At 37.2% G+C, this 72,089-nt stretch overlaps 1 protein-coding gene across 1 annotated transcript; it reads left to right on the top strand.

The window, feature by feature from the left end:
• The first annotated feature begins 50,066 nt into the window (after window positions 1-50,066).
• On the top strand, window positions 50,067-52,988 carry PPP4R3C (protein phosphatase 4 regulatory subunit 3C). The gene is made up of 2 exons (XM_029930516.1): window positions 50,067-51,564; window positions 51,724-52,988. Exons 1-2 carry the CDS (start codon window positions 50,067-50,069, stop codon window positions 52,398-52,400), a joined length of 2,175 nt encoding a protein of 724 aa, XP_029786376.1. The 3' UTR covers window positions 52,401-52,988.
• Window positions 52,989-72,089: the final 19,101 nt, after the last annotated feature.

The following is a 72,089-nucleotide window of genomic DNA, read 5'->3' as shown; positions in this document are numbered from 1 at the left end:
CAACACTGAATATACTAAATAATACTGAATGTAGACTTCAAAAGGGTGAATTATATCTAATAAAGAGGCTTAAAAGTTAAACTCACCCTGACCTGAGAATTGAGAGTTTCTCTCATGGAAAAAAAAAAGAAAAAAGATAATGGAATTGTGTGGCTATAGATAAATACTACTGTTAAACTACAAAATGATATCATGCAGCCAAGGGAGAGTAGGAAACAACTGAAAGCCAGGTGTGAAATCTTACAAACTTCTTTAGTAGCATATCAAGAAGCAAGGGATGCCCTTGTGAAAATACGTAAGCTCCAGAGATAAGAGATAAACCCTACCAAGATGCAGAACCAGCCACATTCTTAAATGTTGGAAATCCTCTAGTCAGGGTATGCTAGGATATTCCCGCCAATATTCTGCACTCAGCAACACTGCTCCCACCCAAAGATTGTGTGGCATGAATGACTGCCAGCTTTGAACAGCAACCAGAGAATTGCTCTGTAGCAATTCCATGCTGCAGTGCAAGCAGCCTTTCTGCTTAGGCCATAAGATTTGGCAGACATTGTCATGCTGGAAATATCAATAATGGGAAAAGATGCTGTGTGGAAATTGTGGCAAGTCCTAGTAAGAGAATCCCAATAGAGACTCCTGGGGTTCTGGAACAAAGTCTTGCCAACAGCAACAAATAATTACATTTCTTTTTGAAAACAACTTCTGGTGTGCTACTGGCCTCTGATGAACATGGAATGATTGCCCATAGGACACAAAGTGACCATACAGCTAGAGCAGCTCATCATGAGTTAGAGCCGATGAAAGTCACCAAATCATAAGGTTGGATAAATCCAGCAAAAATCCAAAGTCAGATGGGAATGGTATACTCAGGATGGAGCATGAATAGAAATAGGACCACAAGTAAGCTGCACGAGAGGTAATCCAACCCCTCAGGATAGCCATCCCTGTCAGTATCACTCTCTCAGCTCACTCCTATGGCTGCATAATAGAATATTACATTATCTGCAGAAGGCAAAGAAAAAAGCCCAAGATTGACTTACACATAGATTGGCTTAGGATGTGGGCACAAGTTGAAAAGCGGATGGTAGCTGAATCGTAGACTAAGTGATCTTTTCAGATGGTGGGAAAGAAAAATTATCCCCATGAACAGAGCTTCAGGAAGTTCACCTGGTCATCCTTTTCATGTAGAAAGGGAATATCCCGTGTTTAAAGTACATACAGATTCATGGATGGTAGCAAATAGTCTGGCCAACTCATTAGGGATCTAGAAGGAGAAAAATTAGAAGGTTGGGAAAAAGAAGTTCTTCAGCAGAGAATGTACACACAAGAGCAGGTATAGAGTGTGAATAGAAGGTCTTTGTATCCCATGTTAACTCTCAGCAGTAATCATCCACCATGGTAGACGAACTAAACAGCAAAGTAGACAATGACCTATCCAGCCAGTAATGTCGACAAGCCTTGTCATCAACCATCTCAGTGCTGAGACGATATGGCCATGGTGACAGGGGTGGAGGTTATGCATTTTCCTAACAACATAGACTCCCACTGACCAAGACTGATCTACTGCAACCGATGATTATTCAGTATGCAGCAACAGAATACAATTACTATCCTTAAAACTTTCCCATTTGTCAAGGAGCACAACTGAATATCTAGTGGCATGTTGACCACATTGGGTCCCTTCTAGCCTGGAAAGGCCAATGGCTCATTTTCATAGCAATAGATACTTATTCTGGGTGTAGACTTGTGTTTACCACCTGTAGATCCTCAACTAGCACCAGTGTCCAAGAGTTTATAGTGTTTGATCTCCTGACATGTGACTCCACATAATAAAGTGGCAGACCAGGGATCTCTTTACAGCAAAGGTGATGTGGGAATGTCTCCTTTGATCATGGGATCCACTGGCCATATAACATATTTTATGACTCAGACACTGTGGGCCTGATAAAGTTGGAATAGGCTGCTGAAGGCACAGCTGAAGCACCAGGTGAGAAGCAGTATTCTATCCCCCAGGATTCTGTATACACCCAGAATTAACCATCTTTCTATGATACTGTGTGCCCAGTAGGTAGACTACCTAGGAACCAAACACTGCAATCGGGAGTTTCCATTTACTTGCCATTATTCCCAGTGACCCACTGGGGACTTTTGTTTTCCCTATTTCTAAAACTCAGGAATCAGCCTGGTTAGACATCCTTTTCTCAAAAGAGGGCACAATTTCCCCCAGAAACAGTCTCACTGAATTATAAGCTCTACAGGAAAAGGAGTCACTGAGTCACAAGGTAGGAGTAACTGACTCTGATCATGAGGAGAAAGTAGGGCTGCTTATACAATGGGAGCATTTATGCGTGGCATCCAAGTGATCCACTTGTGTGCTTCTTGGTATCCCCGGGTACAACTGTGAATGTAAAGAAACAGGTATGGTTGCTATGTTATGAGAACAGCTAGAGTGACCAGGTACTCAGGGACCTCAGGGGTAAGGATCTGGGCCATGTCACCAGGTAACCCACTAGGGAAGACCATTTGTGGTAGCTGATGATGAGGTTATGCGAAAGAAACTGGCCAAAGGAGATGCCTAGCAGTTGTGGTCCAGAGCCCCACTCCAGCACCAGGGACTATAGTTGGTCTCACTAACCTTCTTCTAACTTTCCCTCAGAGATAGATGCTCCTGGACTTCTGTAGGAGCTGTTCCCAAACATGCACAGAGATGTGAATCTGAGTGGCATAGAGTGTGGGCTGGGGTAGACATGGAAATGCACTGCCCAGATTCACTTTCTAGGAAGGACTTGCTGCTCAGCTGTGGGAAGTGTCAGCAGGTGGCCTCAAGCCGTCAGCCTCTTCGTAGTCTCTCTCAGCTACAGAGAACTCCTCATCAGAGGGCACAGCCTTCTCAGAATAGCCCACATCTCTCACTAAGCACAGCAGGAATATAAAGGCCCAACCACTACAACCCGGCATGAGGCATTCTGAAAGGCATTACTCATTCTTGATCTTCCTGACTCACAGTTCAATTGCTTCCCCTCCAATAAACAGCCTGTCTCCAAACTCTGCCTCAGAAATCACTTCTGGAGAATTCCACCTCCAGGGGTGACACAATTACTAGTCTAAGTTAACCTTGAGAAGGCGTTTTTAATAACAGCAATATTATGAAAGCTAAACATTTCAATTTCCACATATTTACTGTCTTTGAGGAACCAGGAAGGACCCTGAAAATTGTTTGATTAAAAGATAATCTAACAAAAAAACCCTATATTTTGACCATTCAAATTGATAGAAAGAGCTTTGATTCAGAGGAATTTATATTTGAGTTTTTTGACTGTTTATATTATTTTCTACACCTTTTAATTGAATACTTTAAAATATTTCAAAATCATTTGCAGAGTTCAAGCAGCAAGGTTTACATTTCAGTTGATGGGTTTCATTTTAATTTTTTCCTATGCTTCAGATTTGAATGCTTTTGAAACCATTTACCAGGTGACAAATAACACAAAGTTAATATGTTTACATGTTATTTAGATCTGAATATTTTCAGAGGTAAGGCAAAATTACTATTGGTGTTTAAATTCTCCCTGTTCCTTTTCTCACCAAAGTTTATTGTGCACCCCCTTTAGAGGATGCATTTGGCAAATGAAAAGCACAGATGATCTGTCCCGCAGCACATTCCTAATAGCTGCATCTGGAGCTGATGGTATTTTCCTGGATGCATTGGCATTCAGCTGTGTGATAAATATCAACTCCCTGGGATTTCTAGGCTTTATAAACTTGCTTGGGTGATTTGGCACTTCTAGTCTTCAGCTCTTTATCATGTTCTGACGGCACTTCAGTCAGAATTCATCCTCTAAGTAAAATTTTAGGATAGGAAAGGTGATGTTTTATCATATCACGGCTTGCATTTTCAACTTTTCTGCATGAATGGGAATGATAATTTGGAAATAATCCACAAAAAACAAGACCATTTTTCAGAATCAGAAATGGTGGTGGCATGATAATGAAACATTTGTATCAATAATCAAATATTACATTTGCGAAGTCAACCAAACATCATCAATACAAAAATAAAATAGCTTGCATTTAAATTTAAATATCACATTACACTTATCAAAATGCTTGTACCTGCAACATATCAACTGAGCCTTAGAAACAGCATGTGATCTTGTTTGGGCAGTTTTTAGTATCTGTTTTATAGACAGAAGTACTAGGGCCCAGAGAAGCTACAGTTGAAACAGGAAGGTTAATATAAAGGACTATTAAGCTACAATAAAAGAATAACATATAAGAGAACTTCATATGATAACCTAGGGCCAGGAAGACTACCCAAATAGGTCAAACTTGGAAGAGAATCTCCTGCCCAAGGCAGGCGTGCAGACTTCGTTGGAAAGCTGGGGTTGCAGCTCACCTGTTGGCACAAAAGTCTGCCCATTATTCCAGAGCAGGTACTGAAGGGTGAATTTGGAGTGGAGAAATAATAAATTAATAAGGTCATGACTTTGGATGAGGCAGCTTATTTTGGCACAAGGTAGTTATTGGGGAGGGACCTGGATGTCCCAAAACACTCCCAGCTCAGGGGGCAAAGAGTGCTTCATTTCTGAAAGGGGAGTCTGAGCAGCGCACCACAGTATCCATTACAACCACTTCTGTATAATCAGTGCTTGGAAGCTGTCACAACTGTGCGACATGAATATCGTCTTTCACCAAAATATATTAACGGGCCTTTAACTATTGCCTTCAGTGATGTTTTCTCAAGCCTTCTTTTATTTATTGGTGTTACATTGAAAATCTGTGGCCTGAATATGGAATCTGTTAAACTTCAACAATAATAACTAATACTTACCAAACAGAATATTCTTTTCCTTTGGCAATCCCTATATTTCATAATAAACTTTTTCCAACATTTCCTTCTTTTAAGTTATCTTTCCTACAGAATGTTTGGTATGCCTACTGGGCTGCTATGGACCATGACTTTCAATGGACTGGCATGAATGGGAGTTAGCTGAACATCATCATGTATAGATTTTCAAGATGCTTGTGATCAATTATATTTTTTTCACAAGCTGAAAAGGCAGTCACTTATATGTCTTGGTTATTGAACGTGCCCTGTTTCATCTACTTTTCAGATTAAGGGCAAAAAAAAATTATAAAAGGTGATTTATTTCAGAATTGGAAGGGGATAAAATAGAGAGATATTTCTCTTATATATCAATTAATGTAATTTCCACTAAATAATGCTGCCTCCCAATGGTTCTGTGATAAAAATGATTACTGTGTTCACTCCTGGAACTTCTTCTGCAGTCATCCAAATGGTTAAGGATACTTCCTGCTCTACAGACATGGAACTCTAGCCCCATGTTTTGCTCCCGTTCTGGATCTTTTTTGATGTTGGTACATGCATAGTAGATTTCTCTTTGTCTTTTGTTTGTAAAATTACTCTTCTTTGGCTAAAATCCTTAGCGGTTTCACACCACTTTGAAGAAAGAGTCCAAATACCTAGCCACAATAATAATAATAAAAAGACTCATTTTGGTGAGGGCAGCCTTTCCAGTTTTAGCTCCTCAAATGCTTCATTTCGATGACTGGTACACTGAATATTGTCTCACTCCTTGAGGCCTGTACACAAGTTATTGCTTTGGTTTGGAATGACTCTTCTCACCTGAAATATCCACACACATACTGTCTTCGCCAATCCCTCCTTAGTTACTGTGTACTACCCACCGTTCCTATGACATTTAGAAAATATCTGGGTTATAGCATTCCTCATGCCCTCTTGTATACTTGATTGTCTCCATTGATTTCTAATCTCTTTGAACAAAGGATGTAACATAGTCTTTCTTGTCCAGATTGCCTCTACTGAGCCAGGCACACAGCTATGCTGTTTGTACTCGCTTCCCTTACTCTTGGTGAGAAGATTGCTCTTGTCTAACTTGAGCCATCACACCAGAAGACATATGAGGTAGTATTCCTCCTTGCAGCGGCTCTAACAAATGGCCTGCTGATCCGGGTATATAACAGCCTACTCCCTCCTTTTGTCTGGGAAACCCCTGTGTTGGAACTTATACTCCTCATGGGGTCAAGTGAGGCTAAATTTCTAAAACCATGTCTTTGACTAGCTTCTTCATCTGACATATCTGTTCCCCTCTCTCCCTTATAACTTTCTCCTGATACCACTTCCTCCGTAAGTCATCTTGCCTAAGAGTCCCCATTCATACTGTGCTGAGACATTGAGGTTTTGATCTGCTAATATTTGTAAACCCTGGACCTAACATAGTGCTGCTATGGCATAGGATACTCAACAAATGTTTGCTTAGAGTATGGAATTGAGTAATTATATTGAATCTATTTGTTAACTCACACCTTTCCTGCTTCACTGCCCTTACCGCCTGGCTTCTCTCGATTCCTGCCTCAGTGAGGTCTTGGCAAGTATTTAGTTTCAGTTGACGTTATTTTTATCAATCTTGAAATCCCAAGCCATATTTTTGTTTCCTAGGTTTTAAATTCATGATTTTCTTAACTCTTTTTCTATCAATTAGGGCCAGAGCTATCTGGATTATGTAATCAAAATGTAAATCACACATAAGTGAACACTGTTTTGGGAAGTGCAGAAAGGTAAAAAACTATTACATTGTAAATGGCTTACATCAAAAGTCAACTTTGGTGGTCTTAACATTTCATCCAATCCACAAATATGTCTTATGGGATTCATACAGTGTTTAAAATTTTTTAGACCAATTGTCAATACTTAAGCATTTCAAATTCAAGAGTTTAACTCACCCATAAATTGGAAGATCTCCAATTATTTACCTTTATAACAGCAATGGATAGGAGTCCTTTGATTCACCATAGTCCTAGTTAACTCTGTTGTCTTACATCCAACCTGCTTTTTTTTTTTTTTTAAGGGACTCCTTTAACTGCTTTCAGTCTTTTGGTTTGGGCCCGTAAGAGGTATGTGGATGCATATAGGAAGGGACCATATTCAATCCATTTCTGAATCCCTAGCATTTTGCACAGTGTCTGCCAAAATAGGTGCCCTGTAAATGTTTATTACATTTACTATTTAAAGAGGAGGGGAAATAACTTTGGGGGGAAAAAAAACGCTTTTCAACCCAGAGTAAGAATCCCTGAATCCTATAAAATACTCTTAGAAAAAGGGCAGCAGTGAAAAGGTAGGGGTAACTGAGAGATGTAACAGAGAAGAGGTGTTTGGTGTACAGTGACAATGGCAGTGGCAGTGGCAGTTCTAGAAGCGTCCAGATGAACACAACGGCAATTAGGGAAAGAAGTAGTAACACTGATTGACCTAGTAGTACAGCTGATTAATTCTGTATCCAGGAAGAAAGATTTAAGGACAGAAAGGAATGCAAGCAGAGGGACACTGATAAATTACCACAATTATCATTTCTGATACCTTAAAGCAAGCAGCACAGCATGATAAAATGTGGAACATAGAAGCTACAACAGGTGAGAGATACAGACCTCACATGAAGATTGAGACCTTGATCTAGATAAAGACTCTGTAATGCCTTCTTTATGGATAAGTCAGCACCAACATCCTGTTAAGAAACAAAAAAGAGGGATTAATTTAAGCTTTACATCAGACATAGATTGTATATTTTCTACACTTAACTATGACTAACTTTATTAAACTCTGTGTATGTGTATACTCACAGACATACACACACACACTATTTGTCATAGATTCTCTCAGCCAAAGTTGTAGTAATCTGATTTCCAAGCAAATATTGAAAGCTTTGCCTTCAGGCATTGTTAGAGAGATATAGTTAAAGCAGATGAACGCAAAAGTATATAGCATTTAATATCGTGGTGTTAAATAGGATAGACTAGGAAGTACATCATTGTCAAAAAGGCACCCTACTGTTACATTGACTGTGTCCCCTTTCAGTTTTTGTTTTCTATTTTATGTTCCCTCTGCTCATACTAGATTCCTTTTCTGCTGTCCAGTCGTCATCTGCTATAGGTCATTCTTACTGCTTTTAAGTAATAGCCAAGACCAAGTTGCCTGTTTAGCTATATATCAAGTTCTGAAGCTCTACTTTCAAAAAGAGAAATCTGAGTTTCTTCCTTCTCACACACACATACCAAAAAAATGGCATAAATGAAATATACTTGTAATTAAAGAGGAAGCTCATCAGTAGGAAGAAGAGGCATGGATAGTGTAGAAGTCATTAATGCAGTTTGCTAAGTATTTCTGTACTTCCAGGTACGTGTTAGGATTACATTTCCTTGACACTGGTTAAGTTTGGCATAGATACATTGATTTGTTTGGCCAATAAAATGTGAAAAGGAAATGAAATACGCCTCTTCTGAGGCAGATTTAAGAGGCGATGAGTGCTTTGCCTAATTCTCTTCACTCTGTCAAGACTATCATGGAACAAATTTTTGAGAAAGTCCTTTTATTAGTCTGAGTTCCCGAGCATTTGCAACGAGTGGAGCCTTTACCTATGTCATATAGCATGAGCGAAAACTAAATTTTTGTTGTGTGAAGCCAGAGGCTTGGGGTTTGTTTGTTACAACAGGATAACCCCCGCACCCCCCTCCACTACGCTACCCCTACCTGATACTGCTGCTGAAGTTCAAACAGCTGTGGTAGCAAAACTCCACTGTGATGTACAGGGAACTTAACAAAATTATTTGATGTTTCAGCTCAGAATTTGACAAACATTTAAACTAGAAATAAATTTGGATACAAATAATAGGGCCAAGTGACCTAGGACAATGAATTTCATACTGTGCTCAGGGATCTCTAGGGATTTCTCTGAATGTCATTAAAGATCACCTGAGGGGTTCGGGGTGGGGACTTCTCTGTAGACCCTAATCAAACAAAATATTTGTTTCTGAGATCATCTGAGTTAATTTGTTTATAAATGGGGTTTCCAAATATTGAGTTTGAGCAAAGGATCACATGGTGAAATAATATTGGGAAAAACATTCTTTTGAGAATAATAGATAACATAAAATGTTAGTGATATATATCAAATTCCTCACCAGTTGCTAACTATACCATATTCATGCATACTTCAGCATCTTTGCGAGATCTGTAACACACTTCCTCCTTGCTGATCTCTATATCAAAAACTGCTATGTACTCTTTAACATGCACATAAAATGTTGCCTCTCTGTAAAACCACATCATATGGATATTTGGGAATGCCCACGTGCATGCACACACAAACTAATATATGCTGTACTTTCCCTTACCATGCTCTTCCATCATTGAATTTACCAAGGTTTGCTGTAATCAGTTTGTAAATAACTCTCCTTTACTAGATTATGAGTGGCCAATAAAGCCTAGAAAGATATAAGTAGTTTGGAATGACTAAAATAATATTTAAACAATAAAACTTAATTTTATTTACTTAATTCATTTTGTTGTATTGTTTTAAGCAAAATGTCTAACTTTAGCTAAAACTTCTAGGTCTTTCCCATATTCTGTCTGAAACATTTATGTGAATTCCTACAGGGTATAAAATTAAATATTATCCAAATAACTTACTACCACAATTTCATAGCTGAATTTTTTTTGTCATTTCTGTGCATGAACTATAAAGGATTAAACAATCTTGAATAAGAGAAACAGAAGGCCTTTGTTCATTATTTCAGATATTCCTTCCCTACTGACAGAAAGACCTCTAACCAATCCTCTGTGCCTTTCTGTTTGGGTTTTTATAAGTTATTCCTCGGACTGTAAATTCTTCTCTTTGTACATTCAGCAAAAACACTCAGTTTTCAAAAATATACCAATTATGCAACCTGTCATACTAGATTCCATTTACAGAGCACCTCTACATGTGAATGAAATGTTTTCATTTTACAAATAACAGTGTTTTTTAAAGAACTATTATTCAGGAAGTAGTGCAACAAATAACAGTAATTTTAATATGCACCTGTCAAATGAGAAAGGCAAAAAATAGTTGTGGTTTTTATTTCTAAATCCTTATGGAAAGGGAAGGCATGAGAGGACCCTTATTTATTTTCATTTCAAAATATAACAGAGAAAGATATTATCGTCTGTATTCCACTTTCCTCCTTTGAAGTGATTCTCTCAGTGTTTTTTTTTATACTCTACCATAGACAGAAAGAATTAGAAATATTAAGGCACAATATTTTGACTCTCAGTGTCAAATCATAAATGCCCATTCTAGAAGAACATCATAAACCTACCTCACCTTCGAGTTTGTCTTAGCCTAGAGCCAAGCTTGAAGTACACATGCCAAAGCAGAGAGTTTAAATACACAATTAATTAATACAGTGATGTACATATTTATTAAGTTTGACTTTTTCTGTAGAAATAAACAGACTGTCAAATTTGAAAGAATTTGAAAGATGAATAAAGGCACATTTTTGCAGAAGGCAGTGTTCTATATGGGATGCTTTTTTTCTTATAGGAACAGTATTTTTGTAGATTTTTCAATAAGTATTTTTAAATTATGATGACATTTGACATGAGCAATTATATATATCCCTCAAGACAGCACAAATTTTACAAGTAACAACTTGCAATGACTAAATTCTAAAAATTCAAAATACATTTTGCTTGTTCTATACTTCAAAGAATAACCCACAACTCTGCTTTTATTTAATCATTTCAGTAAATATTTGTGAACACACACTATGCATCTAGTGTGGTAAGTACTGGAAACTTAAAGATCAAAGTCGTTCTACCTGCAGGAGCTCAGTAAAGAAAGGGATAAATAAAAAATCTGCCTTTGGGTGACATTCACATTATAGAAGTATGCATCAGATCCAGGGGGGTCTCAGCAGAGTATGAAAGGGTAGAGCACTCTGGCAAAATCAAATTATTCAAGATGGCTCCAGAAATCTGTGAGGAAGGTGGTAGAAGTGAGAACAAGACAGACAAGTAAAAAGAACCTTTGAGTAAGCAGAGGCCAGGGTGTGAAGTGCTGTGAAGCCTTGTCCAGGTGTTGGTCTTGCCCTAGGCCAGGAGAGGGCTGATCAAAAAATTTAGGCAAGGGAGTGGTTATGTCATTATCAGGATTGCTTTTTAAAGTGATCACACTGGTGGCAGTGTATGTCATGATATATGTCAGTGTGACAGTTGACTTAATTTTTCCCTTGTTCATTTATTTTCCCATTTTTTTATGCTGAAACTCTGTGTTACTTGGTAATGTAACTTTCTTTATGTGGAAAAGAAGACGTACATCTAATGGTCTGCTTTTTCTAGTAGAATGCAAGCTTCATCAAACTGAGATACCCACATATACCTTGTTCACTACTCTTGTTCCAGGGCTGAATACATAGAAAATAAATATTTGTTGAATGAATGAATAAGTGTCAGTATGACTGGAGATAAGAGAGATTAAAGTATTTTATTATAACCAAAAAGAAGGTCATCTGCCACACAGTCAACCCTTATACACTGGTGGAACAGAGATAGGTTGTGTACAGTAAACATTCGTATTTAAAAAATGGAAGAATGGGAGGGTATGTAGTAATCACTTGTCTCTTTTAGTTTTGAAATATTACCAGGGCAGACTATACAAGAGACCATTACCCATTGGGCAGATAATGTTCCTTTGTTAGGCTCTACCTCTGCTTCCTAGGCCACTGTTCTCCTGAGCCTAAAAGTCCCTCCTTTTATGTTCTCCTTAGCCACCTTAGAGAATTGATCTTGGAGAATGTTCTCCTTGTCCAATACTTTTCAGTCTTCTTTCTGTTCATATAAAGTTTGAGAACCAAGTATGTTTTTAAAGCTCAAACAGTTAGCCTCTTTTATTCCAGACTTTCTCAAGAACTTGGCCAGCTTTGGGGCCCCAGGGTGGCTCAATGGGTTGAGCATCCAACTTTGACTCAGGTCATGATCTCGCAGTTAGTGGATCTGAGCCCCACATCAGGCTCTCTGCTGGCAGCTCAGAGCCTGGAGTCTGCTTCTAATTCTGTGTCTCCCTGTTTCTCTGCCCCTCCCCTACTCATGCTGTGTTTCTCTCTGTCTCAATAATAAGTAAACATTAAAAAAAGAAAAGAACTTGGCCAGCTTCTTACTGATTTCAGTAAGTGCCATGTGCCAACAGTCACGCCTACAGTTATTTGCAAAACAAAATCTTCCCATGTGCTATTGTTCTTTGATTCTTTTTCACTTTACTGAGAAATAATTGGCATGCATCACTGTATAAGTTTAAGGTATACAGGATGATGGTCTAGTTTATATCTATTGTGATTTCTTTGAGTTTTAGACCCTGTTCTTACCCATCTGGATTTAATTGCTGGTACCATAAGAATATGACGTTATTTTCTTTTCCTAAGACATTTTGTTTAATGGAAAGGAATTTCTGGGTACTGCAGTTTTTTCACTGTGAGGCTCAGATATTTACTCAGAGGTAATTTGATGCATTCTCATGTTTCAACAATTTGTGTGATGATCAACTCTTGATTTGACACTTCATGAAATTCTGAATTTTAATCAGCCCTTTTTTGCTCAAAGCGTTTCTTAAACATTTCTATTAGTGTTTGGATTTGAGAATCACTTGCCTTTTTCAATCCTACGGGTCCTTAAATTTGAAGATTCTTCTCTGTGCTTTTTCATTTTTACTTGCAAATAATCCAATTATTTTGTGAGCTCACCTATTTCTTAGTAACACCTTGTAAACACAACCAGTACCAACCAACACGTACTACTAACACTTTATTATTCCTTTACTTCCCTGGGGCTACAAGTTCATTACATACCTGACCTAATTTGTTACTGGAGTTAAGAGTTTACCAAATATTTTTTACTAGAGATTATGAACCTTTTGCTTTCACTTTCCAGTAATAATTTCTTAACCCTTCACTACATTGAGAGTAGGTATCCTTGCTTTGTTCCTAATATTAGAGGAAAATCTCTCAATTGTTCATCATTGAGTATGATGTTAGCTGTGGGCTTGTCATATATGACCTTTACTATATTGAGGTGATTTTCTTCTATTCCTAGTTTGTTCAGTATTTTTGTCCTCAAAGGGTGTTTCATTTTGCCAAATGCTTTTTCTGAATTTGTTGATGATCATGTGATTTTTATCCTTCATTCTGTGACTATTGTGTATTGCATTGATTGATTTTCATGGGTCGAGTCATCATTGCAGTCTAGGGATCACTTATACTTTTTGTGGTGTATTATTCCCTTAAGGTGCTTTTGATTTTGGTCTGCTTATATTTTGTTGAGGAATTTTACATTTATAGCCATCAATGATGTAAGCAAGGATGCCCATTCCCATGACTTCTATTCACAACAGTACTAAAAATTCTAACCAGAATAATACGACAAGAAAAAAAAATGGCATCCAAAGCTGAAAGGAAGACGTAAAGTTACCTCTGCTCATAGTTGACACAATCTTATATGTAAAACACCCTAAAGATTCTACAAAAAGCTGTTAGAACTAATAAAAAATTTTGGTAAATTTGCAGGATAGGACATGAACATACAAAAAGCAATTGCTTTTATATGTGAACAGTGAACAATCCAAAAAGGAACTTAAGAAAACAATCACATTTTCAGTAGTATCAACAAGAATAAAACAGGAATAAATTTAACGAACAAAACCAAACACTTATGCACTGAAACTATAAAACATTGCTGAAAGAAATTAAAGAAGACAAAAATAAATGGAAAGACATCCATGTCCATGGCTGGGAAGAATTTAATATTGTTAAAGATGTCCATGCTACCCAAAGCAGTCTACTGATTCAATGTGATGCCTATCAAAATCCCAATGGCATTTTTTATAGAAAGATAAAACAATCCTAAAATTCATATGGAACCACAAAAGACCCCGAGTAGCCAAAGCAAATGTTCAGAAAGAAGAACAAAGCTGGAGCTATCACACTTTCTGATCTCAAAACATATTACAAAGCTATTATAATCAAAACAGTATGGGAGTGGCATAAAGACAGAAGTATAATCCAATGGATTTTGAATAGAGAGCATAAAAATAAACCTACACATAGATGGTCAGTTGATATTCTACAAGGGTGTTAAGAATACACAATGGGGAAAGGAAAGTCTCTTCACAAAATGGTCTTGGATATCCTCATGCAAAAAAATGAAATTGAATCCTTACGTCAAAATATACACAAAAATAAACTCAAAATACATTAAAGACTTGAACACAAGATCTGAAACTATAAAATTCCTAGAAGAAAATATAAGGGAAAGCTGGCTGATGTTAGTTTGGTGATGAATTCTTAGATATGATACCAAAAGTGCAAGCCACAAAGGCAAAAAATAGGTAAGTGGGATGTCCTAAACTAAAAAGCTACTGCACAGCAAAGAAAAGAATCAATAGAGTAAACAGCAACCTACAGAAAAAATATTTTTAAACCATGGATCTCCTAAGGGGTAATTATTCAGAACTTATAAAGAAATCCTACTACTCAATAGTGAAAAAAACCCACAAACAATGTAATATAAAAACAGGCAAAAGACCTGAATAGACATTTCCTCACTGATGTCAAACACATAACCAACAGGAATATTAAAAAGTTCTCAACATCAATTATCATCAGGGGAATTAAAGAAAAACAATGATATATCATCTCACATCTGTTTGGATAGCTTTTATACAAATCTTGCCATTTGCAACAACATGGATGGAGCTAGAGAGTGTGATGCCAAGTGAAATAAACCAGTCACAGAAAGACAAACACCATATGATTTCACTCATATGTGGAATTTAAGAAACAAAACAAATGAGCAAAAGGGAAAACAGAAAGAGAGACGGGGGGTATACCAAGAAACAGACTCAACTATAGAAAATAATGATGGTTACCAAAGGGGTGGTGGATGGAGGGATGGGTGAAATAGGTGATGGGGATTAAAGAGTGCACTTGTCATTACGAGCACAACACGAGGTATGAAAGTGCCGAATCATTCCATTGTACATTGGAAATTACTATTACACTGTATGTAAACTAACTGGAAGTTAAATAAAAACTGAAAAATACCAACAAAACAAAACAGAAAATAATAAGAGTTGTTAAGGATGTAGAAAAATTGGAACGCTTGCACATTGTTGTTGGGAATGTAAAATGTTGCAGCCACGGTGCAAAAACACTATGGAGGTTCCTAAAAAAACATTAAAAGTAAAACTACCATGTGACCCAGCATTGCACTTCTGGATACTTATCCAAAATAACTGCAATCAAAATCTTGAAGAGACATAATGCTCACAATGTCCATCAACAGATGAACAGATGAGGAAAATATGGCAGACATTTACAATGGAAAATGTTTCAGCCAGAGAACAGGATTCACCAAGTAGGCAATCCTGTTACATGCTACTACTTGAATGAACTTGGAGGACATTATACTAAGTGAAATAAGCCAGTCACAGAAGGACAAATACTGCATGATTCCACTTATATGAGGAATCTAAAATGGTCAAACCCATACAAGCAGAGAATAGAAAAGTGGCTGCCAGGGACCGGGAGGTGCAGGGCAAATGAGGAGTTTCTGTTCAATGGGTATAAAGTTTATAAAATGAAAAAGTTCCAGAGATATGCTGTATACCATTGTGCTTATAGTTAATATTGTACGGTACCCTTAAAAATCTGTTAAGAAGGTACATATCATGTTATGTGTTTTCTTACCACAAAAAAGAATAACAGTAGCTGAAAGAGCAATGAAATATTACAAAACTAAAAAAGAACAAAAACAAAACACACACACACACACACACACACAAATACATACTTGGTTCAAAATAGGAATGCTTCTGAAATATTTATTCGGAAAGAAGTGTTTTCTTGCAAATTTGCATAAAATTTTCCCAAAGAAATGGCATCCTTTCAGCAAAACAAGAATTTCCAAAGAAATGTCCTGAAATCTGTTATCCTGCATCTATCAGTAACAGCATAATTCCATTTAGACAAAAAGGTGCATACATTTAATTTATCTTGACTTTTTTCATTCCAATAAGCATAGATGTATTTCCCAATTCTAAAATTGTATTCTTATGACAGATTTTCCCTATGACAAGTATCTTGTAAAGTAGGAAATGTATGTCTAGCTCTATGTCAAAAAGAAGATACTACTTTTTCATTTCCTATAATTGTGAGTTGAAAACAACTTTAGATTTATACATAACTTCATAGTTTACCCTCTGAATGTACTTATAAAACTTCACCAAAAACTAACCTTTAACTCAATAGTGAAATTATGCATTTCTACATTGCACTGTGTTCTCCTTACCTTTCTGTACTACTGTGGAAGTGTTCCTTCTTTTATCTTCTGTTGAAGTGTTTTATGGGGATTAAAGCTTAACTTCAGGACTTCAGGTTAAGCAACAGAGAATGAAATAGCCTGGAAGAGATAGAGACGTGCAAAAACATAAGCTCTTCCTACAGGAGTATGGCAAAGCAGTAGGATTGAAAATTGAAGTTGAGTGTGGCTTCTTAACCAACACAGTGGAGTTTTGCTTTATATATCCAAATCTCTTTTAGAAAATGTTTTTTGAAGGATTTCTTGTGTCAAAGAAATTATTTGAAACTTAGAAATGAGGCAAAAATCTAGATGGCACATCTGTTCAGTGTCACATGGTGGCAAAGGCCATATGAGGATTATGTAAGGGAAGGTGCTTAGTTCATTTTTAATCTTTTAAAAAGTAAACTTATGAGTCTATAATGTGAAGAAATGTGTTGAATAAAGGTTACAATTATTATTTTAATATTTTCATGAAAGACTTCAATATTCTTGGAAATTTACACTTACACTGATAATCATTAAGATGTAGAGAAATATCCATTCAGAAAAAAACTTGTTTTCTTTACCCGCAGAGGATGACTTTATATTTTTCCAGAGAAACTCTAGATACTCTTTAAAACACACATAATAGTCAGAAAGTACTCATACTTTGAGAGTAAAATCTAATTAGGTTAAATTCTTAGGAAGAGGGTGGCTTACAATTCTTGTCATCTCTGGCTCTGAGCTGAGATAGAAATAAAGATATATTGTTACTGACACAATTTCTAACCACTTGGCTTTATCAGGACAAGAGGTATTTCTTTTTTATTAAGGTTTTATTTTAGTTCTAGTGTTATAAAAACACACCTATATATTAGTTTCAGGTGTACAATATAGTGATTCAATAATTCTACATATTGCTCAGTGCTCATCATGGTAAGTGTACTGTTAACCTCCTTCACCTATTTCACCCATCCTCTAACCAACTTCCCTTCTGGTAACTACCAGTTTATCAGTTTGTTCTCTATAGGTATGAGTCTCCCTTTTGGTTTGTCTCTTTTTGTCTTTGTTCGTTTTGTTTCATAAATTTCACATATGAGTGAAATCATATGGTATTTCTTTCTCTGATATTCTTATTCTGCTTAGTGAAACAGTTGTGCTATTATTCTATAATGATAGAATTTTCTAGTAAATATAATAAGACACATGAAAGAAAGAAATATTATCTAAACAGAAAGAATATTTTATTTAAAAACATTTATATAAATAGGGCACCTGGGTGGCTCCGTGAGTTAAGCATCTGACTCTTGATTTTGGCTCAGATCGTAATCTTACAGTTCATAGGTTCAAGCCCCACATTAGGCTCTGCACTGATAGCATGGAGCCTGCTTGGGATTCTTTCTCCCTTTCACTTTGCCCCTCCCCAGCTCATGCGCACTTGTGCATGTGCTCTCACTCTCTCTAGAAAATAAACATAAAAAAACTTTATAGAAATATATGAAGCTTATATTACCTCTAATTTACCAATATTTTAACATAGTGTACAGTTAACAATTTGATTTTAAAAGCTTATAATATTCCAATGAGAGTATCTGATTGAACATCACAAAAAAATTATTCACAAAAACTTTTTTTAACCTTACTCTTGTGCTCACCTCACAGTTTGCAAATTGCTTTCATAGTCAATGTCTCTTTAATTGTCACCCCCATAAGCTGCCTATTAGACCGTTTGGACAGGTAAAATTATCACAGTCGTTACATTTTAGATAAATAAGCTCAGGCCCAAAATTTGTACATGACTTCCCCTCAGGTCACTGCACAATCCAGTGGAAGAGCCAAAACTTATTCTCCAAATTCAGATCTTGTATAGAGGGGCCTAGAGCAGACTTTATATTTAGAAATATTTTATTATCATAACACATTATCTTTCTTAAAGAATTGGCCATTCATCTTTCCCCTAACATAGTAGAGCATGCGATTCTTCTATTTTATTCCTTTTACAAAAAATATTTAAGTGAAAACTAAGATTTTATATGGAATCAAACTGTTCTATTCCACTTATGCTTGAAAATATGAACAGCTGCTTGAATACACATGTGAAAAATTTCACTTTGTGTGTAAGGGAGAATTCTGGTGATTCTAAGGAAAGGAGAATTAAGTCAATTTACTTTTGCAAAAGGAAACTGCTCTGGGAATTATTTAAGGTGGTTAAATTACATAGCTTTCCCCCCACAAGCTGTCAACAATAAAGAGATTAAGACTTCATTTGCAAGCTTATCTTTAACATAAAATGACAGTAATTGACATTTTAAAACTGTATGCTACAATAAGCTACATGACACAGACAGAAACTTTACAAGCTTTGGAGCCTAGCTCCTGCACACATTTGCTTCATTTGTCTATTACAGGATCTGGAGTGTTTTTAGGAGTTAAATCTTCTAAATATTATCTATGAGAATGCAAAATGTTACCTGAGATAATACTACGGAAAATCAAATAATGGGCACAGAGTACATATTACTTTTGACTTCTGGACCTCCTTTAAGACTGAGAGAATTAGAATTCCCAAAGTATAACATTACATGAATCAGTTACCCTATTTGCATAATTTGCTTTTCAGTGCAAAGTAACAGGCCCTGACCCAGATGATCTCAAAGTGAATTGTCAGCAGGCCAATAAAAAAATTGAGCAGATGGATGTCATTTTTCAAAATTAGGCTTTCTTTGACAATAATCATTCTTGATGTTCTAAGATAATAATAATCAGTGGGAAGAATTCATCAGGCATTTTCTTACATAAGTATGTTTACAGTTTACAGAGGCAGAAGGATGACTCACAGAAAGGAAGAAATTCCCTCCTAATTTCATGAGTGGAGTTCGAGTACAAACACGTGCACACATGCACACATATTATCAGTTGCTTGAAGTCAAAGAATATAATATATTCCTCCTTGCTAAGTATGTTATAATATCTTTTATTTTTATCCTGCATCTAAGCTTGGACAATTTTCATGTCCACTCCCAGTTTCTATATATTGTATTCTTGAAAGCATAGAAAAGACAATCATATTTTATAAAGAACAGTCTGTCTCTTCAATTAATGGCCACTGCTTAATTTGAAATTTACATCCTACACACCAGTTTGGTTACAAAATAATTAATTTGATTCAGATGTTTAATTAGGCATGACAAGGAGGCTTTAGTTTTAAGTTAAGAGGAAAAAAATGAAAGAGTTGCCTTGGAAAAGCCTGGAGCATATTTTGCAGAGCATCTTGGAACAAACAGTTTTAACTAAAGACTTAGTTAGCCTATTCCTTTGATGACTTCATTAACAAGTCAAAGTCTTCAGACCCATGAGGCCTATGACAGAGAATACTCTAGTAGCTAGATAGAATTTGGATTTTTTGATCAAATTGTAATAAATATCTTTAATTAAGCAGGCTTTTCCTGGGGAGTTAAAGGAAAGAAAAAAGTGCCTCAGTATTTATTTTTTGACCCATTGCTTCCTCTTTCTATGTTAACTGAAAGGATCTTTTATTTATAGATTATTATTATGACTTCTATAAATAGTCAAGACATACACTGTGTACATAATCACTCTCTGTGTGCTCTATTATGTTGTATAAATTCTCCTTGTTGATGTTCAAAACTATAATTAAAGCCAAGTCTTAACATTTCCCATTCACTCACACTTACCTTTGCTACAAGCAAAAGAACTAGAGTTGAGCTTATCATGGTGATTTATTTGATATTCATTTCAGTGATAAATGTACATCCATCCTCACACAGAATGGAGAGAAATCTGTGAACATTCACAGAACTGACATAAAAGCTAACTTAAATTTGCTAAAATACAATAATCATTAGACAACCTGCAATTGCTTTTCTTTTTTACATTTTCACTTACAAGAACATTTTGTGTAGAATTACAGTCTCTGTTCAGAAGTCAGGAAATGTCAAATTGTCTGACAAATGCTCTTATATCCTAGATTTACAGCAATATCTATGCTCACAAAGAAGTTTTTAAACAGGCAGCAATTTTACACATCCTTACGAATTAATCATGGATACCAAGTCAAGGGCTGAATGTCATTCAGTAATATTCAACTAAGGGAAGTGGGGTGAATACCATGGGAGGCATGGAGGAGCATGACATGGTGTCAAAATTTCTACGAGATATGTTTCAAATCTTAGAGTTCCTGATCTTATATGCTCTATGTCTCTGCCCAAGAGAAAGGGCAGTGAAAAGCCACTGTAGCTAATGGCAGAATGTTGTATCTACCATCTGATACTAGATAGGAAAAAAAACCTTATAAACAATTGTTCTATCACAACAGCTATGCCTAAAACTACAGTGGGTTTTGTGGTGATCCTCTATCTTCAAAGATGTCTGAAGATTTGAACATAGTGCAATTTTCTTTGCAACACTAAGTCAAGAAATTTATGGGCACACGTTATATCCAAAAAAGTCCTGTGCACTATGAATCAGAACAAGCACCTACACTTCATCATCAAGGGGGTTTATCAAGTGATGTGTAACCAGTATTGATGAGACCCAGTTGCATCATCGAATAGGAGCTACTTTTTTGTCTTGAAGGAGTCACGTGGCTTACAAGGTGCAAAAGTTGAAGAGCACTCAGAGCCACTGAATTTCTTGAACTGAAATAGTTTGTGCCAATCCAACCTCAGATAGTGTGATCACACATGTTCTAAGGATAGAGTGAGTGGGGCACTAGAAGTTGTGTTTATGAATCATAAGATCACTACAGTGTTGCTGTGTTGCTGCCTGTGTAGTATCCCCTCTTACAACGAACTAAATTTGACATTGGGGAAAGTGCACTATATTTAGTAAGCTTGACTGTCAGGCCAAACTTACACTACTTCCTCTGGCTGATCAGAGTGTACTCTGTACACATCTATTTCATTGAGCTTCCATTTCATGATCAGAGTGTACCTTTGGCTTTCCTGACGGAGTATGATTCTAGCTTTTCTTTTGCTTCTCTTACTGTACTTGTCATTTCACTACAAAAGCCTTTGCCCTTTCTTCCATTCCGTAAGTGTACCAATTTGCCACTGAGGTGGATGGATCAAAATTGTTACACTTATACACAACTGGATTTGCATCCTAGCTCTGAAACTCAACGGCTGTTCTATCCTGAGAAAATTAGTTGATTTCTTGGAGCATCAATCTCTTATTGGTATTCTAGGTGTTCTATATCTCATAATGTTATTTATAACACATATAAAGTTATTTCAAATGTATAAGTGTATGGATGGATGAATGAGAACAAATCTAGTAAATATACTGACATAAATTTATATGTTGCAAAAATTAAGAGTAACTGTTATCAATCTTAGTCTCTTACAATACCTGTGGTGGGGGACCCTAATATGTATTAATGGAATATACTATGCCATATATTTACATAGATTATATTACCCAAACCATCAATGTAAACACTGTATTCATTTTACATAATACCAGAAAGTCTGAGGCTTTTTCTTTTCTGTAATTTGAATTTTATTAAATATAATTGCTAGGAAAACAAGGACATTTTATTAACTTTATCAAGAGCATTGTACTAATACCATCATATTTAATCTTCAAAACAAGTCTATAAGTACTATTAACCCATTTCATAGATGAAAGAAATGGATATTTAGAAGAATTATTAGCATGTGGTGAAGCCAGTGTTGAAATTCAAGCTTTCCTGACTCTGAAGGCTATTATCTTTCAATTAATAATGCTACCTCTAATTAATTTAGTGACTAGAACACAATACATGAGTAATATATATTTGCTGAATGCATACAAATGACTTTTGTACTTTGTTCCTTTGAGGTAATATCATTTTATTTTCTCACCTTATAAAGGGGGTGCAATTTCAATCAATCTGGAGATGATAGGAAAATATGTGGCTGATATTGCAACAACTTATATTAACATAATCTATGATAGAGAATTTCACATCTGGAACCCCTAAAATTAGAATAAATTTCAGAATGTTCAAAGAAGGTGTAATAAAGAATAAAGATATTCTTATTTAAAAGATAGAATTAAAAAAAGGGTTTTTAATATTTATTTTGGGAGATAGAGAGTGCTCTTGTGCACATGAGAGTCAGGGGAGGGGCAAAGAGAGAGGAGAGGGAGAATCCTAAGTAGGCTCCACACTGTCTGTGGAGACTGATGTGGGGCTTCTTCCCATAAACCATGAGATCATGACCTGAGAAGAAACCTAGAGTCAACCAGGTGTCCCTAAAAGATAGGATTTGTTATATACTTCTTTTCTATAGAGATAGAGCTGTTATTTTATGGAATCTCTTGAAATATGATAGGGAATTGGGGTGCCTGGGTGGCTCAGTTGGTTGAGCATCCGACTTCAGTCAGGTCATGATCTCATGGTTTGGGAGTTCAAGCCCCATGTCGGGCTCTGTGCTTATAGCTAGCTTAGAGCCTGGAGCCTGTCTTTGGATTTTGTCTCTTCCTCCCTCTCTGTCCCTCCTCTACTCACACTGTCTCTCTCTGTCTCTCTCTCTCTCTCAAAATAAATAAAACATTAAAAAAATCAAAAGTATAAAAAATATTGTAGGGAAAACAGGATAGTAGAAAGAAAGATACAGGATGTTAAAAGCATAATTTGTTTGACTGGCATAGAAAAAGTTGACTGATATAACAAAGCCAAGGATAGATGTTTAAAACAAAAGACTTTATAAAACAAAGAAATAGTATTTATTATGGGTTGAAGTGTGTCCCCTCACCAAAAAATATGGTGAAGTCTAAACCCCAGTGACATTATTTAGAAATTGGGTCTTTGCAGTTGTAATCAAGTTAAGTTGAGGTCATTAGGGTAAGTCTTAATCCAATATGACTAGTGTATTTATAAGAAGAGGAAAATTTCAGGCGCATACAGCAGAATGCTATCTGAAAACACAGACACACTAAGAGAAGACACTTATGTGCACACAGAGGCAGACAAGCCAAGAACACCTAGAAGAGGAAAGGAAGGATCTCTTAGGGAGACTTCATAGGGAGTAAGGCCTTGTCAAGATGTTTATTTCAAACTTCTATTCTCTAGAACTTAAGAATAAATTTCTATTGTTTGAAGCCACTAAGATTATGGGACTTCCTTACAGCAGTTCCAGAAAACTAATACACTATTATTGATATTTCATTGGGGGAAAAAACCCTAAAAACAAACAAAACAAAAATCTCCACACTTATCTTTTCATAGGCCACAGAGTATACAAAGTTGTTGCAGAGTGGAGAGTTGTGTGAAACTCTTTATTTTCACTCTGTAAATATCTTAACGTGGGTATGTTCTCATTCTTGACAAAGATTTGAAGTGAAAATGAAAGCTTTTTCACTGTTTTAGAAATCTGTGATAACATGGTTTTTCTTTGTCTTCAATGATAAATATGATTGTTTTCCCTCACTGCTCTGTTTGCCAAATCTTGACAAACTAAGAGCAAAGAAAGGTTGAGCCAACTTATATTTGCCTCTGAATTAGCAAAGTTTTTTGAGGCTTTAGTCCTAGTTACTTCATAATTGCTTCAAGGCCACATTTTACTTTGATGTAGGGTCCTGGTCAAAGCAAACCACCAGAATATGAGTTATTCATTACTTTGTAACAAATTACCCCAAATCTTAATGTCTTAAACCAACAACACTTATTATGTCATAGTCACTATGAGTCAGGAATTCAAACACGACTTAACTGTGTCCTCTGGCTTTAGGTTTTTCTCAAGACTGCTTACATCTGTAGGCTCAACTGGGAGGAATATGCTTCCTCCTTTACTCAGGTGGTATTGGCAGGATTAGGTTGCTTGTGGACTGCAGAACTGATGCCTTAGATCCTCATGAGCTGTTAACTAGAGGCCTTCCTTGGTTCCTTACCATGTAGGCCTCTCTTTGGAGCATCTCACAACATGGTGACTTGTTTTTTAATGAGAGGGCAAGAGAGCGTAGCGGCAAGAAAGAGAACTACAGCACAATAGAAGGCATACACCTTTGCAACCTACCCATACAAATTATATCTCATCACTTTTGCCATATTTTATTCATTAGATTAAAATATTCTAATAATTCCAATTATATTCATTAAAAGCAAGTCACTGGGTTCAACCTATACTTAAGGGGAGGGGATTACACAAAAATATGAATACCAGGAAAATGGATCACTGGGAACCACAGTAGAAACTGCCCACCATATTATTGTGAGGTCAAATAATAAATATGGCTACTACCATTAAATGATGATATATCTATTTATTGCAATAACAAATTACTAATGAATAACTTCTCATAAGATGAATCAATAAATAGGTATAATAATCTTATAAAAAATCTTTGCAATCAATAATTAAGAAATTACACAAATTTCAATGGAAAACTAAAAGAGAATGGATGAGAAATCCAAGTTAGTATTTTGGCAAATTCATATATCAGTACCAAACACTTAGCCAACAGTTTTACATACTCTGTACTGGATGAGAGCAAAAGTTTTGAAGACATATACACACACTTAATAGTTGTGTGACTTTAGACAAATTATTTAAAACCTTTGAGTTCGATTTCATCTCTATAAAGTAAATACTAAAGCCTACATATGAGGTATTTAAATCTGATCTTACACATAAGGTATTTAACCTGAATAAGTAGTAGCCATTGTTATTTTATGAGTTTTGCTATTTTAGGATGATAATTTGCTCTTTAATTAAAGATAGAATTAGAAGAAGGAGTGTTTCAGTGTCAGGGAGAAGATAATTACTGATGCCAGGAGTAACACTGGGCAGATATATAAGCTTCACATATGGCAAGGAAAGATACAAAATAATCTTTGAATGTAAGAAAAATTCTGCCCATAAACAGAAAAATAATGTGGCTCAAAGAAAGTACAGGGAAAAAAGTTGGGGAATATACAGTACACTGATGTATAAAGAAATAGGATGATGAAATTTGGCAGATTCCTAACAAAGATATCCTTCCACCTCAGGGACTAGTTTCACTGATATTCACATGTATGACAGTTTTGTGACCTGAAGATTCATTCAACTTGAAAACCGTGAAAAATTGGTTGCCTCCGTCAGTCGGTCCAATTCTTTATTCTTCCCTGTATCCACTCCACGGGGTGCTTCTCTTACTACTAAGCAGTGGGGCATCAGAAATGCTGTAAACATTCTGCACGATGAGACAGTGCCAAAGAATGATGTCTACACAATCCCCCCCTCATAGATGCCTTTCATTTGTTTTTCCATGGATTCACTTTCCCATGAACATAAGACTCTTTAAAAGAACAATGAACACACATGTCCTACCATTTGCCAGGCATTTTTAGAAACACACACATACACACACAACTGTCAACACAGAGCCCGACATGGGGCTTGAACCCATAAACCGTGAGATCATGACCTGAGCCAAAGTTGAATGCCTAACTGACTGAGCCACCCAGGCACCCCAGAATACTGACATTGTTACAATCCATAGTTTTATTTGTATTCTTGTGTGTGTGTGTGTGTAAATGTATTTAATTCGACAAAATTTTACTACGTGTAAATTTGGGCATCTACCAAAAAAGTAAGGCACAGAATAAAACCATCACCACAAGGATCACTCATTTGGATATTTTATAACCACACATACCTCCCTCGGGAAGTTTCCACACCCCTGCCTGAATCCTAGAAATCACTAATCTATTTTCCATTTATGACATTCTGTCTTTCCAAACTTTTAGAAACAGAATCATATAGAGTATAACATTCTGGCACTGACTTTTTTCACTAAACATAATTCTCTAGATATCCATCCAAGTGTTGGGTGTATCAACAGATCATTCCTCTTTATAAACAGGAATTCTCAAACTTTTCTGGTGAGAATGAAAACAGTTGCAGCCACTTTGACAAGCAGTTTGTCAGTTTCTTTAGATGTTAAACATTAACTTATCATAGTGTCCACCAATTGCAAACTAGGTTTCTACAGAAGAAAAGTGAAATACAGGAATATCCAAGACATGTAACTGGTGTTTATAAGCAGTATATATAATAACCAAAAAGTAGGAAAAATGGGAATATCCTTCAGCTAGTGAATAGTCAAAAGGTTTTGCATCCATACAAAGCTGTATGATTCTATATTAATAAGAAACAACATTGTGCTACTTGCTACAGAGCTTATGATCTTCAAACACATCATGATACATGAAAGAAGCCAGCAACAAAAGACCACACATGGCATGATTTCCATTTATAAGAACTGTCAAGAAAAGCCAAATCAATAGAGACAGAAAGCAGATTAGTGGTTGCCCAGAAGTAGATAGGAAGGAAGAGTGGCAGCAAATATGCATCAAGCTTTCTCTATGCTATAATTTCTAAAATTTAGATTTTTCTGAGGGTTTTACAACTTGGTATACTTACAGAAAACCATGGAATTATACACTTAACATGGGTCCATATTATATAAACTACCCCCTATAAAATTGTTTAAAAACATTGATTGCATTTCTACATAACAGCAATGTATAATCTGAAACTGAAATTTAGAAAACAATGCCATTATCAATAGCATAAAAGAATGATTTCTTGTAAAATTATCATCAGTTGGCCAGTGCACTGAAAATTATAAAATATAACTTAAAGTAACAAAAGATGGTATAAATACATGTAGTAATAGTCCAGACTCAATAAGGATTACATGTCAATATTCCCAAATAGATCTACAGATTCAAGGTCATCATTCTCAAATTGCCAGAAGGGTTGCACATAAATGGATATGCTAACAATGCAGAGGAGGCAATGTGGACTATACTTCAGAAAATTTAAAAATCGTCCATAGCTAAAAGACTCCGTTAAGAAATATCAAAGGCAAAGGGTGCCTGGGTGGCTCATCAGTTAAGTGTCCAACTTTGGCTCAGATCATGATCTCACAGTTAATGGGTTCGAGCCCCGCATTGGGCTCTGTGCTGACAGCTCACAGCCTGGAGCCTGCTTCAGATTCTGTGTCTCCCTCTCTTTGACCCTCCCCTGCTCACGCTCGCTCTCTCTCTCTCTCTCTCTCTCTCTCTCTCTCCTCTCTCTCAAAAATAAATAAAACATTAGAAAAAGAAAAAAGAAATAGCAAAGGCAAGAACCAACTAGAAAAATATTTTAAAATCATAAAACAGATAATAAATGTAATTCAAGAACATATAATGACCACTTTTACTCAAGAAGAGGAATACAAATAACCCAAGATGTGAAAAGACTATCACCTCCATAAAATAGCGATGGTGGAAAAAAAATTGATGCAACCACTTTGGAAAATAAATTGGCAATTTTTAAAAATATTAACAATTTTCTTTCCTACAGAAAACAGCAAGGGCACAACTAAAAATCTAAAAGAATTGAAATCCAATTGAATCTAAAAGAAATGAAAACAATCCACATGATAACACGTACATGAAGGTCACAGCAGCATTTTTCATATTATCAGTAAAGAGGAATTACCACATTGTACTTCAACTGAGGTCAGATGAAAAATAAAACACACATATACCCACACAGTATAATACAATTCCCTGAAATACAAATCCATGTTAATGTATTAGAAGATTCAATATTGTTAATATGCCAGTAGAATCAGGGAGACCTACAGATTTTAAACATGGCTATTAAAATCATAGTTATATTTTTTAGCAGATATTGACACAGACACTAAAATTCATAAATTAATGTCAGGGTTCCAGAAGAGCTTTAAAAAAATCTTGAAAAAGAAAAACCAAGTAGTAGAATGAAAAGGTTTTCATTTCAAAACTTAGAAAGGATACTACTGGTAATCGGATATAAACATAGACCAAATGAACAGAATTCATAGTCCAAAATAAATGGATATGTTTTTCAACAACTGAAATTTGGCAGAGTTGCCAAATGATTCGATGCATAAATAATAGTTTTTTTCACAAAAGATGTTGAAATCGTAACACATCATCATGCTAAGGATGATTGAAAGACCTTAATTCAATCCTCCTCCAAAATCAGTTAATGAACAACAGATAACAGACTTACAAGAAAAGGCCCAGACATTAAAAAAAGCATTAGAAGAAAATGGAATCCTACATCTTTGTGTTCCAGAAATATGCAGTGATCACTTAAGACAAAACACCAACACCATGCATGCAAAAAAGAGATGAATCTACCAAAACTAAAACCGTTTAGAGATTGAATACCAATATTAAGAAAGAGCAATAGTAAGTCACAGACCCAGAAAAGTATTTGGAAATCATATATTAGGTAACTGACTTGTGTTTTGAATATGCAAAGAATACTTTAAATGTATGAATATGAATAGGTAAAATTCAATGCGGGCAAAAGATATGAATAAAAATTTCATCCAAGAAGATGTGCAAATTGCCAGGAGTCCCATGATCAGATGCTCGAAATCATTTGATTTAAGAACATAAAATGTCAAAAGGCATTTTATAACCACAGGAAAGGGAAAATTAAAAAAAGAAAGAAACAGAAAGTAACAAGCGTTTTGAGTATATAAAGAAACTGGAACCCTCACACCTTGCTGGTGAGAATGAAAACCGTTGTAGCTACCTTGACAAGCAGACTGTCAGCTTCTAAGATGTTATAAATTGAGTAAGATTCAGCAATACTGTAAAAATAGGTTTCTAGAGAAGAGAACTGAAACACAGGTCTACCCCCAAGACTTGCAACTGAAGGTATAGGAGCATTACATATAATAACAAAGCAGTGTAAATGTTTAGAATGTTCTTCAACCAGTGAATGCATAAAGTTGGCGCATTCATAAAATTGATATGAGGTACATGATGAAGAAACAACATTATGGTACATACTACAGAGATGATGATCCTCAATTATGCTAAGTAAAAAAAGAAACAAGACCAAACATACTGTATGATCCCCTTTATAAGAACTGTCCAGAAAGGCAAGCAACAGGGAGAGAAAGTCGGTTTGTGGTTAGGTACGATTGTGGGTGGCACAAGGTTTCTATCTGGTATGCTATTACGGTATTATTGCTATGGTAAAAATTGAATTCTGGCGATGGATACCCAATTTTGTTTCTTTACTAAAATTCACTGGATTGTTACATGTGTGAATTTTTATGCTAGGTAAATTAGACATCAATAGTGTTGTTAAAATAATCAACTCCATTTTTCCATGCCAGAAATGTAAAATCAGAAATGAGAATTTAGAAAACATTACCACTGTCAGTAGCACGAAAAAAAAGAAGAATTTGGTGCAAAGTTATCAGCAGATAAGCAGATTCGTATATATTTTCTGCCTTGGTGCCTTGTTTGAGTCTTTGCTGTTCTTTTTCTCCTTCAAATACAGAGTGAACAACTTAAGATTTTTTTGAATAGCTTTTTTATATCATATGCACTCAGTAGCCTAATATAACAATCTTTTTTTTTTTTGCACAAAAGGAAAGAAACTTGTTTAAAGCATAAAAATAATTGGAAGTACTATGAAAATAAAATATACCTTATTTACACAGTATTTTCATTCAATTACATACTCATTGTTTCCAAATAAGACTGACCTGATTCTAACCCATCCATATCTATAAAGCACACAGAGATACCTCATTTACCTTAAGCATAAAATTATAAGCTGTTCTGCTTTTGTTTTTATAGTTATTATCATTGTAATCTGGATATATTATTCATTTGCTGTCACAAATGGGGGACATGGGGAATTCCCATACTTGAAGGGTCACACTTTCGTATCTTTTCAAGTTAGTACAATACAGATTTTACAAGTTTTAAATGGAAGAGGATTTGTGAAGCTCTGGAGAAGGATTTGAATTTAATCTGAAAATCACTATGAGAACAATAATAATTTTGAAAGGTTTGAATTTTTACCGATTAATAGTGAAGACATTGTCAAGAGATGTGTAAACACTATACAAATACTTTTCTATATTTATTGGCATTTTGTTTGTTTTGCTGTCCCTGAAGAGATGAATAATGCTTAATAATCCTCCAACTATATTTGAAATTGTTAATGCTTACCAATCTGCAAGGCTGAGATACTCAAATTCTTTGATACCATTATTAAAAAACAATACTTAAAAGAATTTACCTAGATGCCAACTGTATATCTCTATCCTTCAAATGACATCAAATAGAAATGCCAAACACCAGAAATATCTGCTTCAGATTTTTATACATTGGTTTAAATTGTAGCTCGTTTATACTAATTTTCTGTACTCTAGAGTATTCAACAACAAAGCATATCTAACTCCATGGAGGCCACACATCCTTTCCTCTGCAGCCACTAGGCATTTTCTGCTTGAGTCAGGTCAGTTCACTGGAAGCACAGAATCACTTTCTGGTGGAGGTGTTCTGAAGAGATGACATCTCAAAACTTTTAAAAATGGTGTACAAATGGGAGTGGGAAACTAAGAGAGAAGGAAGGACACTCTTCCTGCTCACAGCTAGCCATACCTTCCACTTCACCCCAAACCATGACTGTGCATCACAACATTGTCCCTCATGCTTAAACCCTAACTAGCAAAACCCAAGTCAACAAAAGTAAAGTAGAAATAAACCTATTTGAATCTAGGTAAAGGACTGGATTTTTATATTAAATTATATAATTTGATGAACTATAATACCAAAGTGTGTCTGAAGTGGTTTTATTATAATTTTATGCAAATTAAGCACTCAACGAATCGAATCTGGTTTTGGTCCCCCATCACCAATTACACACTATTGTACAAAAGGTTAAAAAATCTTTACACATTTGCTATTTGAAAAATTACCGTTCATCATGTCTTGTATTAATAGTGAACATTTCAAGCCCATCTTGCATGTCTTTGTGGAGTGCATACTGTCTTTTCCTATGCATAGAAATGGTTAAACATTTTATTCTCTTCTGTGTGATGTAGAACACTATCCCTTAACGACATGATTTTGCATTGCTCACATAAATTTTTACCAAAATTGTTGTTAAACTGATATAAAATGTTTAAAGTAAATATTCAAGTAAAGATGCTTGCATCAATGGAGTGCTGTTTTAAAGTCTAAGAAAGCAGCTGCCAGATGATAGCTACTTGGAGTTTTATGTTATCACTGAATTAATAAAAAAACACAGAAAATAAAGATAGCAAAAGCAACAACAACAAACACCTCTCCATATCCAAACAAATTAAAAACCAGACAATTTGGAATTACTTTTGCAGGTTCAGGGAGCTTGCTTGAAATACAGTGAGATGCTATTCTAAAAGTAAAGTGGTAATCTCAGAATAACAGATTATGTGATCTTGACAGACATTTTTCTTGACATAAAGAGTTTTGAATGGTAATGAGGTGAACCTGACATGTGAATTAATCTAATAATCTGCAGTCAAAGAAAGTTATCCTCTACATTTTCTCCAAAAGTTTTCTCTATTATCTTTCTACAAAATCCTAAAACAAGATAGTTCATTTTAAAATACTCTGACTTTTTTGTAAAGGAGCATTCTCAAAGTACTGAGCATAACTATATTCAAAAATCAGATTTTTTCCAGGGCACCTGGGTAGCTCAGTCAGGTAAGCATCTGACTCTTGATTTCAGCTCAGGTCATGATTTCACCTTATGTGAGTTGGAGCCTCTCTTTGAGCTCTGCACTGATGGTGTGGAGCCTGCTTGGGACTTGGGTGTCTCTCTCTCTCTCTCTCTTGCTCTTTCTCTCTCTCTCTCTCTCTCCCCTCCCCCGACCAAAATAAATAAGTAAACTTAAAAAAAAATTTAATCATATTTTTCCTCCTGGTATTTTTGAAGTTGTTGAATGTTTCTAGTGACATGACTCAAACAGATATCCACATTCTCATTACTTTGAAAATACTCCATTATCATATCTAAATGTGAGCTTAAAAGAAAAAATGATGAGGAAACTATGTCAAGAACCTTATATGTATAAGGGTACTGAGCTCTTTTTTATGAAACCCTAAGTAATTCCTATTTTCTGAAACTAAAGTTTGCAATAAGCATTTGTTCCATTGACTTACGTCTGAAAGTAGAAAATGTTTGGCATTCTATTTTGCCCTCATACTCAAATTTTCAGAGAGGACCACATTGATCACCATGAACTATGAGTTGTCACACTTCTAAAATTCATGCAGTTTTCCATATGATTAATAATGTTAATTTAGGAGGAGAAAAGAAAGTGTCATCTTGAAAAGCATAAGTCAATTAAAATTTCCAAAACTGTACTAAGCATCTAGTATATGTTGAGGGATGTGGAAAATAGAAACACTAAAATGAATAACATATGCTTATAGAAAACCAAGCTTTCCAAAAAGTTATTTAAAATATTTTAGAATGGAAATGCTTATCTTACCAAGATCACAATTAACAAATTCATCTAATTAAGATCACAGATGACATATCTAAAATATGTCCAGATCAACTCTTTGCTGATTGGCTACCCAACAGAACAAAAGTTTAAAAATCCAGTAAAGGGGATCATTTATGTTCAATCAACACTGCCATCCTAAGAGACTCTTACACAATTTTTCCAATGACACTAAAATTTTTTTAAAAAGATCCAAAAATAACTATTTCTTTCCCAAATTCATTCTTTCTCTCATTTTTCTAACCCACTAAATGGCATCATTATTCATATTTTTGCCAAAGAAAATCAATTATGTCACCTCCCTACCTCACCTGATTTAACCCACATCCAAAGCATCCCTAAAATACTTTAAATAGCTTTAGGATTTTATACAACATTGCCCAAACTAGCATCACTCTTTTACTACAATTACTTTTTGTCTCTTATACCAGCATTTACTTATAATCCTTCTTAATTTATTTTGCACACATTAAAACATTAAAACCACATTTAAACACACACACATTTAAAACTACACACACTGGAATATGTCACCTCATTGCTCAAAACAACTTGCTCAGAAACCCATGAAAGGTTTCCCATTGCTCTTATGATAAAGACCAAACTTCTTAACATTGACTATAGCCCTGTAAAATTTAGTATTTTATGTACCTCGTCTCATGCCATGTTCTACATAGCTCTCCAAAACTTCAACAACACTGACCTTCAAGTTGTGGGAAATTACAAGCACATATTTTTCCTGGAAGGTTTTCCTGCCTGTCTTACCCCATTTTGACTTAGTTAATACATATTCATATTTCCAACTACAGTTCATCTCTGACATCTTCAGGGGAAGTCTGCTTGACACATCTCTTCCCTAACCAGGTTGAGTGTTCCAGTGCAGCAGTCAGGGACCAGTTAGGAAACAGAATTCATTCCAGGTCAATATAGACTAGAGCTGGAGGAAAGTCTAGGGAAAAAGTACAGTTACCAGATGTCAGGAGTTGGAACCACCAGATGGATACTGGAACCACAGCAGTAGAAGCTGTCCAGTTGGAGCTACAGGCAAGGAGGAAACAGCCACTGCTGAGAGGCCCTCCTGCAGCAAAGAGAGAGGAGAGAGTTATCCTTGCCTCTCACTGCTTTGGACGCTCCAATCTTCTGCCCATGCCTGCCATCAATCAAATCCAAGAAGATAGCAGATGGCAGAGAAGCCTGCACAATGTTGTTTGTAGAATTAGCCCTCTTAATATAAATTGAGTAAAGGAAGGAAGAGAATGGATCTGAAAGCAAACAGGCAAATAACTGACACACCCAGTTATATGCTTCCAAGCATTTTCTAATTTGTCTTCCCAGAACTCTTTATGATGAATATCTGGCCTTCCTACTAAAGTGTGAGCCCCTTAGGAGAGGAATCACAAATGCCTGTTTAGAGTTGTAATGCTACTACTGCCTAGCTTGGCCCTTGATAGATGTGTTGAGTAAGTAGAAAAATCACTTAATCAATCAACTAACACTTATGATATTTAAAACAATGTTTTAATCACTATAATAGAATTAGTCTGGTAATAAGTGGTATTCCAGGTATTGTAAACATATTTGAGGACCAGTAGCCTTTTTAAATATCTTATGGAAGTCATGAATGTTTCACCATGAAAACAGTCTGATTTTAAAATGGCTTCTGGGATGATATATACTTCCATATTTATAAATGTTTAATTAGCATAACAGCTGTCCCTAAGCTTTGATAAATTTATACACAATAGAAATGTAAATACATAAAATGCAGTACAGTAGCAAATATTTATTTGGGATTTTATTAGTTACCTTTTTCTCTTGCTATTTTGGATAATAGCAAATTATCCCAAAACTTAGTGCCTTAGAACAACACGCATGTATCAGCTCATAAGAACTGTGTCTCAGAAATCCGGGTGCAGTTGACGTGTGCACTCTGGCTCAGGGACCAGCGGGCTATGATCAAGGGGCTGCGCAGGGCTGTGATCGCATGCCGAAGTTCTACTAGCAAGAACGAAGTTCTACTAGCAAGGACCTACCTTCAAACTTATTTACATGGATGTAACCAGGATGCAGTTCCTCAAGGGCTGTCGGACAAAGGGCTTTAGTTTCTAGTTGGCTGTTGGTCACAGGCTTCCCTCAGTTCCTTGCCACACAGGCCTCTCCAAAAGGCATCTTGTTTCATCAGAGCAAGCAAGAGAGAAAAGCCAGAATGAGAGAGAGAGAGAGAGAGAGAGGAAGCAAGACAGAAGCCATAGTCTTTTATAGCTCTATCTTAGAAGTAACTCACCTCACTTTTGCCATATTCCATTTGTTAGAAGCAAGTCACGAGGTTGAGCCCATACACAAATGAAGGTGGTTACAAAAAGGCATAAGTACAAGAAGGCAAGATCAAGGAAAGTCATTCTAGAAGTCTCTGTACCACAGGGATGAAGCCATAAAGGCAAAAGGGAAAAAGGTTCTTGAAAAAATGTAATGTACATTATGTAAGTTACAGTAAGTAGTTCTACTTTAGCTGCTAAAGTCAATGCTTTTATTCCTAACTTTTTAACAATTAACTTTCCTCTTCAAAAAACAAATATGTGAATATTATCTAATATTTCTCTCCATTTTCACTCTAGTAACTGCCACCTCTGTATCTGGGCATTCTTTTAATGGCAAAATTTAAAAGAAGGGATTATGTTTTAAAAGTTAAGATAAAATAAACTTGAATAAGCGATTACAGAATAGCTTGATTATCTTACTCCTGGGAGTGATAATATAACTTTACTTGTGAGAAGACCTTTACAACTCATTAGCTTATGAATTATGTATCTTTCACACAAAGAAAGCAAATGTAATCCTAACTCTTTATGGGTGAGACACCCTATATTTATTTCTCTTAAACTAAGTAGAGATGCCTTCAGATATTTCATTAGTCTTAAAGCATTAAATGACTCTAGCAAAAGTCAACTTTCACTTCTCACCAGGCAAATTAAAAAAGCACTTACTAATGCATGAATCCTCTCTTCAGCTTGTATATACTTTAATAACAAGAGGAGGAAATTTACATTTTCAAAATGAGTTTTAATTTTGTACCTCCCCAGTTCAAAGAAGAGGTGGGGGCTAATCTTTTATTTTAGTTCAAAATTTCTGTCTTACTTGGAGGTATAGGGTTAACAATATTTAAAGGTCTGTATATAACTGAGGGGGAAAAAACTGCCTTTCTGCATTTCAAGTCTAAAAATATCTATCCCCAAAATAAGAGAATGGCAAAGCAGAATTGGACACATGAGACTAAAGATTCGTTGAAAATCATAGTTGGGAATGAACTCAAATCAATGGGGTCATTGCAAGCAGGCCATACATCCCTACTTGGTGAGAATCCACATTCTAGGCATTTTTATTCTAAAAATAACTGAAAGATTTCTTGTAGAAGACTTACTTGAAGTTTAAAATGTGGAGCAGTTTTTAGGTTTGCCAGTTGTCTTTGAATGACTGTACATAGGGGCCTTTAACATTGCTTATCATTAAAAGCCCACTGACCCTATCCCCACCTTGCATATACTATATACCTAAAATATAGTGTCTATAGGTTTTGATGGCAAAATGGGTTTGGGAAACTTCTAGGAAAAGGGTTTAAAGAAGAGCACTGAGTCAGAATAAAGTAGTGAGCAAATGCCTGCACAAAAAGAGGTCAAAGCAAAGTCCAAGCAAAGCAGCTACACGCACACACACAGATATGCACACACACACACACACACAGATATGCACATGTACACACACACAGGCACACACACAGAAGTACTGAAAATTAGCTTATTTTCTTCCCATTTTTACCTGGAATCATTTCTATTTGCTTCTTCTCAGAACAAGAAAGTCCAAATTCCAGACCTCTGCAGGCCAATTATCATGTTACTTTAAATATACTCAGAAAAAGCAAGAGGTTATTTCCTACATAAGGCTCTTGCAACTTTTCAGAAAGGAAAGACAGAAGAGCTGGGAAAACAATTTCAGCTCTTGTCTGCCATTACTTCCAGGAATTTAAGGGTGAGGAAAAAAACAATGCAAGGAGTTACCTACTTTCAGCTTGTCCTTGGGAGGAAATGCAGGCAGCAGAAGAAAGAGAAGAGCAGCAATTCTCAACTCTGCCCTTGCAACTTAGGAGCACAGTTTTCTCTGTTTCTATATTGGTAGAGTTTGAATGGAATTAAACAGAGGCAAACGTAGAAAATAAAGAAGAGCAGTGCTGCACGTAGAAAAGAGAAGCACCTGTGGCAAAATTAATCTCATTTGCCAGTTTCACAGTGGTTCTTTATTACAATGCATTGACACCTCTCTTTGGCCTTGACAGTTACCTTGAGCTTTTCTGATAGAACAGCTAGCTCTATGGCGTGAAAATATTTGGTTCATCATTTCCAAAGTCCCTCCAAACACTCTGCAGAACATCACAAACTAAACTAATCTTTTGCCCTAAACCCAACCTTCTTTCTTTATTTTTTTTTCACGTTTATTTATTTTTGAGAGATGGAGAGAGACAGAGCATGAGCGGGGAAGGGGCAGAGAGAGAGGGAGACACAGAATCTGAAGCAGGCGCCAGGCTCTGAGCTGTCAGCACAGAGCCCAACGCAGGGCATGAACCCACAGACTGTGAGATCATGACCTGAGCCAAAGTTGGATGCTTAACTGACTGACCTACCCAGGTGCCCCACCCACCCTTCTTTCTAGTTGAAAGACATCACCATCTACCAGGTTGGTAATTATTTTTTATTCTGTCTCCACTTGCTCTGATCACCCCCATTCTAATCAATCAGGAAGTTGTGTTAATTAAAATATTTCAATATCTCATATATGTATTAACTTTTCCTTAGCTTCACTGCTAAAAGTGCAGTCCAGATCACAACCATCTCTCACTAAGAGCTCTGTAACTTTCTTTATTAGGATCTCTGGTTTGCTTTCCTTCCCCGTTCTCATGGGTGGCATACAGATGATACTGCTATGTCCATCCTTTCAAGTTTCCGTACTATACATGATTTTCATGACGTAAGACCAGCGTTTCTTCCTAACTGTGGTCCCTGCTCTTGCCCCCTTGCCACTTTCCCACGCACACATCTGTAACCCAACTGTACTTCAAGATACAACTTAATTATCATTTTTTCGGCAAAGACTCCCTGATATGTCTAGGTTGTCTTGTGTGACCATGTGATGTGCTTACATTACTGGTGTTTAAGTGTCTTCCTTTCAAGGCTGAAGATTCTAGAGAAGCTAAAGGTAAATATCCATCTTAGCATTCACCATTGAGTCCCCAGGAAATTTCCTAGCTCATAGGAAGCGCTCAATAAATACTCACTGAACACTTGAAATAATGTCATTTAACTTTCATAAATATCAGCTACAGTTTTAAATGTCTAGTCTTTAACAGTGTGCTGTTTTTCATTTAAATACTTCTGCAATTAATTTTCTTAGCTAAGCATGAAATTTATTATCTGACATTTTCAGCACTTACATGGTATAACTTAGGTGAAAAACATATTTAAAATTTTATTTCCCAGGTCCAATCTCAAAAGAGACATTTAAAAAAAATTTTTAAATGTTTGTTTATTTTTGAGAGAGAGAGAGTACAAGCAGAAGTGGGGCAGAGAGAAAGGGGGTGGGGGAGGGAGACATAAAATCCAAAGCAGGCTCCACTCTCTGAGCTGTTAGCACAGAGCCCAACGCAGGGCTCAAACTCACAAACCTCAAGATCATGACCTGAGCTGAAGTCTGACACTTATCCAACTGAGCCACCCAGGTACTCCAAAAGAGAAGTCTTAATATCATTCCAAACCCATCACAAAGGAAACTGAGGCAAAAAGAAGAGTTAGTCACTTACCCAAGTGACACTCTAACAATCCAAAGTAAATCCAGAAATAATCCTCTAAATATCTGAGTCAAATAGGATTGCTTAGCTCCTGAGCTGTGCTCTTTAACATTCATAGAGGGAAATGCATTTTGCACAACTGTTAGACCCTTGAAGATGAAAGTTATTTTTGTTTATGAGAAATGTGTAAAAATATCTTCAAATATAAATTGGCCCTAACTGGAAAAATCTAGCAAAATTTAGAAAATTTGAAAAGTGAAGTGGTAACTAGAGAAACTATACACAATTTGGGAAATTTGACTTTGGTGATCAAAATGTCATTGTAGAAAACGGCACAACTCGGGGTAGAGTACTTCCCTCTAAGGGAGGTGGGTGCCATGATATTAGTGTGCTCAGCAATTTAAAGTCCTTTCGGTGAAGTAGTGATCCATGGAAAGAGAGCCTGTACCGACCAACGATGCCCTGGACTCCAGCTGTGAGTGAAACTGAGCAACTTGACCTATTTTCACAAGAAAACCCATTACAAGCAAGGGGATTGGGAGAGGGCAGGATTACCCACGGGCCTAGGGGCAGGGCGGACTGCTGAGGAGGAGCCCCATTACACAAAACTCACTCTCACTTCAAAATGTGACTTAGACCAGCCCTTCTGCCAAAGGCCCCCAGACAGGAAGCCACTCCTGCCTCCCTTCCGGTGAGGTCCTCCTTGGCCGCCTTCACCTCAGCCAGCCTCCCGGGCCAGGGACGCAGGGAGAGGGACTGCAGGTGTCTTACGCAGCTCCCTCAGGGCTCACGATGGCTCTATTCGCTTATGGCCACGTGCCCAAGTCGTGAGAAATTTGCATTTACCACCTAGCCACTTGGCCGACAACAACAAAAAGCTTCCAGTTTCTTGGACCCATCCCCCTCAGAAGAGAGAGAAGTGTGTTAACACTTTTTTGTTTTTGTTCAGGTAGGAGATTTTTCAATGAACCAACATGTTCAAATAATGACTTTACCAGGCATGGGTCTAAGTGTCTTATACCTACAACCACATTTGATCCCCTAAGCACTAAATGAGGTAGGTAATGGCTCCGCTTGAGAGATGCATAAATTGAAGCCTGCACGTAGTAGGGATTCCTGCCCGTTTCGCATGACTAGTGCCTGACAGTGTCTCAGTTTCCACTTGAGGCATCTCATTTTCTGTTTGAGCTCTTACCTGCCAGCTCTGCGTCCTCTCAGGTACAGACTAGGTATGTGTGCCTATGCAGGACACGTACAAATATGGATGCAAATATAAACGGAGCTGAATACAGCTATATGCCACTGTATCTATATTTATCATGTGCCTATTAAATAACCAGTAAATATATATCATTGTACTTTTTTTTTCAGTATGCCCTTTTATTTTCTTTGTAAGTTTTCTTCTTTCAGTACCTTGTTTCACTAACTAGGTTTCTTCCTGTCTTTTCTTGAACTATTTTCTGCATGGGGATAATTGCTTCTTGTACCGTGAGCAACTGACACTTCCCTGAAATAACTGAAAAGGCCTGAGGGACAGATTTATAGTCAGAGGCTTTAGGTGTTAAAATACCCTCGAGACTCCAATTGAGCCGGAACATTAAAGCCCTGGGGAGTGGATGTGCCTTATCATTTTTCTTTGCTGATTATTCTTAATAAATGGCAAAGACTCCTGTAAGTATGTGCCCAGAGGAACCTCAAGAATATTGCACAAAAGGCATATCCTTCCTCTCATTCTTCCATTGTTGAATTAAACTGAAACACAGGCTTACATTGCTGAAGGCAACAGAAGCACATATGACATGGAGAGTGGATAATTAGATAGGTATAATTTTAGAATAATGGAGGATTTCTTTAAAGATATTTAGAATTGTCCTATATTAGAATGATATTCCTCTTTGAGACACGCAACTGCAAGTAGTTGTTATGAAGAGAGAAAATGCAACCAAAAAAAAGTCAGATTAACACTCAGTTACAAAAGAGATCATAAATGCAATGGTAAGGTCAGGTGTGTTTGGCCTGAAGCGGACTGGCACGTACCTTCAGAGGAGAGAATGCAATTCAACATATGTAAGCCCCCATTCTCTGCCTCTGTCGGTGAACAGAGAATAGGAAAAAATTAAAATAGGAACGTTTATTTGAGAAAAAAGGCAAAAAAAGTATCCCACTACTGCAAGCTGAACGATCCTAGCAAATAGTATTAATGAAAGTTATCTTCTTACCTAGAGATCTTTAAAATTAAAGCAAAACGGAGAGCTGCTGCTCAGTATAAAAAAGCCAGTTTAAGCAGTGCAGTTCTTGCTGTGGGCAGCATGTGGTGGTGGGGTGGGGTGGGGAGAGGAGATAGGTATCAATTAAATAATCTCAATTGGAAAATTTTAAAAGGGCTTCTCTGTATACAATTGCATCAAATGAGATAGAGCTTGGGAAATTAATGGCAGGTTCCATGATATAATTATCCCAAAGAATAATCCTACTGAATAATAAAAGAGACAAATGGCTATAAAACCTATGTTTGCAAAGATCCTTTGAGAGTCCAGAGTGGAAAGAAATAGAGAAAGAACACCACCAACAAAAAAAGACATTTGGAAAGGAAAAAAAAGTGTAAAAAGTGAAAGGAGCAAGATACTGCTGAAGGCAAGTTCAAGTAACACATCACAGGCATGAGAAAACAAGAGAATTGGTTTTTCCTCTATTTAGAGCAAAAATCATACATAGGATAGGAATGTTTCTATATGAGGGGCAAGTACTTCTAAGGGAGAGAGATAACCAGGTAGAAGCACATGATATCTAATTGTCCTCTATGCTTTCCATTAAGGAGAAAAAGAGGGGGGCAAAGGATGTGAAGGGAGCTATAGACACATATATTTGCTTGTCCCCAAACACTTAAGATCCTAACCTTGTGAAGGGTGCCTGGGTGGCTCAGTCGCTTAAGCTTCTGACTTCAGCTCAGGTCGTGGTCTCATAGTTCATGAGCTTGAGCCCTGCGTCAGGCTCTGTGCTGATAGCTCAGAGCATGGAGCCTCCTTCAGATTCTGTGTCTTCCTCTCGCTTTGCTTCTCCCCTGCTCTTGTGCTCGCTCTCTCTCTCTCATAAAAAAACACTTAGAAAAAGATCCTAACCTTGTAATTTTATAACGTGGATTTATAATGTAACTTCAGCATCTATGTAAAGAAAAGGAAATGAGACTGGTAACATGCTGTGTAGCAAAGAACTTAAGTACAGATTCTTGAATCTGATTAGTAGGGTTCAAATCTAAAGTCTGTGTACTTACTCACTGTTGAAACTTGGGCAAGTTTGTTAACCTCATTATCTTCATACAGAAAGCAGTTTAGGAAAGAACTCAAAAAAATCTAGTTAGTGAAACCACATACTAAAGTAATAGATTTTAATAAAATTACAAGGACTTAATTCTTTTTATAATGTAGTATATGCATTCTTAGGCTGAACATTATTCAGTAGAGATAGAGATACATACATGAGATAGATAGATCGAGATAGAAATGTATATGTATGTATAATATATATGTGTATATATTTCTGTAGATATAGAGATATACACACATATAAATTTCTATCCATCCTTCCATCTCTTGCTACATGTACAGCTATTTATAATTGAGAGAAAGCATGTCTAGATTAAGAGAGCAAGGCATCCATGACCTTCAGTAAGTTATGTATTTTACTTTATTATTTATTTTATCTGTACTTACTGCTATACCCCAGTTTCTGTATCAGTAAAGTGAAACTAATGAAGAGATCTGTCTTATGAGGATTAAGTGAGAGCACCTATGAAGTACTTAGAATGTTATCTGCCACAGAGCAACACTGGCAACTGTTAACAGCTGGTTGATGAATGAATCTTCACATTGCATGCCTGCCATGCCCCAGGCTCTTTTCTAGGCTCTGGGAATACTGCAGGAAACCTAACAAACATTTTTACTCTTGTTCTAGGATACTATCAGTGTTATTGTTAAAGTTATGAATGTGATTCTTGTTTTGAGATTCTGTTTGACTATTGTAAGATAGAAGAAACTGGAGCACATTTAATTGAAGGGGAAAGAAATTATTCCCAGGCAGAGTTTAAATACTGAAGTCACAGAAGGAATAATTTATGACCTGAGGTATCAGGAGACCAGAAAGGGCGCAATGTACAGAGTACAGGTTAAGAGGTGATTCAGGAAGAAGGGAAAGCTCACTCCTTTTTCTGAGATGGAAGAGGAAGAGGTAAATTGCTAAATATATGAATAAGGTTGTTTAAAAATGGAAGATGAACCTTGAGTTGGTACCTATTCTCTTGGTGAAGTATTAGATAAAATGTTTGCCGAAAGATAGTTGGAGTGAACGGTAATGTTGAGTGTTAGACTAGCAAATGTAGATAAGGAGAGTTGACTATGAACTTCAAGCAGGGCTAAAATACAGACCCAGTGACAGGCGATGACATCTCAGTGAAGATCCGTTTAATGAGATGATTTCTTAGGAATGTTAGCCATGTCTCTGGCATGCAGAAAAAGTGATCTTTACGTGTCCTTTCAAGAGCTCTTTCACCAAATATTTGCTGAATGCCTATTGTCTTCTAGGGGAGAATATGATTAGCCTGGATTCATCTTTGCCTTTGGTGGGGTGGGAGTAGAATAAGACAATAAAAGTAAAGAAATGATGTGGCAATTCTAGACTGTGAAAGTTCCACTGAGAAGCAAAAATAGGGTGATGTTAAAGAGAACAAGAGGAGAAGGGGGTGCTGTCTTAGACTGTGTAGGGAAAGACGTACTTTCAGAGGGAATGCCTTTTGAGATGCAATGTGAACGACATTGAGGGGGACATGGAAATACGGCGGCATGGAGTTTTAATCACTGGAAATAGCAAGAACAGAGGTCTTACATGGGCAAGAAGTATTCAAGAAGGCCAGTGAGTTGGTGCAAGGTGGGGGAGTCTACTCAAAATGCATGTGAAGAGGTGAGGCCCTGCCTGATGCTAAAGGGCCTGGACTTGGAGAAGGGAGTGTGAAAACACTGGGTGCTGTAGGGAGGGACCTGAGAGGGAGAATGGAGGTGGTTGCTAAAATGACACACTCACATAATTATCATCTTGGGAAGAGGTCTGATAATAAGTGTCACTTACTGTTTCACGATAAATGTGCAGAAACTCTGGTTAATAGAAATCTTGGATGAGAAAAGTTCAAATAGGCTGGTTTTACTATATCAGACGGGAAAAGAGGGGACCACAAAACGTGTCCTTTTTGAACTACTTTGTGCACTTTTAAACACTTAGCAAATGATAAGAACTGAAAATACTTACTACTAGTTGATCTCCACGGAGGATGATTTTGCCCCCGGGTGGACAGTTGGCAATGTCTGGAGACAATGGAGACATCTGAAAGAACTTGAGACAGTTGTCATAATTTGGGAAGGAGATGCTAATGGCACCTAGTGGGTAGACAACCACTACTGTGCTCGCAGGAATTAGCCAACCGATCGCACAAACAAACCAACAGAAATGAAGGAGTTCGTAAGGCAAGGCACCTTTACCAAAGTTCACTCTACAGGATCAAGTTTCCTGGGAAATACAATCCCTAAGAGCCATCTGAGACACAGTCACTGCAATACGTTGATTACAAAAACCATTTATGTTTGTTTCACATGATGCTGTATCTATCACTTAAATATCTGATAAAGAAATTTGCTAACTTAAGAAGTTTTTAAAATTATTCTTTTAAGTAACTGTAAACAGAATATTACCTTTAGCTAAATGACGTCAGCAGGTGATTCAAAAAGACATTCCTACACCCCATGGCAGCACTCCAGCCTGAGAAGGTGGCAGAAGCTCCCCTAGGGGTAACAAAACCCAAAAGGTTATTTTTCAGGAGGAGTGAACCAGATCTTCAGGCTTTGAGTAGAAATATACCCAGAACCAATACTACCAGGTGTTTAAGATGTTCCCTTATCATGAAAACACTTCTTTTTGTCGGTTTCTAACTCAATCTGGTTATCTCAACCAAAAGTCAAATGCATTCAAGACATTCCTTTAACTGATAATGGAATTAAAGCAAAAATGTTAAGGTGAAATCAAATGCTGCCTAAGAAAGTGAACATGTATATTTTATGATACAAATATATCTAGTTCTATACTGAAGAAATGAAGATGATTACTATCTGTAAGTAAAAACTGAGCGGTTTTTAACTCCACATTATGCTCATTGCTATTACTTCTATAACATGGTTTTAGGGTAATTCGTAAGCAGTCAGCTAGTGTTATTTGCAGAGATCTAGGTAGAGACAGGCATATGGTCTATAAGGATAAAGAAGAGGAGGATATCATGAATTGTTCACTTTGAAGCAAAACGCAAAGAGTCTTGAAGAACTATTGGAACAGAAGAAAAAGAGGAGCCCACGGCCCTGAAAGTCAGTCTAAGATGTATGCGAGGTCAAGAGAACATGTGCCGCCCGACCACCACCGCTTCCTTCCTCCTGTAATTCCTTGTGGTGTGAGCGAAACATCTGACGCTTCCAGCAAAGCTAGGCACTCAGTGGGAAATGCACTAGTGCTAATAGAAACTGCCCGCGGATCCCCAAACTATGTAAAGTGGCGGGTCCTCTGAGGCCTGGGAAGGTAACTGCTGGCACCGCTGGCACGCACACAGGACAGGATGATGTTTTCAGCTGAGATGAAAGGTTTTAAAGATCCGCACATCCTAACATTCTTTATACAGGGGGACCATGTATCCCTCTTTGCCCGTTAAACTTCTGAATGACAGGTGTTTTGCTGAGGCTTGTGGGAGACTGAATCCTTCCTTCCACCCACTTCCTTTGCCGTGTAATTTTGTGATGATTCCCCCACCTTAGGGGGGCATATTTTCCAATCTCTTGACTCTAGGCTTGGCCATGGACTTGTTTGGGGCAAGATATGAATCAAAAAGAAGCTAAAAATGCACTGGAAGTTTTAATGTTAGAAAATTAAGGTTCTTTCAATACCTGAGAGTTGATGGAAAAGCAGTGATTTAGCCCCGAGTTGGGGAAGGCACGTTTGACATAACACGGAGGCTAACATCCAGTGTATTCAAGAAACTAGTTTTCCATGCAATTAAAAGCTTCAAACAGGAGACTACTGCTTCCATCGTCACCAACAACAAGAAGAAAACTATCCAAAGGAGTTGGATTGGGGCAGCAGGGGAAATGCCAGATGTAACCCGTAAACAAAAATACCTCCTGTTAAGACTGTTTATCTAGCTCATACGAGAACTAGAAATACATTTCAAATTCATTGCTTTATCCCCCATGCATGGATTAGGGCCTATACATAGGGGTTGCTCATAACTTTGTGAAGAATAAATAAATGGATTATTGGAAATCATCCTAGAAAGACTATGTACTCATTTATGTATTTATTCAATAAATAATTGTTGAGAAACTACTACATATTATGCCTTATGGCAGGGGCTCACACAGCAGTGAGAAAAATGAACAGATAAATCATAGCCCTCAAAAAGCTGATAGTCTGGTTGCAGAAAATGAAATAAATGAAGTGTAAAATATTCAGATGATGCTAAGTGATAATGGCGAAAAGATACATCAAAGTAAATGGATGGGTTAGCATAGAGGGTCTCTGCAATTTTAAAATGGTGGTTAGGGAAGGTATCACTGGAAGAAAGGGCGTTTGAGTAAATTGTTTAATGAAGTGAGGGTGTGAGCCTCTAGATATTGAGAACCAGTGTTCCAAGTAGAAGAAAGAGCAGGTGCAAAGGCCCTGAGGCAGGCGTGTGCCTGGTGTGCTTCTGACAGAGCAAGATGGCTACTGTGGCTGAACCAAACTAAAGGAGACAGAGACTATTGAAGAGCTCAGATAGGTCAAGGGGGCTAGGCCTCAGAAAGCATGGCTAGAACTTTGGTTTTTATTCTAAGTAAGGCAGAAACACATTGATTGTCACCAGAGGAGTGGAAGAATACAGTGTGTTTTAAATTATTCTCCTCCAGCTATTGTGTTGAGAATTTACTAATTGGGGGGAAAGGCAGGATCCAGGGGAGGCTATTAAGGATTTTCAAATCAGAGATGATAGTAGCCAAAAAAAAAAAGGCAACATGCCACTAAGTAAGTTACCTGGGGAACCTGGAGAAAACATGCGTGTGTTTTTTCACTAATGATTTTGAAGTTGAAAATTCTAGAGCAGATACATTTGAAAAATTCTATTTTAATGCTATTTCATAAAATTAAAAATCACCTTGCTCTTCTTACTGTGAAGTGTTCTCTCTTCTTAGAATATTTAGATATTTAAATGTTCTGCATACATATATGTGGCCTATCCCTAAAATTCAGAAATGTAGACTCATTCCTTTATCATTTTCTAAAACAAAATGGAGAAGGGTGTCTGGGTGGGTCTGTTGGTTGAGTGTCTGACTTTGGCTCAAGTCATGATCTCCCGGTTAGTGAGTTAGAGCCCCGTGTTGGGCTCTGTGCTGACAGCTCAGAGCCTGGAGCCTGCTTCAGATTCTGGGTCTCCATCTCTCTCTGCCCCTCCCCTGCTTGCGCTCTGTGTCTCTCACTCTCAAAAATAAACAAACATTAATAAAATAAAGGAGATAAAATAAAAAAGGAAATAAAATAAAAACTAGGAGAAATATAAAATTTAAGCTCTCCATACTATCAAAATATGGATGAATTACAAAATCCTTGTCAAAAACTATTTTCAGGGCAGAGTCACCAAGAACTACTTCTTACTACCCTCAGGTCATGGGGAGGAATATGAGAGAGAAAGGCATCCAAAACAGAAGAGGGATCAATAGTCTTAACATTAAATCTACCTATTTTATTTTTCAAAAAAATTTTTATGTTTATCAGAGAGAGAGAGGCAGAGAGAGAGGGAGACACGGAATCTGAAGCAGGCTCCAGGCTCTGAGCTGTCAGCACAGAGCCCGACGCAGAACTAGAATTCATGAACTGTAAGATCCTGACGAGAGCCGAAGCCAGACCCTTAACTGACTGAGCCACCTAGGCGCCCCTAAATCTACCTTTTTTAAGTTTGAACTGGCTTCAATGATTTTCCATTACAAACTAAAATGGAGAAACAACAAATAGCAGTGATAGTTGGGATAAAAAAATCAGTTATTATAAACATTTGCTATAACAATTTATGCATTGCCTAAGAGAAAGCTTTGCATTTTGTGAGTAGCAAAGTGGAGGGTTGGAATGATACAGGCCTACTTTCAAATCCCAGCAGTATTACTTACTGCACGGATCTGAGCCAAATGTATGATTCAGCTTTGGAGTTTCAAGTGTTTTTTTCTCTGTAATATGGTAGTAATATCTTCCTAAGGCTACTACTGGCTGAGAGTTAAATAAAATATAAAAAATGCCTATAAACGAGACGTATACAGCTCCTAAAAAAGGCATTTGTTTATGCATATCACCTTCTTCTCTGTAAAACAACAACACAACAACAAAATAATGATAATCTTAGGGAGCTAGAACTATTGGAGCCAAAAAGACTTTGTTCTACATCCCCAACCATGTAAGACAGGAACTGAAAGAATCTAGTGCAGAGATAGCAATAAGAAATTTGAACTTGAGGCTGTTTTAAACTGTAAAGAGATTCTCGTTAACCTAATTAAGATAAAGGGACCTTAATTGGCCTAAGGGAAACTCCCTGTGATAAAACTGTGAGAACACATAGATTTGTGCAGAATGCCTCTCAGAGAATGAAACCTGGGGGCATATTCAGACAACTGACAGTATTATAATTGATTCTGATAGAAACTTTAATATAACCACAGCAGAGAAAAAAAACTGGACCATTAGCATGCATGTCATTATTGTTATTATGATTTGAATATTCTCTCCTTGAAATAAGACAGGAATTTTAAACTAGTAAGTACATATATCAGTGTTAGGCATTTATTAATTCTTACGTTTAAGTATTATTAATGATTTGTAAAGGTTTCTAACCCAGCAGTATCCTGGCTGGCATTGCTTTGAATTTTCTCATGAAATGATTGTCATTGCCATTCAATTTTCCAAGTGCCCCTGCTGTCCTGTCCCAGGAAATATTGCTGTACTATAATCTCCTAGAGGCGACTTCTTTCTGTGCTCGCCTGGACAACTGCCATGCGTTTCCCATGCTCTGGAAAATGAAGTGATCATTTCAAACAGTACTCATCAAGTCCTAATGTGCTTGATGTGGCCCAATTCTGTTTTTCCCTTGCAATAAAAGGGTTAATGTTTGGAAAAAAAAATTAAAGAAAACTGCAGAAGTTGCTGCTACATCAAAAATCAACTTGGTTACCATTAAAATTATATTTAACAAAGTTGGCATATACAAGCTTCTATTTTTCGGTTGGCTATACACAGATGTGGATCTAAAGAAGGAAGTGCGTGACTTTCATCTTCTCGATAATTTTATGTTGATTACAAATTATATAGATGGAAGGAATGTGAAATAAAATGTAATGCAGGGCAAGAAAAGAAGGGGCTAGCATAGTTCCATGGCTGAGAAAACCAATTTTGGAATCAGAAAGCCTGTGTTCAAATCAGAATTCCTCAACTTATTAGGAGTGTGAGTGACCTTTGGCGATTTACTTAACTTCTCTAAGTTTGTTTCCTGATCTTAGAAGTACCCTTAATACTCCTATATCATTAGGTGATTATGAATATTAAATACCAAAAGATATTAAAGTTCTTGTCACAGTGTATTGAACATAAGTACAACGTGATCAATTATGTTATTACCTTTCTTTGTAATAACAATAAGCACTCAAGTATTATTACATAGTTGTGGTTATTATCACTGTAATGATCAAGAAAAGAAGTGAAACAATTTACCTGTGATGTTCATTACTCACTCAGCTAATTTCAACCCAGTTTCCCTTTGGCCCACTCCTCTAAGAACCAGGAGTGCAGTTATAGACTGGAAAAAGTTTTTCCCATTGTGCCAAACGATAGCACAAAGGGTAAAAGGGTTGCCAACCAGCTCCATCAGGGAACAAGATGCTCCCCCAAGGGTGAGTAAGTGGGTGACAGATACATAAGCCGAGTGTTATGGAGAGGACCCACCTACGTACAGATCTCTGATTATTGTTAATAGCCTACACTTCACTTGGCTCCTGCTTCTGTTTTGGGGTCGCAGGGAGCCTCTACGGGGATGTGAGGTGTTGAAATGGTCAGGACATAAGTGATTCACTTTCTTTGGTTTAAAGTCCTAAATCCCCGCACACCTAATGAGTAAAAATGTTTCGCGGGGACGAAAGCCTTTATGCTAGAAAAGTGCTTTGCTCGAATCACTAAGCCTCCACGTAAGGTTGGTGGCAACTGTGTCGACACGTACAGAACGTTCCTTTGGCACAGAATCCTGGGAGACTCGTTGAGAATCCCGTCATAATCGAGGCTTTCGAACCAGACGACCGTGAGCAGCCCCCAAAACTCACGGTTTAAACCCACGTTAAGAAGCAATAGGCAAGGACAAAATGTAGAAAGACAAACATGCAAGCGAGAGCAGGCAGGATCCCGGAGAATGGTACGCACCTCCGCAACCGCCAGGGTCTTGGCAGCCGCGCCGGTCTTCCCAGGCGCCATGCTCTTTGCGACCGCGACCGGTTTTTCTCCGCCAGACTTGCCAACTCGGCTACCGTCGCTGCCGCTCGTAGCCGGCTATATCCGTCCAGTCTGAGCAGGCGCAAACCAGCCACCTCACGCGTCCGGGTAGGCGCTGCCGCGAAGACGCTAGAAGGCACCATGGCCGACAAATACACCGTGAAAGTCTACTCTCTGAACGGAGATCAACAATGGGACAACCTGGGCACCGGCCAGGTCTCTTCCACATACGTGGAGGAGCTCCAGGGCGTGTGTCTGCGGGTTCAGTCAGACTCCAGTGAAGCGCTAATCCTGGAGTCAAAGATAAATTCAAGTACGCCATACCAGAGGCAACAGGAGACGCTGATTATCTGGTCCGAAGCCGAGAACCACGGTCTGGCTTTATATTTTCAAGATGCCGAAGGCTGTCAGAAGATATGGGAAGACATCTGCCAAGCTCAAGGTAAAGATCCATCTGTCGATTTGACAGAAAATATCTTAGATGAATTGGAATTTGATGACTTACTGGGAAGTAGTTACGTGTTTGACTTGCCGAACTGTGAACTGAGTAAACTTGAAGAGATTTCTGACTTTGTTACCTCGGTTCTCCATGAACCTACTTTTAAGGAAAGACTAGCTCTGATCTTAGAAAATGGAGACTATATTAAAAATTTGCTGCAGCTTTTCCACACTTGCGAAAACCAAGGGGACACTGCGGGCTTACGCCATTTGCATGAAATTATTAAAGGCATCTTACTCCTTAACAAGACATCTGTGTTTAAGGTCATGTTTTCTGAAGAGTGTATCATGGATGTAGTGGGATGCCTCGAATATGACCCTGCTCTGGCTCAGCCGAAAAGGCATAGGGAATTCTTGACTCAAAATGCGAAGTTCAAGGAAGTTGTACCAATAACAGACTGTGAACTTAGGCAAAAGATACATCAGACCTATAGGGTACAGCACATTTACAATATCCTTTCGCCGATACCATCCGTATTTGAAGAGCATCCTCTTTATGGTCTTACAACTTTTATTTTCCTTAACAAGATGGAGATAGTCCGCATGCTGCACAAAGATGAAAACTTTTTGTCTGAAGTTTTTGTGCAGCTAAGGAATGAGACTCTAGATTATGATAAACAGTGTGAGTTGCTATTCTTCTTCAAGGAATTCTTTGAATTTTCACAGACATTAGAGCCTTCAGACAAGGATGCCCTGTTGACAACATTGATAGATTTGGGAATTCTTCCTGTTCTTAAAATTGTGATGGGCAGGAATAATTTGCAGGTCAGATCAGCTGCTACTGATATATTTACTTATCTTGTAGAGTATAATCCATGCATGATCCAAGAATTTATAATACAAGAAGCCCAGCAGAGTGGAGATGGTAAACTTTTCATTAATTTAGTAATTGAGCAAATGATCTGTGATACTGATCCTGAGCTAGCAGGTGCTTTTCATTTCATGGGACTTCTTCGTACTCTACTTGATCCTGAAAGTATGCTGTCAACACCTAGTAAATGCAAAAGAAGTCACTTTCTACATTTCTTTTATAAGTGTTGTATGGATAACTTAGTAGCACCACTTTTTGCCATCACTTCAGAAAATATATGTGAAGGGAATACTGTAGTTGGAGCTGACAAAAACAACGCAAATTGCCCCGATAATTATCAAACAGCACAGCTGCTTTCTTTAATTTTAGAGCTGCTCATGTTTTGTGTGCAACATCACACGTATTACATAAAAAACTATATTTTAAGGAAAGATTTGCTAAGAAAAGTCTTGATGTTGATGAAGTCAAAGCACACTTTCCTGACCCTGTGTGCTCTCCGCTTAATGAGAAGGATGATTGGCCTTCGAGACGAACTTTATAATTATTACATCATCAAGGGAAATCTTTTTGAGCCAGTTGTAAATGCTCTTCTGGAAAATGGGACTCGGTACAATATGTTGAATTCAGCTATTCTTGAGCTGTTTGAATACATAAGAGTGGAAAATATCAAGTCTCTTATTAAACATATAGTTGAAAAGTTTTATAAAGTATTTGAATCAATAGAATATGTTCAGACATTCAAAGGGTTGAAGATTAAATATGAGAAAGAAAAAGACCAACAAAGTCAAGTATGGAAGCATTTACGGCCCATACTGTACACTGAAAGATACCGCAGGCGCGTCCAAGTCTTGGAGAAGGAAGAAATGTGTGAACAAAATTCAGAGGAAGAAGAAGCAGTTATGCCACCACTGGAAGATGATTTTCCAGATCCTTGTAATGAACCTATCAAGCCTGAAAACCCAAAAGAAAATGAAGACAAGGTAGATCTTCCTCAAAGAACATCTTCTGGGAGCTACCAAATCCCTTCATCCTACTCTGCTGGTGGTGCTAATGAAACAAGTAGTCTCAACAGTAGCAGCACGTTTGCCTTAAAGGGTCTAGATGATGAAGAGAAAAGTGAAGAAGACGGATCATCACCCAAGAAGAAACCACATCTTAGCTCGTAAAACTTTCAATGTTACTAAACTCTACTTTACTAATATTACTAAGTTCTGCTTTACTAATACAAAAATTTTCTGAATATCCATTAGTGCAAAGTGTGAATCCAAAAGCTTTCTCATTTGAACTTAATATACAGTAAGAAGCAAAGATGCTCAGTTTTATCTAGGAGGGTTTAGTTCTATAAAAACCAAACTTCACAGAATTTGAAAACACTAAAAAACTAGCCAGAATCTGAAGATAACTTCTTTGCAAGAAAAATCTTGGTTTGGCGGGGGGAGGAAATAGGTTGATGATATAATATTAATGTAGTTTTGTTTCATGGGTATGTTTTAATAGCAATTATTAACACTGAAGTTGCAAAGCTTATAACATGACTGGTTCAATGGTTCTGACTATGGTTTTCTTTGTCTCAATTGCCTTTTTAGAAATAAGAGCTTATGTTTATATGCAAACAAAGACAACTGTAATAAAAAACATTAAGCTATTCACATTTCTGCAAAGATTTAACACCAATTCAGCCTCTGAATAATTGGAGGGAAGTAACTTGCAGTGTGTATTTTTCATGAATAAAAAAGAAAGCTGGATTCAAAATGTGCAGTTGTTAATTTGACTTTTTTTTTTTAGATCAAAGATGCTAAGAATCAATCCAGTAGTATCCTAGAAAGGTATTCTCCGTTACCTTGGTGGTGGGTCGAACAGAATGCTTTCAATTGCCAGATGGTGGGAGGTACTTTTGAAGTTATTTCCTGATGTATTAATAAAGTTGCATCAGGGGCGCCTGGGTGGCTCAGTCGGTTAAGCGTCCGGCTTCGGCTCAGGTCATGATCTCAGCACAGAGCCCGACGTGGGGCTTCAACCCATGAACCAACCGTGAAGCATGACCTAAGCCGAAGCCAGACACTCAATCGACTGAGCCACCCAGGTACCCCAAGCTGTCTGTGTAGATATGGAGTATAGTTTTCCATAAGACAGGTTTTTATTTTATATTCAAAATATCACTGTGGTAGTTTTGCACCATTTGATGATATTCATGCTCAACTATAAAATTTAGGAGTGAAAAAGTCACCATGTAATTCCAAAAATAAAAGGGATCATTTTAAATGTACTATTGTGCCAATAGGAAAGACATGCAGAGGAAAGAAAGAGTTGCATATGAGAGTGTATTCCTAAAGCAAGAAATAATCATTTTATCAGATGTAAAGTCTGCTAAAGTGTGGACATGACCTCAGGAGATACAACCACACATTGCTGAGGACATGATACAGCAAGAAAACTGCACTTTTACATCTCTCAAACCCTGCTGGTTAAATTAAATGTTGTAATGGAATTATTCGTGTTGTGAGTGTATGTCAAAAAAGGCAGTTTGTCCCAAAAGCATCTCGTGTTTCCCTTCTAGATAGACTGTCACGGGGAATGTTATCCATAGTCGACACATTTACATACATACACAGAGTGTTGTTTTGAAGAAAAATATCCTTAACTCTTTGTTTTGGTGGGAGTAGCCCCAATTCCTTAAAAGAGCAGCTATTTAAGCTACACCAAGAAGAACAATTTTTCTATGCTCTTTCTGCTTAGTGTCTTCATCTAGTTTTAATCAGCCATTAATAAGTGGACATTGTTGGAGAAAAAAATGAATATTTTCATTTCTTGCTGTACTGTTTCCAGTAAATTTGTAAAGAAGGATGGAGGAGAGAGTAAGTATAATGTGAAGTTAAGAAAAGAAAGGCGGAAAAAAAACAAAAGAAAAAAAGGACAGGCATTCTGTTCAGCTGTATAACCTCTACGAGCCCTTTTCTAGTCTCAGCTACTTAATGTTAGGGAAACAACATGACAGGCTAAGTGGTGCAAAGGCAAATTGCCCATCAAATGGCATAACCTACTGTTATGGGAACATTGAAGAGGGTAACAGAACACGGAAGAGCAAGCCTTACTTGTCTGCACACTGAGTGGAAAATGGACCAAAATGATCAATCAGTCTCTCTAGATACTGTATATGAGGAGGTAGTGTGTCAAAAATGTTTAATTCCATCTTTAAGATGTTTAGAAGTAATTTTAACAGACCCCTTATGTAGGTTATTTATGCAAAGTGGAAACATTTTGAACTGGCTCTGTATGTAAGATAAAATATAGGCAGGCATTTTTGGGTAGGCACCCTAGGTTCATCAAGATTAGGGCTGTAAATGCATGGCTTCCAGGAATTTGTACAGTGTAATGACTTTCTAAATACACCAACAAAGGAAAGGTGATAACAGGTAAAGCAAAAGCTTCCTATTCAGACAGCCCTTGCTGACAATGCAAGCTCTGATACTTACCAGGTCAGTGACCTTAGACAATTTACTTCTTTACTACTCTAACCACAGTTTCTTCATCTTTTCTTAAAAATCAGAAACTGTATGTACATTTCCCAGACCATTTTCAGCACTCAATAAATAGCTTTTGAAACTTTATTGTCAACAATAGTAGCATAATCACTTGCAAGAAGACTAGGGGTAGAGTCAGATAAACACTTATATCACAAGTTATGCTCCTAAATCAATAATCTCATATTCTTGATCAAATGATAGCAACATGATAAATTAAAAATTAATGAGTTCACTTCTGGCTAGCAGACAAGCCTTTGCGGATGCATCATGCCTTGCTGAAACACAACTGATATAAAAAGCATTAAAGTCGAAAGAAAAATAAGCTTGCATAGCAATAAAGACACTTGGATGGAGTGGTGTCTCAGGCGTTATCGAAGGAGCGCAGAGAAAATTGAAATGAGAAGAGTAGCAGGAAAGGTGAGGAGGGCAACCGAGATTGGTGAAGGTGAAGAGAGCCACTAAGCTCTCTTCTCCTCCCGTGTCCCACCCCGGCAAGCAGAGCAAGCAGCTAGAGTGTATCCCTAGATAACAGCTCGTGTTCTTTTCCTTAAAGCAATTGAAATAATGGGCAAAGCTGAGGGCCACAGTATGGATGTTGTTGCCTCAGAGTTACACTCTTCTCATGAGGATGTTGGAAGACCCAGGATGCCGCAGGTTTCCCGCCCTAAGGTACAAGTCACGATGTTTTCATGGTGAGATGGGCTAATGTCCAGCTCTCACCCAAGAAGTACAATCTCAAGAGGACGTGGGGCGCCTGGGTGGTTCAGTGTTAAGCAACCAACTCTTGTTTTTGGCTCAGGTGATGATCCTCCGGTTGGTGAAATCAAGCCCCGACTGGGCCTCTGAGCTGGCAGCTTGGAGCCTGCTTGGGATTCTCTCTCCCTATTTCTCTGCCCCTCCTCCAGTCACACGTCTCTCTCTCTCTCTCGCTCGCTCTCTCTCTCTCTCTCTCTCTCTCTCTCAAAATAAGTAAATAGATGTTAACACAAACAAACAAAAAGAGGACAAATGACACCCCTGGAAAGAAAAGCTTTATAATCGGCAGGTCTGTCAGGGAACACAGGCTGGAAATGATGTGGTTAAGCGTTAAGGTTCCCAGTTCAGTGCAAGTAACAGCCTACTCCTTGTTTTGGAAAGTCTGCTAAACAAAGTCAATCCAATCTTATTTGTCCATGCTACCAGCATGGTGGTGTGACATCAGCCCACATGAGAATGACGAAGATTAGAAGTGAGGATGACATCCAGAGGGGGTGTGTGTGTGTGTGTGTGTGTGTGTGTGTGTGTGTGTGTTGCACGAACTGGTAGCGTCCTTTACATCTAATCTCTCAGTGAGGGGAAAGGAAGGTGGTCAGAGCTCTCTCCTTGGGGATGGCAGACCCTGCCATCACGTAAACTGAAGATGCTTCTAACGTGTGGGAGAGCTGCACTGGAACGTTCTCCTTGGGGAGGCAGTCTTCAGAGGCAGTTTTGAAAGAAGTCCTTCATGCTCCTGTGCAACCCGACCCAAGGTTCTAGGTCATTGCTCTTCTTCCACTTCTGTAATACCTGAATGTCTCTTTCTAGTAACCATAAATTTACCTCCCCTTTTTAAAATTATTTCTTACCCTCACCCAAACTTTTCATCTGGAAGGATCAGGTATGAGAGGAACAAAGGCATTTTTATAAAACCAGAATTAAGGTTGAATCACACAGTTCCCATTTTTGCCAGGCTGCCGCCCAGAGGCTATGCCAACCAGATGGCCTAGGGAAAGAGAGATGCATCATACTCAAGAATGGTCAAGACAGAATCCTAAATTTTCAAAACTGTTGTAGATAATTTCCTATCCCTTTAATCCTGATTTAATGACCAAATTACCTTTCTCTGATGTAGGGCTTCTCAGTCTCACCAAGTTTGACATTCTAAGCCAGATATTTCATTGTTTTAGAAGGCTTTCTTGTGCAAAATAGGAAATTTTGCAGCATTCTTGACATCTACCCACTAGATGCCAGCAGCACACCCCCAGTTCTGGCAAGTAAAAATGTGTCCAGAAAATGCTAAATATTCCTCAAAGGGCAAACTCACCCTTAATTGTGAACCACTAGTCTAAAGCTATGTAGAGATTCATTCAGGATGTTCTCTTACTTTATGGTTATTGAGTTCACATCCTCTAGGTTGAGTTACCTTTTACTTTTATCCTCTACCTGAAGGTGCAAAGTACTACAAGGGTTAGGTGTATAAAGTACATACAAGAGTTAGGTGTATAAGGCACTTGAATGAAAAGAGAATAGAGTTCACTTGGCATTACTGAGATCCTGATTCTGCTTTTTATTACCTGTGTAACCGTGGTATCTTATTAAGAACCCTCTAATTCTCAGGGTTCTTTTTTATTTTTTTTAATTAAAAAAATCTTTTTCTGTTTTTTATTTATTTTTGAGAGACAGAGACAGACAGCACGAGCAGGGATGGGTCAGAGGGAGAGGGACACACAGAATCCAAAGACAGGCTCCAGACTCTGAGCTAGCTGTCAGCACAGAGGCCGATGCGGGGCTCGAACCCATGAACCATGAGATCATGGCCTGAGCCAAAGTCAGACGCTTAACCGACTGAGCCACCCAGGTGCCCCTCAGGTCCTTATTTTTAATGTATGGCTGACAACACTGTTATGGCTCAATTATGTCCCCCAAAGTTCATATGTTGAAGTTCGAACACCCAGGACTTCAGAATGGAACTGTATTTGGAGATAGGGTCTTAAAAGAGATAATTAAGTTAAAATGAAGTCATTAGGATGGACCCAACTCCAATATAACTGGCATCCTTAAAGAACAAATTTAGACACAGACATACACACAGAGGGATGACTACATGAAGACACAGAGGGAAGCTGGCCATCCACAAGCCAAAGAGAGAGAGGCCTCAGAAGAAACCAATTCTGCTAATACCTCGATCTGGGACTTCTAGCCTCTGAAACTGTGAAAAAAACAGATTTCTGTTGTTTAACCCCCCAGTCTGTGGTACTTTGTTATGGCAGCCTTAGCAAACTAACACAAACACCTAATGGGAAGAAGTTTGATGAGGATTAAATGATATGTCTCTTATGAATATCACAGTTATTATGCTAAACAGTTCACAAATGACATGTGAAAATGGTCATTCTTTTATTGAGCATATATTATATAATCAAGCACACTTTCCTAGGCAATTTCCCTACATTCTTTCTTTCTTTTTTATTTGAGAGAGAGAGTGCAAGTGAGGGAGAGGGGCAGAGGGAGAGAGGAGAGAGAGTGGGAGGGAGGGAAAGAGAGAGAGAGAGAGAGAGAGACAGAGAGAGAGAGAATCTTAAACAGTCTCCATGCTCAGCACAGCACAGAGCCGGACACAGGGCTCCATCCCAAGACCCTGGCATCATGACCTGAGCCAAAATCAAGAGTCGGACGCTCAACCAACCGGGCCACCCAGGGTCCCCACTTACCTACGTCATTTCTAATTTCACAATAAATCTGCAAGATAGATGTGGTGGCCATGAGAATGGCTCCCAGTCAGTGATTTGTGTGGCAGGGGTACTAAAGCAGACTTGTTCTTGGGCAAGTAAGAGACTCCTCTGACTAAAGAGTTTGACTTGAGGACTTTCTGAAGGCACTCCTGAACAATCTTTAGACTCAATGGTGATCTAAGATACTTTCTTCATTCCCTTTCTTTTTCCTTTGAGGTCAGAGTGTGTCATGATCTGATGCCTTCTCCACATTCTCCTGGCCTGCTCTCTGTTGCCTCTCGCTGGCATTTTCCCTAACAAAATCCTTGCAGGCTAACCTCTCTCATGATGGCTCCTTCTTGGAGAATACGGACTAACACAGTATGGATTTTGACTGTTTTACAGAAGAAACAGAGGCACATAGAAGTACATAACCAATACTAGTAAGAGTGTGTTCTGATGTGTCTGACTCCATAGACTGAGTTCTTTCTGCTATGTATAATGTGTCTTAAAATGTATTGTGAAAGTACTTTAAACATTAGAACCGTTATATGCATATCATATATATTTATTAATAATAAAGTATAAATATATCAGTATGTTGGATCTATGAGCAATCTATGCACACAATGTCCCTCTTTCTGCTTTACCCACGCTTCCAAAGGTCATGTTAAGTTAACACTGCTTCAATTCTCCATAAAAACCCAGTACTCTGCAAACCACTGTCACCATACTCACCACAGGAGTTGCTAAAGAGGTAGCTAGTGAAATTTTTACTCTTGCCTCAGAAATGAAGAGAGATCAAATAGCTAACTTTCACTATGTGCCAAGCACCATGCTAAGTACTTTCTATGTGTCACAGGATACTTTGTCATGAACAATGGAGATCCGTATCGCCAATTCTCCTCATGCATTCCCCTATGCTGTAGTTCATTGCTAATGTGAGAAAAGTGTTGGGAATAGAAGCCTAGTTAATTTACTGAGATAAAGTTTCAGTCCCATTGAAGAATGGGGCTTGAAATAGAAATCATGTCAACTTGAAATTAAATATGTCATACATCTGACACTGAGTTTCCTAGCTATTAGACTTAGATCAACTCCTGTTCCTTTTCTACCTTTCTATTGAATTTTTGTTTGTTTGTTTGTTTCCCCTTACCGTTTATTGCTTTGAAAGGTATTCTTTTGATTCTAATCTAGTATTTAGTTACCTTTAAACTGTAACATGCACACTTCATTTTACAAAGACTAAATTTAATCAGACTATTCTTCCCTGGAATAATAAAAGAAATTGTTTTCTACCCATCAACTCTCTATAGTATTGCATATGATTGCTGTTTTAACAGAATTGACACTTATAGTTGTTTTTACTAGGTTTTTGGTCTCCAAACTGTTGGAATCAAAAGCAAACAAAACTTGAGATACATTATTTCCTGCCCCCACTGCAATGACTAAATTGAGCAATTACGTGGGTAGTATTTGGAGAAAGCTGCAGAAAACTACTTTTGTTGGAGAGTTACTAAGGCAACCCTTTAGAAAAGAAGGGTATATGAATGGACTGAGGAGCCTGATAAGCCACCCAATAATATTGGGAGGTTTCTGCTGTACACATTTTCAAAGATATCCTACAAAATCTGAGGAGTACTTTATCACATTCGGCAGTGGAAAACATACAGCATTTTTGATGTATTTCCAAATATTGCAAAATTTCAAAGAACAGTAGATATTCTCTGGAAAGCTATTTGTGTTTTTCTCACATTTGAGTATACCTCCTGAAATGTAATAAAATTTTGGATGATTTCTGTTGATCTTAAATATGAACATCCTTTTCAATGTTAGAATAGATTACGTAGTAGGGGAGAATCACACTATGTTATAGTTTACAACTACATCAGTATTCTTTATATGAACACATTTTTATTAATTATTTTTTCCAGATCCATTAAGATGTAATTGACATATTGCATTGCATTAGTTCAAGGTATACAACATAATGATTTGATGTATGTGTCTATTGTGAAATGATCACCACAAGTTTAGGTAATATCAGTTAGCTCACATAGTCAAAAATTCCATTAGATAAATATGTTTTTAATAATAGTATTATGCATGATGGCTTTATTTTTCTTCACTAATATTTCATACATAGATAAAAAGTGTATTATATGGGATATGAGTCTAGAATGCCTGGGTTTGTGTCATAATTGAAGTACTTCCTAGCTATCTGACTATTTGCACAACCTCTTTAAATCTCCAGGTACTTAACTATAAAATGATGCTTCTGCTATAAACAACAATATAGGTAAAATTATAAATGTTAAAGACCACAATAATGTCAGTAAATATTTTCTACTTAGTTAATATGATATTGTAACAATTTTTCTTTTATACCTGGCAGCTAATGTGATTTCATTATTATTTCTCAAATAAAATATTATATCAGGGTATACAGATATAACACCTCATACAATACGCTGAAAGTGCACTACAAGCAATTATTTACAGTAACTTCAATATATTGTTCTTTTTAAGGTATTCAACTTAGATGTAAGGAAATTGGCACAATTTTCTTTTCTTTTTTCTTCCTATATCTGTTTGAAGTTTATAAAATGATACTTAATACATGAATATAGTATTCTTATAAAAATGCCAAATAGTAAGATTAAAAACTCCTTTTACCATTGCCTGAAATCTAAGATCTATCTTTGCTGGGAGCCATTTCTGAAGTAAGGCAGGTTTGCAAGGCCTCCCACCTTCAGATGGCCATGGGCATCTACCCCCCAGGCACCTGACTGACTTGCCTTCTTATGCTAAAAATATGTAAATTGTACTTTGTGAAAAAAACTTGTTATAGAAGTTTTTTCTTTTGTGATTATAGGAGCAAATGTTACATTTCCTGAGAAAACCTGTTTTCTTCCCCTTGAAAATAGCCTATTGACCCCTGCTCACAAAAGATCTAACTCTTGCCTTTGTTATGCTAAAATCTTTGCCTTGTACTTGAATGCTAAAGATCCCTTCCCTCCCCATAAGATAAACATCTAGTCACTTCAATCTCTATTGGTAAAGATTATGCATGAGTCTTCTACTAATCTATGTTCTGGGAAATTTTTACATACCAAAGAATTTGTTATCAGAAATTATTGTCTAAGGCAATTGCCACTTCTGTTTTGTGCCCCATACATTTTTTCAATAAATAAAGCTGACACTGGGGTCAGTGCAGAGATGCCTGCCTGGGGATCAGAAAGAAGCCGAAGCTCTCTCCCTCCTTTTTGCCAACACCATCCATCCTTCAGGGAGACCTGGACCTGCTGGAGTTGCACTCTGGCATATCTTTCCTACATTTTTCTCAGGAGCTCAACATTACAAGTTTAATGAACATGAATTTGGTGTTTCATCAGTTTTATATAAATATAGTCATAAAAACTTTCTATTATAGCTATGGGTGTATGTACATAAAATATATACTTCACTATGATACATTAATAGATATTTACTCTTTGTCTTTTCCATTCTCCTTGCCTTTCCCTGAGAAGTATTCTAAATTTCCAGTAGAAATTCAATTCTCAATTCTTAGTCAAGCAGTTTGAGTGAGATTGACCCTATCCCATCAGCAGCCCCCAGGATGTATGAGTGTATTCCTTGACATTTGTCACCAATACACAGATAGACATACAACAAAGCTAAAACAAATGAAATGCATAAGTTTCTAGGAATTATAATCTCTTCTTTCATGTGAGCTACTTGAAGAGATTCACTTTGCTGCTGGATGCAAATGAGAAATGTATGACTTTTGGAACTGATGACAGCCTTACTTTGAGAACAAAGGAAGAAACTTACTGCAGAAGAAACAAGTATCAGAGAAGCAAGGCAGATAACATATTGAGAGAAATGCATTTATAGTATTTAATCCCTAGATCAAGCAGCACCTGAAACTTTACTTTTGGATTATTGGATAGCAAGAAAAATGTTTCCTTTGTAATTTAAGGTTTAGGTTTTCTGTTAGTTGAAATACTCTGAAACTATAACAGGTGAATTCTGTTTAATATTCAAATAAAAAATTAACTCCAGTGATATTTTAGCTGTGTCAAGACACACAGAGAGAAAGAAGCTTCCAAACACTTTAAAAATTGGATGATACTTTTACTAGAAAGAAAGCAGACAAGGAGAACACTGTTGCAAAAAAAAAAATTAATGTGTATGGAAGCAAATTCCTCCATAGAATATCACCAATTTTAGCTTATCAGTACATGATGATCATTTTTTCCATAGAGTAAGGACAAATTTTTATATTTATATTATAAAAAAATATTCCTCTCACAGAAGGCAAAAAAATTATGAAATTCAATGCCTGTATCTGGCATATAAAAAGTAATACTCCCTTAACTGTGTGTAGCATGTATTCATAGCATAGATCCATAGCCAATACACACTGATACAGCACATTAGGTGGTGTTAAAATGGACTGGTTGCTCAGGGCTCATGATAGAGGTCAGAGCCTGTTGGATGGATGCTGCAGTGTTTTGAATATCATTCCATTATATGTACTGGTGTGTGTATGTGTGTGTGTGTTAATTAAACTATGTTCTATATGCATATATGAAAATGAGCATCATATTTAATGATGAATCCAGAGGACTCTCTATTATCATAGAAAACAAGAGGTCAATTAGCAACCATTATTTTACATTGAACTGTTGATCCTAGCCTATGAAATTAGATAAAGAGTAGGAAATGAGAGCTATAAAAATTGGGAGAAAGGAGGGCATATTTTCTTTTTCAGATATTATTATAATGCTGTGAAAATCCAAAAGAATGTGAAAAAAAAGAAAATTCAGTAAGAATATTGATGACAATTAGTATATATGACAACCATTAACTTTTCTTTATCCAGTAATAAGCATGGTAGCTGCTTAGAATTAAATAAATATGATAAGAAATGTGTAAAATCTATATGAAGGAAGCATTAAAGTTTCTTAAGCTATATAAAATCCTTTAATAAGATTTTTAATAAAAATCTCTTAATAATAACATGCCTTGATTTGGATAGGAAATCATTATTCTGCAGAATTCCATTTCCAAACATAAATTCATTAATTTAATGCAATCTGTGGAAAAGCACTATGAGAATTGTCTTTTCTTTGTTTTTGAAAATACGAAAGGATTGTGAAATTAATCTGGAAATGTTATTAGCAGGAAGTAGCATGGACTTTTATGAAAAATAATAATGTTACAGGATTAGTTCTACCACATATCAAAATAGTGAGTCTAGTTTGATAGAAACCTTACTGCATGGATACAGCAAGAAACATTTCAGTGAAAAGAAAATGGAGAGATATGTGTATGGTGTATCTCATATGCTAAATAGGGGGTAAGGTATGTTATGCAAAATTGGTGTTGGTTCAACAATCAAGAAACTAGGATAAAAATTCAGCTTCAATTCATATTACGTTTTTTAAATTTTATTTACTGTTTTTATTTATTTGAGAGAGAGCATGAATAGGGGAGGGTCAGAGAGAGAGGGAAACACAATCTGAAGACAGGCTCCAGGCTTTGAGCTAGCTGTCAGCATAGAGCCTGATGCGGGGCTCGAACCCACGAACCGTGAGATCATGACCTGAGCTGAAGTCAGACGCTTAACTGACTGAGCCACTTGGGTGCCGCCCCTCATATTACTTTTTTTATTAAAATAAATTTTATCAAAATCCAATGCTTCAAGAAAAGAAACTATAAATCTACTAGAAGTATATTTGGTAAAGATTTTATTAACTGTAGATAGAATTGGCCTCTTCTTTTTATTTTTTTATTAGAATTTTTTTCAAGTTTACTTATTTATTTTGAGAGAGAAAGTGGGGGAGGGGCAGAAAGAGAGGGGTAGAGAGAGAATTCCAAGTAGACTCCTTGCTGACAGTGCAGAGCCTGGTTTGGGACTTGAACTTACAAACCATGAGATCATGACCTGAGCCAAAACCAAGAGTTGCACACTTAATCAACTGAGCCACCCAGGTGCCCCTCTCTTTCTTTCTATAATGACAGGAAGTCCAAGTGGGGATAACAGGAAAGACTGACACATCTGATGACTCAAAAATGTTTTCTATTGGGGAGGGGGGAAACAAATATATATGCCTTTTTCTGTGGATTATGCCTTCTTTATTACAATGAAAATATAAAAATGCAAATAATTAAATTTAATTGTAGGAAAACACAGAAATTACCAGTTCACAGAAAATGAAATACCCCCAAATCAGTAAACATATCATGTACTCTGTATCATGATGAAAAGATATCACTCCCAGAGAGAGTCACATCCTGGAACCTGTGAATGTTACTTTATATAGCAAAGTCTTTGCAGATGTGATTGAATTAAGGATCTTGTGATGGCAAGATTATCCCAGCTTATGCAGCTTACCCCTAAATGCTTTAAGGACTTGTGTCCTTAGAAGAAGAAGGTGGAGAGAGCATTGACACACCCACGTACAGAGCAAAAAACAGTGTAAAGAATGAGCAGAGAGAGATTTGAAATCTTAGCCTCAAAGACTGGAATGTTGTGGCCATAAACCATGGAATGCCAGCAGTCACGTGAGGCTGAAAGACCCCAGAAACAGATTCTCTCCTAGAGCCCCTGGAGGGCCTGTGGCCCAGCTGATACCTAGTGATACTAAGTTTTGAACTTTTGGCGTCTAGAACTGTGAGAGAACAACTGTTGTTGTAGCTTTAAGGTACATAGTTTGTGGTAACTTGTTAGAGCCACCACAGTAAACTAATCCATGCTCTACCAATTAAAAATATAAATTAAAAAGCAACAACATGTTATTCTGTGCTAATCTCACAGGCAAAGATTGAAAACCTTGATGAAATGAGGGGATGGAAGAAAAGGGGGGACTTTTCTTCTGTTCCACTGCATTTTCAAAATATGCACAGAAATAAGTACAACCCTTGATTCATACATTATCTTCGTGGAATTTTTTCTAATAACATATTCAAAAGTTGTGAAGAGACAAATGTACCTTGGTATTTGTTGCAGCTTTGTTTAGAGTAGAAAATTCTGTAAGTAGCATGTGTCCCTCCAGTAGCTAGAAGTACACATTAAGCATAGCATATACATATGTAAGATTATTTAAATGAGACTCTTTTGTCTCAGTTTCAGCTGAGGCCCTAACATTGAACAACAAAACAAAAGTTGTCAAAATGAGGCACTAATCCATTTATGCAATTCATATAAAGAAGTTATGTGAAAAAAAGGGTTTGTGATCCTAAAGCCAAACCTGAGACTAATAAAGAAGTTTAAACTAAAGTTAGGTAAGGAGAGAATCTTTTTGGAAATGTTTGCAGTAGGACTCATACTCTCTCTTATTTCACCATTACACTTAGTTCTTGGAAGAACATGAAGTCACGTTTCATTGCTAGTATAGTGAGAGGGGCTTTATTTAAGGGAAGCAGCTGAAGATTTTGAAAAGTGCCCACTGAAGTTTGGGGAACACAGTTCTGGTGTATGACTCATGCCTGAGAATTCTAAAGAGGTGATGGGGTTATCCAGAGAGAAAAAGGGTCATACTCGGGATAAGTTGTACTTCCACCCACAGAACAAGCAAGGCTAGGAGTATATTTTCCACAAATTGGTATGTTGATATGTGATGAGAGAGTGAGAGCGAGAGAGAGATGGAGAGACAATGGCTTGAAACCATCTTAGCAGGGACTTGGCTTGAAGCAGAGAGCTGGGGCTCCAGTCTGGAAATGAATTTCTCAAAAATCTTTAAAAATCCTTCTTGAGAGAGTCAGCTATTTTTGAACAACTGCCAAACCCAGAGATTGCTGGCTGAATATGTCTGTAACTCTTAACAACCCCCTTCCTCAAATGGTCAGAAATTAATATAGTTAGTTTGGGAACAAATAGGCGTTGGTGAAGGGAGAGAGAGAGAGAGAGAGAGAGAGAGAGAGAGAGAGAGAGAGAGAGAGAACGAACGAGCGAACTGATACTCTGCAGATTTCTCCCCTGAAACCTAATCAGGCTGAATCAAGGTGAGCCCTTTAGGGCTTCCTCTGGGGAGTTTCTTCACATGGAAGAATTTATTATGCCAATGAAATGGACATAGCATCTAAAAGGTATCAGAGGACTTTTGCTATTACTATCTGAAAGTAAATGGAAAGTTTTGAAGAGGGTCCACAAAGTAGGTAGGAAGGCACTATGGGAATTCTTGCACCTAATCAACCTGCACCTCTTCAATAAGACTGTTGAGAAAATTACAGAGTAAAGCTAATCAAAATATATACACCCAGGAAAATATACTAAAGATGCATTTTAAGTAATAGAATATAAAATGGATATAGAAGAATATGAATAATAATATTACATTGCCAGAGTCCAACTCCAGCAGGTCCAGGGCTCTCTGAAGGATGGATGGTGTCGGTGAAAGGGAGTGAGAGACCTCGAGTTTCTTTCTGCTCACCAGGCAGGCATCTCTGCTCTGACCGGGAGTCAGCTTTATTTACTGAAAATAAATGTATGGGGCACAAAACAGAAGTGGCAATTGCCTTAGACAATGATTTCTGATGACAAATTCTTTGGTATGTAAAAATCTCCCAGAACATAGATTGGTAGAAGACTCATGCATAATCTTTATCAATAGTGATTGATGTAGGTAACTTAGATGCTTATCATATTGGGAAGGAAGATATCCTCAGCATTCAAATACAGGGCTGACCCATCTGGCAGGTCGGTCAATGTCTTGCCTCCATTCTCTGGGCCCCCTGCCCCCCAATTCTCACTCCCTCCCTCAGGACCAGCTTTACTGCTTTGCCTTTAAGAGCCTGGCCAAGGGGCACCTGGGTGTCTCAGTTGGTTAAGCGTCCAGCTTTGGCTCAGGTCATGATCTCATGGTTCGTGAGTTCGAGCCCCATGACAGGCTCTGTGCTGACAACTAGCTTAGGGCCTGGAGCCTGCTTTGGATTCTGTCTCCCTCTCTCTCTGACCCCTCCCTGCTTGTACTGTCTGTCTCTCAAAAATAAATAAAACACATTAAAAAAAATTTAAAAAAACAGCCTGGCGAATAAGAATGAAGGGTTTGTTCAAACCCACATGGACTGAACCAAGCACTATTCCCTCTAGTCCTTAGCAGTCGTTCTTTCCTCAGCTTTGGGTAGTGTGTTTTCACATCCATCTGCTGATAGGTTATCAGCCAAATACTTGAGGGGCACCCTCTGTAGATCTCTGGAGTTTTCTCTCTATACAGCTAGCTCTCTCCAGCACTCCTTGCTAAGAATAATAGCCACCATGGTTTCACTTGACTCTCATCTCCATCCCAGAGATCTTACGGGGCCTAGAAACTGGATGGCCAGGAAACTATCTCTAAGGAGTGAGCTCAGGCAATTCTAGGGCTCACCTTGTTTATTTCCCATCTCTCAAAAATTACTGTTCTTTGTTGCCTGACATTCAGTGTCTTGAAAGTGCTGTTTGTTTTTTGTTGTTCCAAGTGAGAAGATGAATCCAGTCCCCATTTTTCTACATTGATCACAATGGTGCCTCCAAGGTCTTTCAAGTAAAATTGCCGTGGAAAAAAACACAATGATATTCTGAACAAAACGTAAAAGGAAGTCAAATCAAACACATGTATCTTCCTTCTCACCCAAGAGGCATTTGAAATGACAGGAAAAAAAAACCTCTCTGAAAGTCTGAGTTCCTTGTGTTCGCCTAGTTAACTCTTCCTTCAGATCTCAGCTCACTCTTTCAAGATTCATTTCCCTCATCTCTCACTTTAACGGCTCCCTATACCCATAATTCACATAGTATATGACTCGGTTATAATTTTATTTTTTAATTTTTTACTGTTTATTTATTTTTTGAGAGAGAGAGAGAGAGACAGCGTGTGAGCAGGGGAGAGGCAGAGAGATACAGGGAGACGCAGAATCTAAAACAGGGTCCAGGCTCTGAGTTGTCAGCCCAGAGCCTGACGTGGGCCTTGAGCCCACCAACAGTGAGATCATGACCTGAGTCAACGTCAGACACTTAACTGACTGAGCCACCCAGGTGCCCCATAATTTTATTTTTATTAAATAATCATTTGGTTAATTGACATTTCCCTTCCTAGACTGCAAGTGCTGTGAGGACATGTGCTTAGGTCTTTTTTGCCCACTACTCTCTCCCTAGCAGCTATGGCTATTTGTTACAGCATTAGACAACAAGCACCTGTGTCTCCTTCATAATTTGAGGTCCTGCAGGAAGATGAACATAGATGGAATCACACTGAGGGAGAAATTTGAGCAAAGAGAAATATTTCCTAAGATTAGGCCATGAAATGTATTTGTTAACATCCTTATAGGAATTTTGAAAAACTTTGTACCATCCCAACACACTTATTTAAGTGGCATTTGAAGTTTCAGCATAATTAGAAATTATTGTGAAGGATGTAATTTCTGATATGCTGTAAAAATTATAATTTAAAATAAAACCATAACATCCTTTTCAAACTTGTAGTCAATGTCACTTAAATATCATGAGTTTTTACTCATTATCATCCATTGGAAAAAATATATGAAAATATCCTTACATAGAGATTCTATATTTTCCTTTTACTTCTTGAAAATTGGCATAATCTCTTTTATGTTTGCACATATTTTGTTGATCACTGTTAATGGAAAATTAACAAAAACTCAAAAATAAGACACCTGAGACTCTAAAGGAGTTCAAGTTGTAGGTAGCTAAAGAGATCACGCTTTCCTTTTTTATACTGGAGCACTGTCCAAAAGGTTCACTTGACATTATTTGATTCACTAGGGGATTGTAACTTCTTTTGTTTTACTATTTATTATTTATTAGACTCTAAGCTCTATGACGTTACATCTTAACTTACAGAGATAGTATTCAGTAGAAATGCCCTGTTTCTCTCAGATAGAGAAAGTAATTCTAACTTGTTTTTCCAGTAAGGTATTAAATAGCTTTGTCTCAAATTTAGCAAATGTCTTTCAGTGTGCCTTTCTTAAACTGACCACATAACTACTGTTTGGATTCTCCTTTGAACTGACTTTTCCACATCCCATTTTCCTCATTATTTCCCTCATCATTGAGTTAAATAAATATTCACATGTGTTCACTTTATAACTTTAACTGTTGAAAGGTATTCTGATATAGTATTGTACCCTAAGTGAGAAAATGAAAAAACTACATGTACATGGATTGTAATTTTAACATGTTTTATGCCCCTGGGCATAAGAATTTAAGCATTAAACTAGGTCTTGGGGTTTTATTTTTGTTATATGATGGTTAGTATATAATTGGTCAGAATAGTATAAGTAAATTATACATTTTTATAATTATTACAAAGTAAAGTTTTATGGAAACTGTACTTCCTCATAAAATAAAATAGGATAGAAATTAGCCTCAGTATTCAATATCTGGAAGCTAACATTTTATTTTTTGTTAATGGGTAGTAAGTAGAAAGTATTAAACATTTTACAGGATGAAATGAGAATTGAATGTAAAAAGAATAAATATTTCATAGTATGACAAAATAGGTTTAACATCATTATCAAAAGGTTACACAAAGTGTGAAAGAAATCACATAAAAGTTCTATTCTTGAATTTTATCCAGTACATCTTACAAATGCTGTATATGGAAGTTCCACTTCCAATGACAGTATTAAGGTCACTAACCAGTATTACTTTGGCTACTAGAAGGTAATTTTCTTTCTGGCTGATCACCTGCCCTTAGGGATGAATATTGAGAAAAAGTTGAAAAGAGTTTGCTTACATTTATATATGTGTAAAAACATCATTTTGAGCATTCAGTATGTCTTCCTAAATCTTGCCTTACTTTTCTCTCATGAGACTCTCCTTCAAAGGAGATGTGTTCCCTAACAATAGTCTGATGGAGGAAAGAGTCATGAAATAAAAATTACCATTATATATATCATCACACTGTACCGCATATCTGAATTCAGAAGATCGCATCAGGGGGCAAAATACAAACTCAAACAGATGGCTCATAACTGAAATATGTAGAAAATAGGAAAATACAGTAAACTTTACGTGTTTAGGCTTTCTTGATTCAAGTTTAAAACATGCTTTCTCTTGGCTGGTGCCCTAGAGAAGTTTATTCCTTAGGTAATTCTCCTTAGTGGGCCTTGGGTTGGGTGAGAATTGCAAAGATGACTCAAAATGTAATTCCTATGTAAAGACAGAGGAATTCTACTGTGAACTCAGCTTCCTCAGTCAAATCAGTTTCAGGGAAATGTACCAATGGAAGGTGACTGTTAGGGATTTTATGTCTTTAAAATTATTTATTCGCAGTTCCATGCACCCACGAAAAGTTTGGCTAACCTCCAAAGTTGGATGATCTCCAGATAGAAGACTGTTCGTCTAAGGCATTAAGTGTGCTTCAGAGCAAAGAAATACAGAATGCAAAAATGTGCAGCATTTACTAAATTTTTCTGATGATATGATACCTCTCAGGTGCCTGGGTGACTCTGTTGGTTGAGCAGCCACCTCTTTAGCTCAGGTTATTATCCCAGGGTCATGGGATGGAGCCCTTGGAGGAGGGCTCTGTGCTGAGTGTGGAGCCTGCTTAAGATTCCCTTTCTCTCCCCCTCTCTTTCTGTCTCTCTCTCTCTCTCTCTCTCTCTCTCTCTCTCTCTCTCTCTCCCTCCCTCTGCCCTTCTCCCCAACCCGCACTCTCTCTGTCTCTCTCAAAAGAGAAAGAAAAAAAAGAATTCCCTGATGTTCTTGATAAACTTTGTGAATCTACTGCCCTTCCATGAAAATTCTGATTGAGTAGGTCTGGAGTGCTATCCTGCATTCTCTAGTTTTAAGACATGGTGAGGTGATTATTTGCAACATCCAAATCTACTTACACTTTGAGAAAATTGCCTCAAGGATGTGGTTTGCAAATCTGGCTTCTCAATTACTGATCAAGGAATGCTTAAAAACACAACAATACACAAGCAAAATAGCAGTTGCCTGGCTTACTTCAATTAAATAAGACTTTCTAGGTTGTAGAGCATAGATACTTTTTATTGAGACTTTATTGTTCGGTGCAGTTTTATGTTCTCAGTAAAATTGAGGGGACTGTACAGAGATAACCTTTATACTCCCTAACCCTCTCATACACATGCATAATTTCCCTATTGTCAACTTCCCAGACCAGAGTGGTACATTTGTTACAAGTGATGAACCTACACTGACACGTTATAATCACACAAAGTTCATACTTTACTTAGGGTTCACTCTAGATGTTGTATATTCTATGCGTTTAGACAGATGTATAATGACATGTATCCATCATTATGGTATCATAAGGGGTATTTTCACTGCCCTAAAATTCCTATGTGTTCCACCTGTTCACCCCCTTCCCTCACCTCCCCAGACTTTGGCAAACAGACACCTCTTTACTGTCTTCAGAGGTTTACCTTTTCCATAATGCCATACAGTTGGAATCATATAGCATGTAGCCCTTTCAGATTGTAATATGCATTTAGGGTTCATGGCTTGATAGTCCATCTCTTTTTGGCACTTAAAAATATTATTCTATTGTCTGGATGTACCACAGTTTATTTATCCATTGATTTGCTCACCAGCATCTTCGTCACTTCCAACTTTTATATATTATGAATAAAGTTACTATAACATCCATGTGCAGATTTTGGTGTGGATATAAGTTTTGAAGTTTTCACTTCCTTTGGGTAAATACCAAAGAGCATGATAGGTGGATCTTTTGTTAAGAGTATGTTTAGTTTTCTAAGAAACTGCTTGTCTTCCAAAGTGGTTGTACTATCTTGCATTCCCAGCAGCAGTGAATCAGAGTTCCTGTTGCCCCACATGTGATGTTGTCAGTGTTCTGGATCTTGGCTATTCTAATAGCTGTGTGGTGGTATCTCATTGTTGTTTTAATTGGCATTT

This window comes from Suricata suricatta, chromosome X (assembly GCF_006229205.1).
Source record: "Suricata suricatta isolate VVHF042 chromosome X, meerkat_22Aug2017_6uvM2_HiC, whole genome shotgun sequence".
NCBI lineage: Eukaryota > Metazoa > Chordata > Mammalia > Carnivora > Herpestidae > Suricata > Suricata suricatta.
The sequence above is the reverse complement of the archived record's forward strand: the minus strand, read 5'-3'. Positions and strand labels throughout refer to the sequence as shown.

Excerpts from the sequence above, each read along its gene's own strand:
- PPP4R3C (XM_029930516.1), top strand. The coding sequence starts at position 50,067 with ATGGCCGACAAATACACCGTGAAAGTCTACTCTCTGAACGGAGATCAA. Across the intron at positions 51,565-51,723 it reads AAACAACGCAAATTGCCCCG|GTGCTCTCCGCTTAATGAGA; the intron begins ATAATTATCAAA and ends TCCTGACCCTGT.